This window comes from Apium graveolens, chromosome 4, assembly GCF_009905375.1.
Source record: "Apium graveolens cultivar Ventura chromosome 4, ASM990537v1, whole genome shotgun sequence".
NCBI lineage: Eukaryota > Viridiplantae > Streptophyta > Magnoliopsida > Apiales > Apiaceae > Apium > Apium graveolens.
Window position 1 is genome coordinate 257,573,088 of NC_133650.1, and position 72,089 is coordinate 257,645,176.

The following is a 72,089-nucleotide window of genomic DNA, read 5'->3' on the forward strand; positions in this document are numbered from 1 at the left end:
AACTTCCAGGCCATTTTGGCCAATATAATAAGGCTGGGTCGGCGCCACTCGACCACTTACGCCACTCCTAGTTCAGATAAAATCCATGACTCTGAAACATAAAGCTCGTCCCCCTTTTCCCCAAGTAGAAACTTGTTGATACGGCTCCACCAAGAAGTCATATCTAGCTGGAAAGGAAAACTCACCGATATTTCCCAGGCGATGCCTGTTAATGGATTAACTTGTTCCAAGAATTTTACTTCCCGAGTGTTGGGTAAGTAATCAAAAACTTTTTTATCAAAATAGCAACCTTGTTGCGAATATAAAACACACCACAGAGTCGGATCCCTCAGGTTTTGAGCGAGTATTTAAATCCCCTTCGAAAGGAGGATCTTAAATATAAAAATGAGTTTTGGGATCCGCCCTAACCTTTAAAATCATTTTGAAGACTCGAAAACATTTTTAAGAATGTTTGGAGTAATGTTGATTTAATAAAATAAATCAGTCACGATATATTAGAAAATATCTGAATATTTTTATTTAAATAATATTGTAATAACCCCAATTTTTGGAATTTTTGAAACCCTGATGAATAGTAACTTTTGCTGATGATGCTGATTAAGGAAAATTATCAGACCACACTATATAGGAGTACTGTTATATAAATTCTAAGATCGTATTAGTATTCCATAACGTAAATAAGTGCATGTAAAGATTGTCAGAATCCAAATTCGAACACTTTGATTTTTTTCCCGAAAATCCACCAGGTACCGAAAGAATTGAGTATAAGGTAACATGATTAAAAGGATTTAAATTCAAGGATTATAAGAGAGGATCATAAAAGGAATATAAAATATTGAGAAAGGTTTAGGGGAACCCAAGTAATAAGATCCCGGGTATGATCTCTCAAACGATAAACGAGAACGAAAGCTAAGCGAACCGTAAAACAGATAACGACCATTAGCCAAGTAATGAAGCACTAATTAGATGGGATTAGTGGGTTGTGACATCATCCAACCATAAGGTTTGGACAAGTGTCCTTGTGATGATGTAATGGAGGTGATGTCATCACTTTATTAAAGTTAAAGGAAGATATTTACCAAGGATTAATCCTAGCCAAGCAAATCATTTCACAAACTTTAGAATTCAAGAATCAAGCAATCTTTTTTCTTCTCCCCACCTAAACTCTCGGTTGGTTTTCTTCAAAAACCAAATCTTAGCTTCTCTTGCTCTAAAATCACAATGTAATTACCATAGCTTCCTTACCTACTAGTGAATGCATGGTAGAAGTTTGGAAGCCAAATTCCATTCTTAACCTAGGCAAAAAAATCATCAAAAGTGATGATGAATAGTAACTTTCAAGAACTAATGTTAGTTTTCTTCATTTTTATGAAATGTTAAAGTTATACAAGCAAGGATCAAGGTTCTTTTAGGCATTCAAAGCTCTTGGGTTGTGTTAGGAAGCTTCAAGAAGGTATAAACAACTTTCACCTTTAACTTATAGTTTGAACTTTGAGTTTTGATGAGTTTATGGATGGATTAATGTATATATAGAAATATCCATGTATGTATAGTAAGATCCATGTATGTTAGATAGTTTGGTTGGATTTGTGGTGATTTTGGATATGAATCTTGGTTAATGGTTAATGAATCTTAAGTTATGGTTAGTAGATCATGTTTGTGGTTGAATGAGTTGGAAAACCTTGAGATTATGGACTGACTTTGCCTTGATCTAAGTTTTGTTTGATGTATTGTTGATGGTTGGGTGGTTTGTAGTGAATTGGTAAGGAAATGGAGTGGTATAAATATTGGTAATCGCGTAAACATAGCCGTCATAATGCCCGATTTACCTTAGACTGCTTTTATTCTTAACATCAGGACCCGTGAACTCACTGTTAGGTTTTGACCATTGCCATGATTAGATAGTTCATGTTACGAGCTTCGTTTTGATATGTGGTACGCTTGAATCCGATGTACGGTTTAGGAGAAACGACCGTTTTAAGTAACATCATTTCGCGAATGAACCATTACCCCTCGCCTTACTTTGAAACCTTGGTTAAGGTCCTTAAATGACTAATTGGAGTATGAAACAATTATGTAAAGTGGATTAGGCAGTTGGTAGGGTACTCGCAAAAGAATCTCCTTAAAATTCTTAATGGTTAATTTATTAAAAATGGTGGAGCCGAGGGTACTCGAACGACTTACGTGATTCGTTAAGCGTAGAAGGGACCATAAGCAAACGTTAGGGTTCAATTGGTTAAAGACTAGTTTCTTAAGCGACCGGGGTTTAATTCCGACTTATGTTGTTGTTCATAGGTTATCGGACCGACTCTAAGCTTAAGTCTATCCGGGAACACTCAGGCAAGTTTTCTACCCGCTATACTGTTGTTGTGATGTATATATGTATATGCATTGTCTTGTAATAAATGCATGATTGTTATTAGCAAATCTTGTGATATATTGGAGCATGTTGATATGGTATATATGCATGCTTGTTTTGTAATCTTGATATCTAATTGTTGTTACAATTGCTTATAAATTGCATAATACCTATGCTAGAGATAAGCAGTAGTTGCGTATACCCTTAGTATAGGGAACCTAAAGGTGGATATTTTCTAAACCGGGAGTCGATGTTCCCGAGTATATTATATATATATATATTTATATATATATAGTTATAGTTATAGTTTTCAAAACTATTAATCGAATAAGGTTTATTCGATAACTTTATTTTATTTAATGAATATTATTTTGAATATTCATTCAAGGATTTATGACTCCGTTTATTTTTAATGAATATTATTTTGAATATTCATTTGAGGACTTATGACTCCGCTTATTTACTAAATAATATTCTTTATTTTATTAAAGAATAATATTTCGATAATCAAACTTATTTTCGATTATTCAAATAAAGATCGTACTTTCGTATAAGTATATCTTTGGTTATTTATTATTAATTTCAAGTATAAGTTTTAAAACTTCTACTTCAATTATTTTAATAAGGATTACCCTTCATGGGAATATTATTTAAATAATAATATTCAGATATTTTCTAATATATCAGGACTGATTTATTTCATTAAATCAGCATTACTCCAAACATTCTTAAAAATGTTTTCGAGTCTTCAAAATGATTTTTAAAAGTTAGGGCGGATCCCAAAACTCATTTTTATATTTAAGATCTTCCTTTCGAAGGGGATTTAAATACTCGCTCAAAACCTGAGGGATCCGGCTCTGTGGTGTATTTTATATTCGCAACAAGTTTGTTGTTTTGATAAAAGAGTTTTTGATTACTTACCCAACACTCGGGAAGTAAAATTCTTGGAACAAGTTAATCCATTAACAGGCATCGCCTGGGAAATATCGGTGAGTTTTCCTTTCCAACTAGATATGACTTCTTGGTGGAGCCGTATCAACAAGTTTCTACTTGGGGAAAGGGGGGACGAGCTTTACGTTTCAGAGTCATGGATTTCATCTGAACTAGGAGTGGCGTAAGTGGTCGAGTGGCGCCGGCCCAGCCTTATTATATTGGCCCAAATGGCCTGGAAGTTCTGCTAAGACGGTCCATTCCTTAGGAGTCCAGGGTTCGGTTGACAAGTAAATCCGACTGTTCTCCTCTACATGTAGAAAATGGTGGGGTTGCACTACTGCGACTGATCATCGTAAGTGGTCTTCCTGGCGCGGCAAACTCCCGTAATGAGTTCATCATCCAGTTGGATATTTCTGCCACACTACCCAGAGCACATCGATAGAAAGGATACGGTTGGGCGATTGTTGAGTGTTGGCAGGGTCGAGTTTTCAAAATGATGTTTCCATCAAATGAAGTATCTCGTAACTTCATTTCATTTTGATGATATTTCAAAGATTGATTTTATACAAGTTATGTCTTGTAGCTTCATCTATATTATGAACTATTTATACCTTGAACGGTGGTAGTTCATGTAGTATTCGGAAAAGATATAAGTATATTGGAGTATCTTGTAACTTCATCTTTTCAACTTATATCTAGTTAATGATTATCTTATGCATGACAAAGATTTTCAGAAAAACGTTGAGACAAGGCTAGATATATGAGATCACCTTGCAACGATATTTTTATACAGTTATAAATTGGAACCCTATGTATATTATGCATGGAAGAGGATTTCCAAGATTTTGAAAAGTATATATATACATATATACTGATTATTGTGCGACTTGGTCGCGTTAAGATATCAAACTTAGTTCATTTCTTCTTGACCAAGACTTTCATGAGTACTATGAGAATGCTCATATATTATAAATTATTATACATATTATTTCGGTGGGCTTGTTGCTCACCCTTGCTTTCTTCTTTCATCACACAACAACAGATAGACAAGATGAATAGGACCAAGCTCCCAATTTGCGAGCAGATAGGAAACGTTCCGCAGTTTCCTGAAGGCGTTGATGCCGCTGTAGCTGAGGTAGGAATTACCAATAGGCTAGGCTTTCAACTTCTGATGTACCAGACTTATGTATATTTATGAATTATAATAATGGCAAAGAATATGTAAAATTTATTCAGAAACCCTTTTTAGGTGTAATGGCTTCTAATTGTGGAATAAAATGACTTGTGTTATTTTTGGATATTCATCTCTGAGACTATAACTTGTGGTGTGTGTGTGTGTATATTGTGGGGTCACAGTACGCAGTAGTTGGTTGACTGTTAAGATTAAGTATTGATAAGGGAAATGGAACTCGTGACAACCCGAATCCCCGACCCCGGATCTGGGGGTGTTACAAATATTCCCATAAGGTTGATCTTTTTAAATATAATCGAAGTAGAAGTTTTAAAACTTATACTTGAAATGAATATTAAATAACCAAAGATATACTTATACGAAAGTACTATCTTTATTTGTATAATCAAAAGTAAGTTTGATTATCGACACATTATTCTTTAATAAAATAAAGAATATTATTTAATAAATAAGCGGAGTCATAAGTCCTCAAATGAATATTCAAAATAATATTCATTAAATAAAATAAACGGAGTCATATGTCCTCGAATAAATATTCAAAATAATATTCATTAATATGAATAAACGGAGTCATAAGCCCTTGAATATATATTCAAAATAATATTCATTAATAAAAATAAAGTTATCGAATAAACTTATTTGATTCATAGTTTTGAAAACTATATATATATATATATATATAAATATATATAATATACTCGGGAACATCGACTCCCGGTTTTAGAAAATGTTCACCTTTGGGTCCCCTATACTAAGGGTATACGCAATTACTGCTTATCTCTAGCATAGGTATTATGCAACTAATAAGCATTTGAATCAACCGATATATATCGAGATTATGAAACAGACATGCATATATACCATATCACATGCTCCAATATATCGCAAGATTTGCTAATTAACCATCATGCATCTATCACAAGATAATGCATATACATATATATACATCACAACAACAGTATAACGAGTAGAAAACTTGCCTGAGCGACTGGGGGTGATAAATGACTTGGGACGAGTCTGGTAACCTATAAACAACATATAAGTTGGAATTAAACCAAAGTCGCTTATGAATCTATACTTTAACCAATTAGACTCTAACACTCGCTTTGCGCTCAACGATTCTCTTAAGTCGCTCGAGTACCCTCGGCTCCACCATTTTTAATAAATTAACCATTAAGAGTTTTAAGGCGATTCTTTCACGAGTGCCTTACCAACTGCCTAATACACTTTACATAAATGTTTCATACTCCAATTAGTCCTTTAAGGTCTTTAACCTATGTTTCAAAGTAAGGCGAGGGGTAATGGTTCGTTCGCAAAATGTCGTTACTTAAAACGGTCGTTTCTTCTAAACCGTACATCGGATTCAAACGAACCACATATCAAAACGAAGCTCGTAACATGAACTATCTAATCATGGCAATGGTCAAAACTAACAGTGAGTTCTCGGGTCCTGATGTTAAGAGCAAAACAGTCTAAAGTAAATCGGACATTACGACGGCTATGTTTACGCGACTACTAATTTTTATCTTACTCCAAATCAACCACAATTCAACCATACAACCAAACTCCATACATATAATGCTACAACAGCCCCAACAACTCAATATTTCCAAATTTATACTACTTCTCAACATGAACTAAAAGCTTTACTTAAGTTCTTTAACTAATCAACAAGATTTACAACTCCAAACACATCACAAAACCAACACATCTCTAAATACACAATAATCAAGCTTGTCATGAACCATACCAAACACAAAAGCTCTAAATATACAAAATTAGGGCTAGGGTATGAGATTATACCCTCCTTGGTGAGTAAAAGTAACTAAGGAGCTTGGAATCACCCTTGAAAGTCCTTACCAAAGCTTAATCTAAACAAAAACTCAAGAACAAAATTTTAAGTTCTTGAAAAACACTATTCACCCTCTTCTTCCATGAATTTTAGGAAGAGATTGTGAAGGAATTTGAAGCTTAAACTTATAGGATAGCTATATCTATGCATAAGGAATCTTAGATAATTACCTCACTAATTAATGAAGCTTAAAACTTGGATTTTGGTTTTTCTTTTCTTGAAAGAATGAAAGGGCCGAGAGCTTTTAGCTTGAAATGGGAAGTAAACTTGTGTTTTTTGGTGGTTTGATTTGTTGGTTGGTTGTTTTTGATTTTGTTTTAATTATTTACCTTTTAACCATGGTGATTTTTGTGTGGCTTGAAATCAACTACACTTCCTTCCCTTTTTGGTCATGCTTAGGTCATCAATCCTATGTCATCTTCCCATGCTTGTCCTCTTCTTATTGGTTTGATGACATCATCCTCACTAACCTCTTTGATTAGCTTCTAATTACTTGTCTAATGACCGCTGATCTGTGATACGGTTCGCTTAACTTTCGTTTTCGTTTATCGTTTGAGGGATCATACCCGGGATCTTATTACTTGGGTTTCCTTAACTTTTCTCAATACATTATATTCCTTTTATGATCCTCTCTTATAATCCTTGAATTTAAATCCTTTTTATCCTGTTACCTTATACTCAATTCTTTCGGTATCTGGTGGATTTTCGGGAAAAATCAAAGTGTTCGAATTTGGATTCTGACGATCTTTACATACACTTATATATCATATAGAGTACTAATAAGATCTCAGAATAACAATAAAAGAACCCCTACATAGTGTGGCATGAAAAGTTTTCTTATTCAGCAATATCAGCAAAAACACTATTCATAAGGGTTACAAAAGTTCAAAATTTTGGGGTTATTACAGAAAGGCTCAAGTAAGGGGGAGCTTCAGCTAAACATACAAGTCAGCAAAGTAATTGTGCCAATAATTGCTTTCACAAAGCCAGCAGTGTTGGATAGCATTTATCTAATCCAAAGAGCAGCTGAAAAGCTTGAGTCAAAGTCAAATTTTAAGATGCTTGATGTTACAGCTTTAGAGAAGGAACTAAAAGAAAAATGGAGAAAGATAGATGCAGATATTCAACAAAAGTTTGGGCCAATTTAAAAACCAGATAAAGTCTTCAGTCATCACTCTCAAGTCATGAAAATCTCTGTGAATGACATAAGTATGAACTATATGGAAAAGGGTCAAACTTCCTGCATCAGATCTCCAAAAGCAAATTTCATCATGAAGCCTAAAAGAAACTACTCCAAGTTCTCAGACAAAAATACTATGGATACTGTGTATGAGACACCTAGGCCAGATGAGAAGAAGCTGTTGGATAGGTCAATTGCATTTTACAAGGATCCAGCAGATTCAACACTTAAAAACAGAATTGCAAAGATCAACAGAAATGGTAAAGAGATATGTGTGGTGGCTGGACACCCTCAGTTTGTAGAAGCCAAAAGGGAAGAGAAAGAGAGAATAAGGCAAGAAAAGAAGCAAGTTGCCTTAGATACTAAGAAGCTCAAATAAAAGAAGGAGCAAGCTGCAATCTTAGCCAAACTTCAGGCTGTGAAGACTACAACTGAGATCTCTGCACAACCATCTGTGACTGTTGAACCTCAAAATCAGAAAGTGCAAGATGAACCTCAACAGACAAAGAAACCAAGGTACAAGCAAAGAATCAAGAGAAATTTGGACTTCAGTGATGAGAAAAAGGAAGACTCTATTCCCAAGAAGTCTACAACTACAACTCAAACATCAAAACCCTCTATGGTATTTGAAAAATTCAAAGTGGTGGATCCAACAAGGAATATTCATGGTGAGGCCATAATTCCTAAGGATGAGCCAGTAGACTATGATAGTTTTCCAATTCCTGAACTAAACCTTCCAATCTTCAACAAGCCAAAGAAGACAAAGACTAAAGCAATCAAGAAAGTGAAGCCTGTGACTCTCAGATCCAAGACACCAATCAAAGCTAAATCTACAGTCAACAAGAGAGACATGTTGTACATCTATGACATCAAGGAGTTTTCTGACATAAACCTTTACTTAGATGAATTAGAAGAAGTTAGAGGAATTGATGCTCACAGACATCTCCCTGAAAGGCTGGTATTCGAATACAAGGGAGGAAAAGAGATCATATGGCCACTTCACAGGATCCTTCAAGAAAGCCAGTCTGTTTTGATAAAGGTCTACTCTTCATTCAAAAAGAAATTTGGTTACAATGTGACTGCAAGAAGACTAGTTCTAAAGAAGATTGAGGAGCTGAGGAGTACTAGAGATAAAGATGCACTTCCAAAAACTCTATCTATTCCTTTTATAGGAAAGAGAGTGCATTTGAGGCCCTATTGGTTGATGAAATTCAGGGATGAAAAAGGAGTTAGAAGATTCTTCATATTGGAGGACCAATTGAGTATCTCTAGCAATGAGACTCTTTTGGAAATGCAGGAAATGCTAAATCTCTCAGAAGCTGATGAACTTGAATTCCACAGACAACTCCAGAATCAAATTGAAGAAAACAACAGAAGGCTTGGAAAGAAATCCAGACAATCAAGGAAATAGATCTATCTGCTCAGACTAGAGAAGCACCTTGATAATTATTTATGAGCAATTTCTTTGTGTACTTTGCGTTGTTCAATTTTCAGCAATATTGTAGCACTTATCAGTTTTATCTACTATTTTTCAATCTGTATTTTTAGGATGTTTTGTTATCATCAAGTTTCTATTAATTTATGGCTACAATTCCAGTAGACATAAATTGGGGGAGATTGTTAGGAATATGTTGTGTACTTGATGATAAGCTAAACAAAACACGTTAGTAGATTTAACTTAGTGAATTTTGTAGCACACGGTGGATGATCAATTATAGAGCATCACTGGAGGAACTCCTTAGAGGAAAGTTAGTGAGGTTCTTACAAGAGAATAGTGATGTGTTTACATGGTCGGCAGCTGGTATGCCTGGCATAGACCCGGAACTGATCACTCACAAACTGAACGTGGATCCAAATTGAAAGACCGTTAAGCAAAAGAAAAGGAGTTTTGCACCTGAGAGGCAGGAAACAATCAAGCAAGAAGTAGAGAAGCTCTTAGAGGCTGGTTTCATTGAAGAGATACAATTTCTAGAATGGTTAGAGAATCCTATAATGGTAAGGAAAGCTAATGGAAAATAGAGAATGTGTGTGGATTTCACTGATCTGAATGATGCATGCCCAAAGGATTGTTTCCTGTTGCCAAGAATAGATATACTGATAGATGCGACCGCTGGTCACGAGATGCTGAGCTTTATGGATGGATTTAGTGGATACAATCAGATCAAGATGCATAAGGATGACATCCCAAAGATATCATTCATCACTGACTTTGGTGTTTTTTGTTATCTCGTTATGGAGTTTGGTCTCAAGAATGCATGAGCTACCTATCAAAGGTTGCTAAATAAGATTTTTAAAGATCTTATTGGCAAAATGATGGAAGTATATGTAGATGACATGTTAGTCAAGAGTCTTATGAAGACTGACCACATAACCCATTTGAGGGAAGTTTTTGAGGTCCTGAAATACCATAAAATGATGTTAAATCCTGCAAAGTGTGCTTTTGGAGTGGGATCAGGAAAGTTTTTGGGATTGAGGGTCTCAAAGAGGGGAATTGAGGCAAATCCTGATAAGATAAATACCATTTTGGACGTGGAGCCTCCGTGGACTATCAAAGATGTTCGAAAACTCACCGGAAGGATTCCTGCCTTAGGATGATTTATCTCCAAATCTGGAGACAAGTGCTTGCCATTCTTCAAATCCTTGAAGTAAAAGATTTCATATGGACCGAGGAAAGTCAAGAGGCGTTCAAAGGATTGAAGAAATACATGGTTCAAGCCCCCGTTGTTAGCCAAACCAGACCTGAATGACACTTTGTACTTATATTTGGCCATTTCAGAAAATGCGTTGAGCGCATTATTGGTTAAGAAGGAAATTAAAGTCCAAAACCCCATATATTATGTTAGTAAGATTCTGCACAGGGCTGAGTTGAATTATTCGACCATTGAAAAGTTTGCTTTGACCTTTGTGATGGCCTCAAGAAAGTTCTGTCCTTACAAGATCATAAGATCGAGGTACTAACAAATCATCATTTGAGAAACATTATTCACAGTCCCAAATCCAGTGGGAGGCTGATTAAATGGGCCATAGAGCTGGGGAAATTCGACATAAAGTATAAGCCATGAACAGCTATAAAAGCCGAGGCCTTGGCTGATATCGTGGTTGAATGGACCATCCCCAACCAAGAAGTCGAGGAACAGGAAGATACCGTACCTCAAGACATGGAGGAAAAATGGGGAAATGAAGGAGGACAGAACAAGGACAAGGAATTATGGGTTCTCTATTTTGATGGATCATCAAAAACAAATTCGAGTGGAGCATGGTTAGTTTTACAAAGCCTCGATGGATTCTTGATTGAATACGCTATGAAGTTAGATTTTCCAACTACAAATAATGAAGCAGAGTATGAAGTTTTAATAGATGGCCTTGGCCTAGCAGGGACGTTGAGAGTCAAAAATTTGAAAGTTTGTGGAGATTTGAAACTTGTGATATCCCGGGTCAAGGGAGAGTTCGAAGCAAGAGATGAAACCATGGCAAAGTATGTACGCTTGGTGAGAGCTGTGATAACCTAATTCGATGAGTGCCATGTTGAGCACATCCCAAGAGAAGAAAATGTTAAGGTCGATGCATTATCCAAGTTTGCTTCGTCAGAAGTAGATTAAAGTTCTAAGAGCATGTATTTTCGTGTTTTGAAAACATGCAGTATAAATGCTTGTTGCCCCTATAGGGCTTGGAAAATCATGGATGGATCCCATTAAGGCCCATATTCAAACTGGTTGGCTCCCGTCTAATGTGACAGAAACACGAAGATTGGTTGTACGAGCACTGAGGTACTCTTTGATTGACGGGATTTTATACAAGAGGTCTTTTGTGGTTCCCTACCTGAGATGCCTTAGGCCCGATGAGGCGCGTTTGACCCTCGAAGAAGTACATGAAGGAATTTATGGACAATACTTGGGGGGCAGAGCTCTTGCGTACAAGACAATCAGGTTAGGCTTTTATTGGCCGGAAATGATGGTTGATGCCATAGATTATGTGAAGAAGTGTGATCATTTCCAGAAGCACGCACCAGTTGTCCGACAATCCCCAGAGATGTTGACTTCCATCAACTCTCCCATCCCCTTCGCTATGTGGGGAATGGATATTCTCGGGCCTTTCCCCATGGCCACAGTATAAAGGAAGTTTTTAATTGTGACTATTGACTACTTTACCAAGTGGATTGAAGCCAAACCTTTAGCCAAGATTACGACCAAGCAAGTTGCACAATTCCTGTGGGAAACATCATGTGCAGATATGGAATCCCTCGCATCTTGGTAACCGATAATGGAACACAATTCAATAATGAGAAATTTAGAAATTACTGTGAAGAGAATGAGATTGAGCTACGATTCACTTCCCTGGCCCATCCTCAGGCCAACGGGCAGGCAGAAGTGGCAAATCGAATTATTCTCAATGGATTAAAAAGATGATTGAAAGATTCAGGAATAACTGGGTAGATGTTGTAAAAGACATGCATGTACTTTAACAAGACTAAAACAACTTGTCAACCCTAAGTAAGTTGTATTGTTATCTAAATTTATATTCTGTACTTGTAACACTTAAAGTCTGTAAAAATGCAAAGGAGCAGACTGGAGTCTTTTTCTTAAAACAGTATCAAGCCTAAGGATTCTATCTGGAAGAAGATCAAGAAGAACATGCCTCGGAAGAATTTTGAAGAAGCTTGGAATTGAATAAATCTGTTTGGAGAAAAATGTTCTAAGTCATGATCTCTACAAATCACAGATTTAATATTATAGAGAAGTCATTCGAGAACTCCAGAATGACTTATCGAGAAGTCATTCAAACTCCAGAGAGTACCGACGAATAAGCAATATCTACTCAACGGATGAGCTATATATCCACTCGATGGATGAATAACATCTACTCAACGGATGAGCAATATCTACTCGATGGATAAGCTATACATCTACTCGACGGATGAGCAATATCTACTCAACGGATAAGCAATATCCACCGGGAGTAGAGAGGTCAGGAAAGCTACTCGAGAACTCAAAAAGATATCGACACGTCATTCTTTCACTAGAGAACTCAGAGTTATCGACAAGTCTATATCCATTCGAGAACTCAGAGATATCTACAAGTCAAGTGAAGTTATGAAGACTAGAGATCTCGATGAGCTGAAGACCTTTACAAGACAAACTCATTATGGAATACTAGAGATCTCGATAAACCTTTGTACTTATCGAGATATCAAGTGTTCAAATGAATCAAACTGGAGATCTCGAAGTACAGTCTCAAAGTACAGAATTGTAGATCATTTTAATATCCAAGATAAACAATCAATAAACAATCCAACAGCTGGATTGACAAGTCTACAAAAAGCAGCTTGAAGTGTGTGCAAGATCAATGGCAAAGATTAACTGACAGAGGAAGATTAAAGTAAACATGGGATACTAAAGATATGCTAAGCCAGAAATGGAAGATTTGCTTTTTTATAAATAGAAATGACAAGTGACAGTTTAGAAAAGCTAATATCATGTTTATTATCCACTGTGTAAACCAGCAGTTAACTGAGCTATAAAGTTAACACTAGTCCTCTAGTTAGAAGTAACAATTTAGATCAAAATTCTTGTAACACTCTCGAGAAGAACCTGAGCTCTTTAACTTCGAAGAGCTTAGAAATTTTGTAGCAAAGCATCTTAATTTTTAATACAAAAATTAAGTGAGTTTTGAAGATATGTGTTCTTTATTTTGTGCAAGTTTAATTTCTATATGAACACTTTTCTATACAAGATTTAATTTACTTTGTTCAACCATTATCTTTCAAGAAAAGCCTAAAATCAGAAAAACACATTCACCCCCCCCCCCTGTGTGTGATTCATTACCTAACAGTACATGAGATACTTCCGATACTCTAGGCTTACAGGACCACCTGTACAGTCACTAGGGAGCAACACCGTTTATGTTAGCATATGGAGCAGAAGCAGTTATTCCAGTGGAGATATCACATTCATCTCCGAGAATTCAAGCATACAATGTTGAAGAAAATGAGGAAGGGCAAAGGTTAGCCCTGGACTTAATAGATGAAGTATGGGATGAAGCACATGCAAAGATTGTGGAATATCATAAAAAAGCTTCCTTTTATTACAACCTAAGGGTGAAAGAAAGGTTTTTCAAGCAAGGAGATTTGGTCTTAAGGAAGGTGGAAGCTTCTGGAGTAGGGCAGAGGGGAAAACTTGCCCTGAATTGGGAAGGCCCATACAAGATTAAGAGCGTTCAAGGGTGAGGATCTTACAAGTTAGAAACTATGGATGGAGATGAAGTACCAAGGACTTGGCATGCCCAGAACCTGGAAATTTATTACCTATATTTTGTCGAAGAGAAAGTACTAACTTATGGTTTAAAAGCACCATGAAGCTTTGATTGTTTAGGATTTCATATTCCAGTTTAATAGGATTTTTGTTTTAGTTCATAAAGTTTATGTAAGGGATGGATCCCAAAGATTTATGAAATTTGTGAAGTTTTCAATACCTAATGTTGAGTTTTTGAAAAAACATGATAGAGTAAAATATGCAATCCAAATGCAAATAAATATAAGAACAATAAAGTTCGATAAAAAAGGAGACTACATGTCCAGGGCATAAATAATATAAGTAGAAAAGCCACACAGGGCCAATAAAAATACTAAGGAGCAAAAATATCCTCTGCATCCATATCATCCCCCCTGCTCTCACTCGACATCTCAGCAGTACCGGTCTCGAAAGAAGAAGAGTTGAGATCCTCTGCGGCAGGCTAGAAGATGACTCTGGAGTCAGAACCAACTGGGTATCATGGATATCCTTAGAGACAACTACGCGGGTACGGAACCTCTGTAGTAAAGTTTCATCATCTGGACAAGGATAGACCACTGGGTTAATATCCGGACAAGCGTCGTTCACGGTCCCAAGGGCCGTGTCCCAACCAGTCCTGAAAAACCCCGGAAAAACTGAATCATCCATAACCCGCATGGTCTGGGTGAACTCGTCTGTGTCTAAGTAAGCATCAATGATTCTATCTTTCTCGGCTTTGAGCTTCACCAATTCTGCATTGGCCTCAGAAAGTTCCTCCTCTTTGCGCTTCATCTTCATTTCCAAGGCTGTATGCTTGACCTTATGCTTCCTCAAGGCTCTGTCGGATTTATCCAAAGCCTTCTTCCAAGACTCGGCATGTCTCACAGCCGCTTGGAAATGAGCGTTTGTCTGAAATAAGAAAAGAAAACATGAGATAAGGCAGGACAAGCTTCATGCTTTAGGAAAGAAAAGGGAAATGTTTAAAATTAGAAAGCAAAGAATATACCGAGGCAATGGACTGAGCTCCCATAAGCTTCACACGCTCCAGGTCCTGGTCGGCCACAACATCTTTGAAGTCCTTGGGATTAATGAAATGATAGGACCAATCCCAAGCATGCTTCGTGGAACCTACCACGGTATCCCCACGGAGAAAACCCCAGAGAGGCTGAAATGAGCCTGTAGGGGTGAGAGCATGATGGCAGGGGTTTCATTACCCCCTGAAGAGGCCTCCACCATGGGCTCTTTGTGCTTCTTCAGGAAGTTAGGCTCCGTAACCTTGCCACGGGGATCCAATCCAGCAAGCCGAGCCATCTTTATCCTTGCTGTTTCCTCAACCACCGGCACGACGGAGTTTTTTATCTCTTGGGCCACTGAAAAAGAAACATAAACAAAGGATAAGTTACGTTAATAACGATTAAGAAAAGGAAAACAAAGTAGAGAAAGAAAAATACCCTACCGAGTGACTGTAGAAAGTCCCACATGGATAAGGGAAAACTCCTCCGACAAAGTCCAACTGGAGGTCTGACCCTCATCTTTAATAAGATCCCTATATATAATATTTTCCTTCTATGATAGGCGAATGGTTTTAGGGCTACCGTCACTAACTTTGTCAAATGAAGACCTAAAAAGGGTGCCCCAATCACCGTTCTCCCGTCTTAAACCAACAAAACTATCTCTCCAGTGCTGGTTGTTATCGGGGATAGAGGCACTGTTGAAAATTTGTGGGCACTTGGGCCTCTGCCTAATGTAAACCCAACCACAAGAAGACTGGGCACTGTTATAGCATTGGAAAATTTTCGTAAAAACAACTACGGAAAGGGGGAAACTGTGCCTAAGACATAAGACCATAAAATATATGACATTTCTCCAAGCATTGGGTGGAAGTTGACATGGGTTAACTTGTAAATTAGCTAATAATCTAGGAATAAACTCATGAAGGGAAACCTAAGCTTCGCATAAAGGGCATCTGCATAAATGAAGAGAATATCTGGTTTCCAGTGGCATGTACGATCACCACCGTCAACAGGAATTATTTTAAGGGGAGGATGAACGTTATAAGTTGTGTTAAGAAGGTCAATACTAGCTACATTATACCATTTGTTACAATAATCAAAAGAATCTAAATGAGCTGTGAATGGGTAATCATCTCCCCCAGAATTGATCATTTCTATCAAAGATATATAAGAAGAATGAATGTGAATCTTGTTACCTCTCTTTAAAGCTGAGGAGATTTTGGCCGCCCTCTTTGAGCTTTTGTTCGTCATTAATGGAGATTGAGTGAAAGCTTGAGTTTAAAGATTGAAGGTGGAAGATGACCCGAAAATGAAGCACCCTTGCTTCTACCAGATTACCTCAGAGAATCTGAGAGAAGATTAAAAAATGAGAAAGTGAAGTGTGAGATTTCACTTCACTCCCCCCACTCTTATATAGCCCCCCTAGCCGGTTAATGGGTCGGTAAAGAAGGAATGTTAACCTATTACGACCGGTAAAAAGCCCAGCCCAAAGGCTTGGGTCCAGTTCCAGAAGATTCCAGAGTACTCTTAGGAAGTACAAAATAAATAGAAAATAATTACGAAATTAAAATCTAGAAAATTCCATAATATTCTGGATAATTCTGGATAAAAGGCCCTATAAAAGGTTCAGATTGATAGGCCCAAATAAACATGCCCAATTAGTAGCCCAGGTTAAGTGCCCATAGTTTAGAAGATTCCAGAGAAAGAAAGGCCCAACAGGCCCAATTAGCAAACCTGGCTTAAAAAGCCCAAACAAAGTTGTTATGAATATGTTGTGGACTTGATGATTTCTTTCACAAAACACCTTAGTAAATTTAACTTAGTGAATAATGTAGCACTCGACGGATAAGGAATATAGTCCCGACGCATGACTCATTATAGTCCCGACGGATGATGATTTATTATCCATCGAGTGAGTAGCTTATGCAACAATAAGTCATGTAGCACATTTCTGCAAACACCTTTGTTTGGATTCTGTAGTAGCATATAAGTCATGTTGACTTAATTAGATATGCAGAATAGGTTGATTAATTGTAAATAGATGATGTCTTGTAATTCTGCATAAATGAAATGAAGTCAAGTGTCAAATAGCTACCCGACGGATGATCAATAATGCTACCCGACGGATGATCATCAAGCCTACCCGACGGATGATCATGAACCCGACGGATAATCAATTCAAACATCTATTGATAGTGACAACACATGCACATGGGTCGAGTGTATGCAAAAGGAATGTGGAAGCCTATTCAACTGGGTTTTTGAGAACAAAGAAACATTGTCATTTCCATGCTATTAAGAAGATATTCAAAGATGCTGGAATAGAGTAATGAAGCAGCATAGTATTAGACTTGATAGGTTTTGTTTTATTATCTTGTCTTATTACTGTTTAATCTTGGTGATATATATAAACCAAGAGAAGCAATTAGAAAAAAAGACTAAGCAATTAAAATCTCAGAGAAACATTTGTAAGCTGAATTCTTAGCATTTCTCTGTAGGTTTAGTTGTTCTTATTTTGTAAGCAGCTGTGAGCTATTCAAGCTTCACAGAGTTCTCTCGATATATATATATATATATATATATATATATATATCTGGTGGATACTTTCTAATCCACCAGAAAGTTTTAAAGATTTGTGTTTTTATTACTTTGTGTTTTAATTCATATTTAACTTGTTTTTCCGCACTTTGCAAATCAAAACACTGTCATATATATCTTAAGTTAGAACATTTTATATTTCTGAAAAAGGTTCCAGAATTCCATTCAACCCCCCTTCTGTAATACTTGTTGCATTGTTAGGGACTAACAATTGGTATCAGAGCAAGCTCTTGAGAAACAAAGAGTTTAAAGATCACAACAAACAGCAAGATGAACAAGAAGGATGTTCGAGTCAAGATTCATTTTCTGGACAAAGATAATTACCATCACTGGAAGGTGAAGATGCATCTTCATTTACTTTCTCAAGATGAGGCCTATGTAGATTGCATAGAGAGAGGCCCTCATGTACCAATGAGAGCTGTAACGGGAAATAAGCCATCAGTTCCCAAGCCAAGGCGCGAATGGTCAGATCCTGATATTGAACAAGTCAGGAAAGAAAAGAAGGCCATATATATTCTGTTCAATGGAGTTGATGGTGACATGTTTGACAACATCATCAATTACAAAACTGCCAAGAAAGTTTGGGATACAATACAAATTATCTGTGATGGCACTGAACAAGTTAGGGAAAATAAGATGCAGCTGCTAATTCAGCAATATGAGCACTTTCATAGTGAAGATAGTGAGTCTCTCACTGACAGTTTTAGTAGATTTCAAAAACTACTAAATGCTCTGAAGTTGCATGGAAGAGTCTATCAGACAAAAAACTCCAATCTTAAGTTCCTTAGATCTCTTCCAAAGGAATGGAAACCAATGATAGTCTCATTGAGAAACTCTCAAGATTACAAGGAGTTTACTTTGGAGAGACTATATGGCATCCTGAAAACTTATGAGCTTGAAATAGAGCAGGATGAGAGGATGGATAGAGGAAAGAAGAAAGGAGGGTCCATTGCACTAGTTGCTAAGTTAGAGAAAGAGAAGGAGATGAAGATAGAATCTGTTTAGTCAACTTCAAAGGTCTGTGAAAACAAGGGCAAGGGGCTGCTAGCAGAAAATAAAGATTCTTTGAGACGATGATATGGATGACATTGATGAACATCTAGCATTTCTTTCCAGAAGATTTGCCAAGCTCAAGTTCAAGAAGAACTTTGGAGCAGCTAAGCCAAATAGAAACATGGTGGATAAATCAAAATTCAAATGTTTCAAATGTGGCTTAGCAGGGCACTTTGCCAGTGAGTGTAGAAAGTCAGATTCCAGCAAGAAGAAGTTTGAGCCTGTGGACTATTAGCAGAAATATTTTGAGTTGCTCAAACAAAAGGAAAGGGCTTTCATTACACAAGAAAATGACTGGGCAGCAAATGGTCTGGATGAGGATGAGGATGTCAGCTATGTCAATCTAGCCCTAATGGCCAAGTCTGATGAAACATAGACAAGTTCTTCAAGTAATCAGGTAATCACCACTAACCTTGCACATTTATCTAAAGCTGAGTGTAATGATGCATTAAATGACATGTCTACAGAATTATATCACTTGCGTGTTATACTTATGTCTCTTACTAAGGAAAATACTAAAATCAAAGAAAACAATTTGTTTTTAAGTGAGAGGAATAATTTGCTAGAATCTCAGTTCATTGAATTTGAAAAATTGAGAATTGAGTGTAAAATTGCTAAGGATGAATTAACCGAGTCCTTGAAGAAAGAAGAGATCTTGAAGAAGCAGCTTGAACGAGAACATGAGGTGATTAAGGCATGGAAAACATCTAGAGATGTTCATGCTCAAATCACTAAAGTTCAAGGTATTGAGTCCTTTTATGATGCAGCCTGGAAGAAGAATAAGGAGAAGCTGGAATCCAATTTGGTTGAAGGATTGCTAACAGATGTGGACTCGACGGATGATGAGAGTCATCCGTCGGATAATCAAAATGATTATCCGTCGAGTGATATAAATCCTCATCAGCGGCTGTGAGCAAACCTGTGAGTAAAGCCAAACTTGCCAAGTTAAATGAAAAATATGGATCAGTTTCCAAAAACTTCATTACAGGAGAATCTAGTCAAGTGAAGAAGGAAAAGAAAGTGAATTTTGGTCATCTGTCTATCAAGCAATTGAATGACAGACTAGAAAAGATTGAGGTTAAAATAGAGGCTAAAAGGAAAAACAATAGAAATGGTAAAGTAGGGATTAACAAGCATAACAACTACACACTTGATAAGTATGCTCCAAGAAAAATCTGTGTTAAGTGTGGTAGTGTAAATCATTTGTCTGTTAATTGCAAAACTGCCATGCCTACTTCCATATATGTGCCACCTCCTTTTCCCAACATGAATGCCATGCCTTCTATGCCTATGAATGTTATGTCTATACAGAATATGAACGCACAATTTGCTAATATGCCATTTGCACCTAATCCCAATTATGCTACATTTAGTATGCCTCAAATGTCATTTAGCATGCCCTACTGGAATAACATGTTCACTAATAGCATGCCATTTCCTGTTAATCAAAATGTGCATGATAATTCTGTTGTAATGAATGGTTTCAAAGGTCTAACTCAAATGACTAAGGATGAATATAATATCCTCAAGTCAAATGAGATCAAACCTAAGAAACAGAAAAAGAAAGCTAACAAGGCAGGACCTAAGGAAACTTGGGTACCAAAATCAACTTGATTTGGTTTCTAATGTGTGCAGGGAAACAAAAAGAATCTATAGTACTTGGATAGTGGTTGTCCAAGACACATGACTGGTGATTCTACCCTGCTCACAGAGTTCAAAGAGAGAGCTGGCCCAAGTATTACTTTTGGAGATGATAGCAAGGGTTATACTGTGGGATATGGCTTGATTTCAAAAGATAATGTCATCATTGAGGAGGTTGCCTCAGTGGATGGTCTCAAGCATAATTTGTTAAATATCAGCCAGCTGTGTGATAAAGGCAATTCAGTAACCTTCACCTCAGAAGCCTGTGTTGTGATAAACAAGAGAAGCAACAAAGTGGTTCTCACTAGTGTGAGAAAAGGAAATGTGTACTTAGCTGACTTCAACTCATCAAATGCAGAATCTGTTACTTGTCTTCTCAGTAAAGCAAGTCAAGATGAAAGTTGGCTATGGCACAAGAAGTTATCCCATCTAAACTTCAAGACCATGAATGAACTTGTAATGAAAGATCCGGTTAGAGGCATTCTTCAAGTGGAGTTTTCTAAGGATGGACTGTGTGATGCTTTCCAAAAGGGAAAGCAAATTAAAGCATCATTCAGAAAGAAGCTTGACTCAACAATTGAAGAACCTTTACAACTGCTACACATGGATTTGTTTGGACCAGTCAACGTGTTGTCAATCTTAAGGAAAAGATTTTCCCTAGTAATTGTAGATGATTTCTCAAAGTTCTCTTGGACATATTTCCTTAAGTCCAAAGATGAGGCTAGTGAAATCATCATTAATCACATAAGGCAAGTCAACAATCATCCTGATTTCAAAGTTAGAAGAATCAGGAGTGACCATAGAACTGAGTTCAAGAATTCTGTCATGAGAGTATTTTGTGAAGAAAATGGGATTTTACATGAGTTTTCAGCAGCAAAAACTCCATAACAAAATGGAGTAGTAAAAAGAAAGAATAGATCACTCATTGAAGCTGTAAGGACAATTCTTGAAGAATCAAAGTTACCAACATATTTCTGGGCTGAAGCTGTAAATACTGTATGCTACACTCAGGATATTTCTCTAGTTAATCAAGCAAAATGCATGACTCCCTACCAATTGTTCAAGAACAAGAAGCCAAATCTAAATTTTCTTCATGTATTTGGCTGCAAATGTTATATCTTGAGAAATCAAACTGATTAGAATGGGAAGTTTGATGCTAAAGCAGATGAAGGAATTTTTGTTGGATATGCTGTTGGTAAATAATACAGAGTCTACAATCTGAGAACCAACATTGTTGTGGAATCAATACATGTTGTGCTTGATGATAAAAAGATTGAAGGACTACAAGATGGAGATTACCATGAGAGCCTCAAATTTGACAATATGGAGATGGTTAGTGATGACAGTGATGATGAAAGTGATCAAGAAATAGTATCAAAGGATAATACAGAAAAATCCACTACCAATGAAGCACAAAATTCAACATTTGTCGAGTTGCAAAATTCTTCATCCGTCGGGAGACAATCTGCTTTATCCGTCGGGAGACAACCAGCTTCATCCGTCGGTACTCAAAATTCACCATCCGTCGGGTCATCAAAAGAATCTGAAAGTCAGAATAGATCACTTACAGAAAGTTCCCCTTTCTCAAATCAAAGATCCATAAACTCGTGGGGGTTTCTAATAATCAAAACTCAATCACACATCAAGACAACAATGAGGCCTCTTCATCTAGAGCTAATCTACCTCAACAAAGGAAATGGACAAAGGATCACCCCTTTGAGCTCATCATTGGTGATGTATCTTCTAGAGTTCAAACAAGGAGAACAACTCAGGAAGAATGTCTATATAGTAGCTTTCTCTGTAAGGAATAACCAAAGAAGGTAGAAGAAGCTTTGTTGGATCCTGATTGGATTTTAGCTATGCAGGAGGAGCTAAACCAATTTGAAAGGAATCAGGTATGGAAGCTGGTACCCAAGCCTAAAGGAAAGAATCCAATAGACACCAAATAGGTATTCAAAAACAAGATGGATGAAAATGGCATAGTAGTCAGGAACAAAGCTAGACTGGTTGCTAAGGGCTACTGTCAACAAGAAGGAATAGATTTTGATGAAAATTTTGCTCCTGTTACAAGACTTGAAGCCATCAGAATCTTCTTAGCCTATGCAGCCCATGCCAATTTCAAGGTCTATCAAATGGATGTCAAAAGTGCCTTTCTGAATGGAGATTTGGAGGAGGAAGTCTATGTCAGTCAGCCTCCTGGTTTTGAAAACCCAAATTTTCCATAATATGTTTACTATATGTTAAAGCACTTTATGGACTGAAGCAAGCACCTAGAGCCTGGTATGACACTTTGGCAAAGTTTCTTTTAGAGAATGACTTCACTAGAGGTACTGTAGACAAAACTTTATTCTTTAGAAATGTTAATTGCTCTAGTATACTTGTTCAAATCTATGTAGATGACATTATTTTTGGCTCTACAGATGAAAAAGTTTGCAAAAAGTTTGCCAAATTGATGCAAAGTAAGTATGAAATGAGCATGATGGGAGAACTAACTTACTTTCTTTGTTTGCAAGTTAAGCAAGTTAGTGATGGAATATTCATTAGTCAAACTAAATACATTTATGATCTTGTAAAGAAGTTTGATCTAATGGATTGCACATCTATAAAAACTCCTATGGACACTACAACTAAGCTTGAATTAAACACTACTGAAAAGTCTGTGGATATTTCAAGTTATAGGGGCATGGTTGGTTCACTTCTATACTTAACAGCTAGTAGGCCAGATATAATGTTTGCTACATGTCTTTGTGCTAGATTTTAGGCTGATCCTAGAGAATCTCACTTAGTAGCTATTAAGAGAATTTTCAGATATCTCAAGGGAACACCAAAACTTGGCGTTTGGTACCCTAGAGATTCTGGTTTTGATCTAACTGGTTATTAAGATGCAGATTATGCAGGTTGTAGAATTGATAGAAAAAGTACAATAGGAACCTGTCAATTTCTAGGAAACAAGCTTGTGTCCTGGTTCAGTAAAAGCAAAATTCAATTTCTACTTCCACAGCTGAAACTGAGTATATTGCTGCTGGCAGTTGTTGTGCACAGATTTTGTGGATGAGAAACCAATTGCTAGACTATGGTCTACAGGTGGAAAGAATTCCTATTTTCTGTGATAACACAAGTGCAATTTCCATAACTGAAAATCCAGTACAGCATTCAAGAACGAAGCACATAGATATCAAGTACCACTTCATAAGGGAACATGTAATGAATTGTACAGTGGAACTACATTTTGTTCCAAGTGAAAAGCAGCTTGAAGATATATTTACCAAGCCACTAGATGAATCCACTTTTTCAAGGTTGATAAGTGAGTTAGGTATGCTAAATTATTCTTGATTCTTTATAGATAGTTTGCAAGTTGTAATGCAGCCAGAAATTTAATTGATTTTTCAGTCTTGGATGAAATTTTGGCTAAGTCAAAATTTACATCTCGACGGATGATCATTATCCATTGTGTTTGATCATGCGTCGGTATACATTTTGTTAATAAAATTAATTATTTTTCTGGAATATTTTATGTCTCGACGGGTAACTGATTTATCCTCATCCGTCGAATTGTCTTATTTTTAGCCGTTGATTCTCTGAACATTATCTATCGAGTATACTTACAGTTTGTATGCATAACACGACAGATAATTGATGGAATTTTTACAGTTTATTTTTAAACGGCTATTTTGGGCAATTCTTATTGGTCACTTTATTATTTTTGACAGTTATTTTTGAGATAGTATAAAAGCATAATTCATTTCCATTGCTTTTCTTTTATCATTCTCAAATCATCTGCTCTAACTTCTCTCTTTCTCAAAGCACTTACTCTCTCTGTAAGTTTTTACTCTCTAACAATGGCACCAGTCGTCAAGATAATGTCTCAAACTGGATTTATCTATGGGAAGAACAACTTCACTGCTCTTGTGAACAAGGGGATTCAACAGTCTGGAGACTACCACAAGATGATGGATTTTGTGAAGAACTGCAAACTTAACTATGCCATGCTGGAATCACCCACCATATACTGTGAAGTTGTTGAAGAGATATGGACGACTACAACATACAACTCAACTGATAAGACTATCACTTTCACTATTAAAGGTAAGGAATTCTGTGTTAATAGTGATATTGTTAAAGCATGTTTCCAAATTCCTGACAATACTGTAACTTCACCACACACAGACACTGACATTGTTAATATGCTTAACTCCTTGGGCTATGCACTTTCTACTTCTAAATTAAGTGAAATTAGGAGGTTGGGTCTTAGGAAGGAATGAAGTTATTTATGTGATGTCGTTACTAAGGTATTTTCTGGTAAAATCAGTAATTTTGATTCAGTTAATATCTCTATGCTTAACATGCTTTACATGCTTGTAACTGATAAATTTTTCAACTTTAGTGATCTTGTTATAATTGAGTTGGGGTTTAAGTTAGGGGAGCTAAATAAGAGGGGTAAAAATGTTTACTATGCTAGATTTTTAATGATGCTTGCTAACCACCTCTCTGAGAATATTGTGCTTGAGAACCCAACCAACAAACTAGATTGTTGGGTTCAAGAAAGAAGAATCATTGCAGATTTGAACAGGGCAAACCATCACAAAGAGATGCTACTCTTCTATTTTCCTGTTATGGAGGCACCTCAGGTAAGTGAGGTAAGTTCATCTGTCTCTACTCTTCCAGTCTCACACACTTCTTTGCATTCTAGTGTAGCTATGGAAACCGTGTCACTGACCCAACAGTTGCCTACCCAAGCTGTCAAACCCAAAATTTCAAAAACCAAGACAAAGAAAGCCCCCTCTGGTGTCTCCCAAAAGATGCCAGTTGTAAAATCCACCAAACCAAAAGAGGGGAGTGTGAAGGTGGGTAAGAAAGGTGAGGGATAGGGTGAACATCAAAGAAACCCTAAGAATAAGGTTGGAGAGGTGAGTGTTTCCCATCCTAGCCACACTGCAGTTTCCTAACAAACTGCAGTGCTTAATAAGGATATAAGCTCATTGCTAGTTGCATCCTCCCAAAAGGATATTGTTCATCTATCGAGTAGTGATTGTATCTCGATGGATAAGCATAACAGCAGTTATCCGTCGGATAGTCAAACTGCTAACCCGACGGATATCCCTTATCCATCGAGTGTCTCTGCATAGCTTCAAATTTCATCAATTATCACAAGTGCATAAGACTTAGTGGTAGTGCAATCACTCCTAGGATTGAGGGAAGGGAGCGAAATGAGTGAGAGTCTGGGTTGTTCCCAGGAAAAAGGAGAGGAAAAGAGTGAACAAATGCAATCCATTTCTTCAGGATTGGCAAAAGTGAGTGTGAAGAGTCCCACCTTAGATGGTGAAGGTGAGGGTGTGAGGGTGGGGAGCCAAGGTGAGACCTTAATGCAACAAAAGAGAGATCAAGAGAGAAATGCAGGTACAGGAGTGATAAGGGTAGAAACCATTGCAAGTGAGTCAATGAGTGTCAATGATGCAGAAAGGAAAAGGCTATTTCAGCAAGAATATCAAGTTGTTATAGATTCCATTCCCTGGATGCTGAGACATTTACTCACCCTGTGACAGCTTATCAAACTCTGGTTGTACAGGGCAATGAGGAGGCTGAAAGATTGCTAAACTTGGTGCATACAACACAATCTTCACAAAGAGCAAATGATGCAATCACTGTTATGCCTTCCAACATTGGCAGTGATTTGGAACTAGATGAGACTTCTTTTGGGAATGATAGTGGTGATGATGAGGAAGGTAGCATGGACATAGGGGAGATGCAGATACTCCTGCCTGGATGCTCACAAAAGAATGCTCCTACTCACATCTCCAATCAACACTTTTCAACCTGATTCATGACACTCAAGCAGCCATTCAGGCATCTTCCAATGCTAGCATAAAGCAACTATTCAAAGCACATCTTGAAGCACTCCAGCTGCATAAGATTCAAGCCCTCCAACACAGTCAGAGTGTGGATGCCATCAAGCAGGAAATTTCTGAAGTCAAGCAGGATGTTATAGAAAGGATGGATGCTAGACTCCCTGCAACTACCATGACTGAAATTGCTCACAAATTAAGGAAGGAGGCTGATCTAAACAGGAAAGTTGAGGCCATGGACTCAAGACTATCTGTTGTAGAGAAGTCAATGGCCAAGATACTAAACAATCAAGAAGCTCAAACTGCATTACTCCAACAACTAGTGGCAGCTCAACTTCCTCCCACACAACTTGATGATAACAAAAAGGGGGAGAAAGGATCAAGTGAGGGGGAGAAACAACTTAATATTCAAGTCAGTAAAGTAATTGTGCCTACAATTGTTTTCACCAAGCCACCAACAACAAACAGTATTGATCTCATAAATGAAGCAGCATCCACATTGAGAGCAGCTGAGAAGAAGCAGTTGAGTCCAATCAACTGGGAGAAAATTGATGAGGATATACAAAAGAAATTTGGGTTAGTAAAGAAGCCAGAGAAATCAGCCATTCATCACTCTCAAGTCAGGCAAATATCTGTGAATGAAATGAGCATGAAGAATCTGGAAAGAGGACAACCATCCTGCATTAAATCTCCAAAGGCTAAGATAATTTTGAAGCCAAGGGTGAACTATCCAAAATCTTCACTAAAGAACCCCTTGGACACAGTGTATGAGACACCAAAGCCTGATAAAAAGAAGCTGTTGGCCAGGTCCATAGCATTCTACAAGGATCCGGCTGATTCAGCATTGAAAAGAAGAATTGCTAAAGTTTTCAGGAATGGTAAAGAAATTTGTGTGGTGGCTGGACACCCTCAATTTGCTGAAGCAAAGAGAGAAGAAAAGGCAAGATTGAAGCAAGAAAAGAAGCAAGCTACTCTAGATGCTAAAAAGGTCAAACAAAAGAAGGAGCAAGCTGTTATCTTGGCCAAGCTACAAGCTGTGAAACCTACACAACAAGTTTCTGCACAACCATCTGAAACAGTTGAATCTCAAGATCAAGTAATACAAAATGAACCTCCACAGACAAAGAAGCCAAGGTACAAGCAAAGAATCAAGAGAAAATTGGACTTCAGTGATGAGGAGATGGAAGGGTACTTTCCCAAAGAGTCTACATTTGCAACAACTCAAACATCCATACCCTCTGTGGCACATGAAGAATTCAAGATAGATCCATCCAAGAATTTTCGTGGTGAACCTATCATTCCAAAGGATGAGCCAATAGACTGGGATAGTCTACCAATACTTAAACTCAATCTACCTCACTTCATGAAGCCAAAGAAGACAAAGACAAGAGCAGTCAAGAAAGTGAAGCCATCAACTCTCAGATCCAAGTCCCTAACCAAAGTTCAAACCAAAGTCAACAAGGGGGACATAATGTACATCTGTGACATCAAGGAATTCTCAGATTTGAACCTTTATCTAGATGAACTGGAAGAAGTTAGAGGGATTGATGCTTACATGAATCTGCCTGAAAGGTTAGTATTCAAGTACAAGGGAGGAAAAGAGATACAGTGGCCACTTCACAGGATCCTTCAAGAAAGCCAATATGTGCCGATAAAGGTTTATTCATCCTTCAAGAAGAACTTTGGATTCAATGTGACAGCTAGAGGACTTGTTCTAAAGAAGATTGAAGAACTGGGGAGTATTAGAGCCAAATATGCACTCCCAAAGACTCTAACTATTCTTTACACAGGGAGTAGAGTGCATCTAAGGCCCTACTGGCTGATGGAATTCATGAATGATAAAGGAGTTAGAAGATTCTTTAGATTAGAAGACCAATTGAGCATCTCTGGCAATGAGACTCTTTTGGAAATGCAAGAAATGTTAAATATCTCAGAATCTGATGAACTGGAATTCCACAGACAGCTCCAAAATCAGATAGAAGAAAACAACAGAAAGCTTGGAAAGAGATCCAGATCTTCAAGGAAATAGATTAATCTGCTCAGGCTAGATGAGCACCTTGAAAATGACTTTGAGCAAATCTTTGTACATTTTGTTAATTGCAGCACTTTACAGTTTTATCTACTTCCATTTAAATTTGTATTTTTAGGGTGTTTTGTTATCATCAAGTTTCTCTTAATTTATGGCTACAATTCTAGTAGACATAAATTGGGGGAGATTGTTGTGAATATGTTGTGGACTTGATGATTTCTTTAACAAAACACCTTAGTAGATTTAACTTAGTGAATAATGTAGCACTCGACGGATAAGGAATATAGTCCCGATGGATGATGATTTATTATCCATCGAGTGAGTAGCTTATGCAACAATAAGTCATGTAGCACATTTCTGAAAACACCTTTGTTTGGATTCTGTAGTAGCATATAAGTCATGTTGAATTTAATTAGATATGCAGAATAGGTTGATTAATTGTACATAGATGATGTCTTGTAATTCTGCATAAATGAAATGAAGTCAAGTGTCAAATAGCTACCCGATGGATGATCAACAATGCTACTCGACGGATGATCATCAAGGCAACCCGACGGATGATCATGAACCCGACGGATAATCAATTCAAACATTTGTTGACAGTGACAACACAGTCACATGCGTCGAGTATATGCAAAAGGAATGTGAAAGCCTATTCAACCGGGTTTTTGAGAACAAAGAAGCATTGCCATTTCCATGTTATTATGAAGATATTCAAAGATGCTGAAATAGAGTAATTAAGCAGCATAGTACTAGACTTGATAGGTTTTGTTTTATTATCTTGTCTTATTACTGTGTAATCTTGGTGATATATATAAACCAAGAGAAGCAATTAGAAAAAAAGAAGACTAAGCAAGTAAAATCTCATAGAAACATTTGTAAGCTGAATTCTTAGCATTTCTCTGTAGGTTTAGTTGTTCTTATTTTGTAAGCAGCTGTGAGCTATTCAAGCTTCACAGAGTTCTCTCGATACATATACATATATATATATATATGGTGGATACTTTCTAATCCACCAGAAAGTTTTAAAGATTTGTGTTTTTATTACTTTGTGTTTTGATTCATATTTAACTTGTTTTTCCGCACTTTGCAAATCAAAACACTGTCATATATATATATATATATATATATATATATATATATATATATATCTTAAGTTAGAACATTTTATATTTCTGAAAAAGGTTCAAGAATTCCATTCAACCCCCCTTCTGTAATTCTTGTTGCATTGTTAGGGACTAACAAAAGTTGGGCCAAACAAAAAGCCCAGTTAAGGTTAATTTTTAAATCTTGACCTAATTCGGTTAGGAGCCTAACCGAAACAATCCCTGGTCGAAAAACTCACGACCAAGAGATATTGGACCTTAATTCGGTCAAAAGTCAAGTCAAAGATTAAAATTCTGACCTAAATTCGGTCAAAATTCCTTATCGAAAAACACCCAGGTCGAAAAACCAACGACCAGAGCTTTTGGGACCTAAAATCGGTCAAGAATCAGGTCAAAAAAAGAAAAAAAAATCCTGACCAAATTCGGTCAGGATTTTGACCGAAAAATTTCCTAATCGAAAACGTCACGACCAGAGATAATAGACGCCTAATTCGGCCAAGATACGAGTCAAACCAAAAAATCCTGACCGAATTCGGTCAGGATTTGACCGAAAAACTCTGGCCGAAATGGCCACGACCAGGATATTGAGGACCTTAATTCGGTCCGAACGCAAGTCAAACTAAAAATCCTGACCGAATTCGGCCAGGATTCTGATCGAAATGCACCCTGACCGAAATGGCCACGACCAGAAGTAACTAGTCCATGGTCGAAAGGGATTCCTGGTTGAAATTTTTTTAAAAAAAAATGAAAAAAAAAGAAAAGGAAAGGAAAGGAAATTTTCTGGAAAAATGCAGAAAAATGAGAATTTCTGAAAACGTTTCCCGAAAATGCAGAAAAATCAGCTGATAAGTGGAATCCAAATAGGGATATAACTCCTTGGAGATTGACCTCCAAGAAACCCTATGGAAGAAGGAATCAATTTCCTGCATTATAGGAATCCAAAGTTCACTCTAAATCTGAGACGTGTCCACCAAGTCTCCTAACCATAATCCAATTCAAAGCATCCCATTTCTATATAAGGGATCTCACCATACAAATCAGAACTACGTTTTTTGACTTGATCATTGGCAAATAGCAAGGTACGTAGGCATCGTGTGAAAACAGACCGAGTCACGATTTACAAGAGCAGTCAAATCGAGTCTCGAAACTCATGAACCCTAACATTAAATTCACACTAATTTCTTACCCATAACAACCTGCTATTAATTTTTTTTATTAATTTACACTTAAAATTCTTTTTATTTAATTTTAGGTAATTTTAACTTATCAAAATTTGACCTATTTATAAATACGAACACGACCTGCAATCCCTAAAAATCCGAAATTATCAGTCCTAAGCCCTAACATGTCATAATAAAGAAAATGCTGAGACTTGCATAAGCTTTTAGACCGGATATAAGTAAAAGGGATTTTCTATGGTGTGCTCAAGGTCACACAATAGTCACTAACTCTCATACAAATGGGCTATTCTTATTGGTGGTTGAATAATAAATGTTAATGGCTCCCTAGCATTCACATCAATTCCACCAATAAAAAGAGCTCATTTTTCATTTTTATTAGAGTTAGTGACTAAACACATTAGAAAGACGGTAAGTAAAAAAGGAAATCTCATTGACACAGCATAATAAATTTTCTGTATAAATATTAATATCTATAAATTTAGATTATTTTAATTAGTTTTTATGGGAGTGTCTCAGTAAAAGAAAATCTGGCTCAATCAAAGGTGAGAGTGAGACTATGAGTCCCGGGTAAGCATAACAATTCCCAATGCATTTACAATTTCTTGTAAAACTCTCCTCTCCCCACCTAATTTTCCCAACTGCTTGTAAAACTCTTCTCTTCTCTCAGTACTCACTTTGGTAAATTACTGCTCTATTTCTCTTAGCCGTCACTAATTTAACTGAGTTCACCTGCTTCAAGTTAATTAGTTGTTAGATTATACTCCTTCCGTTTCATTTTAATTGTCGTTTTTTGACTAAGTTTGAATTTCAAATTAAGTGTCGTATTTTTAATACAATCGGAAATGGGGAGTAAGATAGTAACAAAGATCGGCGTTTTACCCGGTGAATTACTGACAAAAGTACTGGTTCAGCTCCCTGTAAAAACATTAGGGGTATGTAAGTCCGTTTGTAAACCCTGGCTTTCACTTATTTCAAGCCCTGATTTCATAAACTCACACCTCCGCTATGTCATTCACAATTATAATAATAATCCCACACTACTCAACATTCTCGATCCTAATTCAGGTAAGGTAGTACATGATGTGCCACAAGTAGTGCCGATTAACGGGGACATGCCGGCACTCCCTGATTGGGTGCACACTATGTATGCTCTTTTAGGATCCTTTGAAGAAGCCGTGTATCTTCTCTCCATGCGTTATGATCGAGACGGACATGATTTGTCTAGCTGTCAGATACGCTTTGATCGTGTTGTGATTCCAAGTTTTTTTCAGCATTCACGAGTTGTTGGTGCAAGTTGTTGTAATGGCATTGTATGTTTGACGGATGATAATATTGTTTATTTATGGAATCCTTTGATTAGGAGGTGTAAACAAGTTCGTGTTCCCGAATTGGATGTGGCTAGTTTAAGTGGTGTAAGGATAGGGTTCGGTTATGATTCTGGATTGAATGATTATAAGGTGTTTAGGACTTTGTGGGAAGGGAATTTAGATAGTGTGATGTTAAAATTGCAGGTGTATTCAGTAAATAATGATAGTTGGGGAGAGTTTCAGGGTCCTGTTTGGGGAAAAAATTTGGGGGAGGAGAAGTTCAAGGGAAATGATTTTGTTGTGGTGAAAGAGACGCTGTATCTAAGTAGTTGGGATGAACAGCATCTAATTGCATTTGATCTGCGTACAGAGGTTATCGGACTAGTTTCATTCCCTAGCTTTGTGCAAAAGAAGTTGTCAGATGTTATGGATTTTGAGGGTTATATTTCTGTTGTTTTTGAATCTGTGTCAGGAATTGATCTTTGGAAATTGAATGATAATGTTTCGGGACAGGGGTCTTCTTGGACCAAAATGTTTACCATTGCACCCGATGATCCCCATCCCAAGTTGAAGATGTGGCTATCTTGTTATTTGGGTGCAGGGCAGTTTTTTGGAAAGAAGTTGCTAAATGGAAATGTATTCATGTATAATGTTTTGTATGATTGTGAGAAGAAAGAGACCAAATATTACGGAGTTGGACTGGAAAACGTGCTTGCAACTCTCAAATACAGGGAGACACTTGTTTCACTCGACGGGTTTCATCAAGTGGAGGAAAATGCCAACTAATTTAATCTCACTCAAGAAACTATCTAGAGGTAACCTCACAACACGAACATATCTTTTGAATTAATAGTAGTTCCCAGAATTCTGTTTGGACACACTAATTGAGAAACAAGCTCAAGCAGTATATTAAAAACTCTATTAGGTCTGTTGTGCTTACATGTTGTCTTTTATTTGTCCATCTTTATGCTTTCTTATTTTTAAAATTAAAAGTTTACTGAATTTAGGATGGATGAGTTTTTTGCGTATCAACATTTGTTAGCTGCTGTTGTTTTTGGATCATCATAAGTTTAACTTCCTTTAAATTTCTAGTGATTTTAGTTGCTCCTCAAGTGTCTACTAAATTTAGTTATGAACTGCATATTATGTTAAAACGTTAACCGTAAATGTTGATCACTAACTGATTAACTCTTTATGTACAACTTAAGACATTTGCATAAATGATCTTAAATGTGACTACGAAGACTTACAGAACAGAAGCCATTTTGTGGAGAACGTCGCTTAGAAACTGTTTTGCATTCCTAAAGTGCATATAATTAGTATTACAAATGATATGCATCAACTAATGTCTATTTAAAAAAGTGTAATGTGCACCTTCATAGTAGTTCGAACAATGTAGTCATGAGCTGTTGTGAACTTGAGTATATCAGTGATAGAAACTCACATTTTACCATTCTTATCGACTTTATATTTGAACAGTTTCAGTCTAGACTCTAGCATACCAGATAATAGCAATTTGATTGGTGCTGAATCTAACAATAGTATTATGACCAGGATTGCTCCTCAATTGTTGATTTCTTGACTTTAATAGTTTTCTAGTGTTAATCTATGAAAAAGGTGGCAGTGTTCTCTTTTAATAAACATGATAAACTGGTAGGATTAATACTTAATAAAGTATATATCATGTTAAATGAGGTATTTTAGAATGTAAACTGGGTTTGAACTAATAAGCAATAACTCAATGCCAAATTCAGTATTTTGTGTTAGTTTAGATAAGTTTATTTGCTACTTGGCTCAATTTAGTTTTTAAAGTTAGTTTTAAGTAACACAAGTGTTGCCTCAGTTTTAAACTTTTGACTGATGTATCTAATATCTTTTGCAGGATTTCTTACATTGACTAGCATCTGTGCAAGTGAAGTTTGATAACGGATGGTGTTTCTGCAATATTATATATTTTGCTTATTCGTAATTAAGAGAAAGAATGTAGTAGTATCTTACAGTTACTTCCAGTGCCTTTAGCGGCTTAGCCTATGTTTGTCCCAGGAGGGAAGTATACTAAATCTATATCATTCTGAGAGACAAGTATGATGCTTATTAAGCTTTCTTAAATTTTGTGATTTGTTTGATGAGTAGAAGCTCCTCTAAGTGTCTATCGATTTTAGTTATGAACGGGATTTATTGGCAATATGAAAGATACATAGGCTCGGTTTCGTTAATGTTTTTAATTGATCAGTTTTTTATTTAATATATCATTGAAGCTCGTTGCTGAATTTGCATACTGGATACATTTTCAGATTGAATGTTTTGTATATTATGTTGATTTTTAGTACATCCAAAATTTAGTACACAAATGAACATCGAATGCCCATGGAGTGTTGGCTGCCGCCACTTTTTATATTAGGCGTGTTTATTGGAAGTGTATTTGAATAATTTCAGGTTTGGAAAGTTCACGAGGGAAATGCTTCTCTATGACCAATTCAGTAATGCCATTTCGAATTTGGGAAACATTTTGGATCCAATTTGGGTATTCTAGCAGTTATATTTTTAAAAATTTATAGCCACACAAGTGTAGCTTCAATTTTTGAATGTTTTACCTGATGTTTGGCAAGTGAAGTTTGATTACCTTATGTGTTGCTGCAATTTTTTATTTTTTTTTTTGCTTGTCCATATATAGGTAGGAGGAAGAACCCAGTGTCTTACATTTACTACTAGTGCCTCCGGGGCTATATACATTCGAAATGGAAAGTTTACTAAAATCTTTATCTAAATAAATTTACTGCGTGTGTGTGTGTGATGTTCCTATATAATTGGGGGAGAGCTTTTTCTACATTCCAGTCAAGTCTTTTTTCTGTTTGACTTAAATTGTAGACAAAGATGGCGATGAATATCCATTGGAAGCCCATGAGCTAAGCTTGTGCTCAGCGGTTAAAACGAGCCAAATGAAGCTATTTTGTCATGATTTACATCAAATATTTTAGTTTCATATGTTCAAATTATTTGAGGTGTTTAATAATATAGTCATCACATATATAAGATGTTGACACTACTACAACTTTGTACCTTACAATGATCTCATTTATTTTGCTAGGTTTAAATAATCATATTCTCGTTTCATAATACATAGCTATGGCTAAGAATTGAGGAAAGTTTTTCATCTTAGCTTTTAACTTGCATGTTTGATTTATAAGTATCACTTATAAATGTTAATCACGCATAAACTTATTTCCTTAAAATCCACCTGAAAATTTTAACTTTGACAATAACATCAAACTATTTATACTCTCTATGCTTGTTGTTATATACTTGGGGTCAACCTCCTTGGTGTCTAAATCTGTATAAAATTTAAGTATACTTATATTGTTTCAAACCTTTCTGTTTATCCTTTCTTTCTTGTCCCTCGTGATATCCAGTCATAGCATGAACAACCCTTCTCGTCCCTTAAGCATAAATGATGTGGCAATCTGTATTTACAAAATGCTAATGGCAACAAAAATGGGGCTAAATTTTTACCATTCTTTATACCTATTCTCCATATTTGATACCTTTAAATTTAAATTTCAATTTCAATTTCAAAGTCATCCCCTTCTTTAATGTCTTTGTAAAATATTATTATAATATTTATGGAGAATATCAGTGGAACAACATAACTTTCAGGTTCTCTATAACAATTATTATTATTATTATTATTATTATTATTATTATTATTATATAATATTATAGCCAATCAATTTAAAAAATGTACTTGGAGATGCTCTAAATGATTATTCCTTTAAAAGACGGGATTAAATCGTGGATCCTTACCTTCTGATGACTTGACGTGCCTAGGTAGGTAGATGTAAATAATTTTATTGTACAGGTTACTAGAAATTCAGAGTCTCCACGACCAAGTGGAACAACCTCATGTATTTTATTGCACCAAAAGTTTCTTTTGGTGGGAACTTGCAGCGGCATGGCACACACGGTGGCTTTAATTTCCTCGAGAATCAGAACTCTTGCGTTTAAGGATTAGGTCAAGGCTAGTTGACCCACCGGAGCAAAATGACAGTTTTAAGAGAATAATGAAGTCTGGATGTATGGAGGAAAGAAGTGAGTGTCATGATGATGATGATGATGATGATCCATATTTGCAGGAAGATTTGCCAGAAGAGTTTATAATGATAAAGTTTAGTAAGTGGGCTGTCATTCACTTTTTTTTGCATGATTGTCATTGTTGCTACTGCTTCTGGCTCTGTTATGTGGGAGATTGGTTGCGGGTTGGGGGATACAGGTGCTTGTCTTTTTTCTTGAGCTTCATTGTATGTTGCGTATACGTGTTCTTTATTTTGTTTATGGGTTCAGGCATGCAGTAAAGAATTGTCTTTGGTTGGCTTTCATTTTGATTGCATCGAGATTCGTTTTGGTTGATAGAAAATGAGAATTTGGTTTATGGTAAGGTATATTGAGTTATGTGACTAAAGTTTGGGTTTGTGTATTGGTGGGGACTTTGATATGGTTTGTGAAGGCACTGCTTGTCAAGGTTCTTGCTTCTTCTTTTCATGTTAGCACTTATTTTGATCGAGTTCAGTATGCTTTGTTTGATCAATATGTGATTAAGACTCTCTCAGGGCCACCGTTAACTGGAATTCATCTAGAGCCAGTAGAAGAGGACCAAACCATGGCTGAGGTTCACCAGTTTCATAATGCTGGGAAACTGAAAAGGATTACTCAAACCCGAAAGAGCTTTCCCTCTTTCAAAAACTCTAGATTTTCAACAGTCGCAATCAAGGAAGAAAAAGAGGGGATTACTATAGGTCACTTGCACCGGTTGAATCAAAAGAATATTTCAGCTTGGAACATGAAGAGGCTAATGAATATTGTCCGGAAAGGAACTCTGTCAACTTTAGATGAGCAAAGAGGTGAAGATGAGACTGCAGTACAGATCAGAAGTGATGTTCAGGCTAAAGTTGCAGCTAAGAAGATTTTCTACAATGTGGCTAAGCCAAGATCAAAGTAAGTTCATTCCAATTTGATCATTAGCACATTGGTTTCTTTATTTATATAGCGGATCCTTGCAAAAAAAATTGCTTTGCTACATAATTTTGTTTTGATTCAGTTCTCAGTAGTATATCTTTTTTGTACCAGAACGATTTGATGCAATTTATAAGAGAGGACGAGGCACTGAAGACCATAAGACACTTTGAAGGGGCAAGTGGGTGGAAAGGAATTACCAGGAAAGAACTAAAGAATTGGATGGTAATTATACAAATATATGGACTGCATAAACTTTTTTTCTGCTATACGTTGCTATGACTTTCTTTTACTAGAAGCGAGCTGGTGATATGTACAATTGGGATTATGATGTTTGCTGCCTTCAAAAAATTTCTTCATCTATAAGAGCAAAGTATACATCTCAATCCCAACACTTAGCAAGTTAACATACTCTATAGATCACGATAAACATTGAAATGTGTTATTTTCTTCCTGTTCTTCTTAGGTGTCAAATACATCCTCATTCACTCCAATTTTTTCAGTTACCCTATCAATTTTTTCAAAAACTAAACTTGTATTGAGCTCTGCTGAAAATTTTCTACAGGTAAATACATTCAGAGAACGAAGAGCCTTGGTATTGTCCCTGAATGATACGAAAAAAGCTATAAACAAACTTCACCAAATGTTGAACATATTTGTAGGACTAATTATATATAGCGATTATCTGGATACTTATACTCAAAGTTTCCAGTATCCATTTTTTTTGTCCTTCTGAGCTCTCAGTTACTTTTAGTTGTATTTGTGTTTGGAAAGACAATGTTTGAAGGGATCATTTTTTTATTTGTGATGCACCCATTTGATATTGGTGATCGTTGTGAAGTTGACGATGCTCAGGTATTTTAATTTAAGTACTCGTTTAGAACCAAATCTGGATGTATTTATGTATTTCAAATGCCTTCTAATTAGGGCGTTGAAGGCTGCAAACTCAGTTTCTTTTTTTTTTCCATATAATTATGGTTTCAGTTGGTCGTTGAAGAGATAAATATCTTAACTACAATTTTTCTGAGGTATGATAAGCATAAGATTAGCTATCCGAACAGTGTGTTATCAAACAAGCCCATCAGTAAATACTACTGCAGTCCAGATATGGGGGATGCCGTTGATTTCTGCATCCACATTTCAACTCCTGTAGAAAAGACTTTAATGAAAGAGAAGATTACAAGGTATATATATTGGATTAAAAAAAATGTGTTACATATCTGTAACAAGTTAAATATCTAAGCACGGTTTCTTAATTTTTATTTAATTGCAGCTATATCGAGAAGAAGAGTGATCACTGGTATCCAGCTCCAGTGATCGTTGTGCGAGACATCGAGGACATGAACAGGCTAAAGATATCGTTATGGCTTTTTCACCTAATAAATTTTCAGGACATGGGTAAAAGGTGGATGAAGAGAGCACTTGTCGTTGAAGAGATGATCAAAACTTTTAAAGAGCTTGACATCGAGTATCGTATGCTACCCCTCGACATGAATGTGCGGAGCATGCCAGCCATCGTCTCCAATAGACTCCCCTCAAATTGGACATCTTGAGCTAAATGGCAAGTTTACATGATCATAAAAGCCTGTCCAACAAAGATATGTTGGGCATATAGTAGCTTTACTTGAATATCAAGATATATTGGTCAGATGCTGGGCCAGATCCGGACAAATGGATAGGACTATAAGACCAGGCCCTTTGAGGTCTCCAATGTTGGTCCAACATAGGGCTGCACGTGGGTTGGGTTGGGCCGGTTTATAATATTTTACAACCCAAACCAATTAATTCGGCCGGTAAAATTATCAACCCAATAAACCCTGCTAAATTATACAGCCCGACCCTACTAATATTATAATGGGTTGGTTCGGTTTGGGTCGGTTTAATCGGGTTAAACAATAAAATAAAATAAGTCCAGAAAACTTAGAAACAATTTGAACATAGAACATCAATAACTCTTATTCACTGTGAATCCCATCTTCGTTACATACTCCCTCCGTCCCTAAAAACGTTTTATATTTGTATTGTACACGTTTGCCAATGCACACTTTTGATTGTTAATATCTTTAATTTCGTATTAGTATTAAATATAAAAACTTTATTATATTAAAATACTCATAAATACGAATCCAACAAAATCACTCATGACTATGTTTGATCTTATAGATTATACGTAATTTAGTAGTCAATCGCTTACCATGAACAGTATGAAAAGTCAAAACGGAAAAATCATTTTGGGACGGAGGGAGTATAATTTTGCAACAGTCCTCTATTTTGTTTTTCTTTGCCAACAATGGTTTTTGATAGAGGATATCACCTCCGGTCCTGTTAAAATTTACAGTTACAGGACATTAGCTAATTAAATAATAAAGTAGGCACCAAGTAAATAAAAAAAAGACACTTTTACAAACCGTAAATTATAAAAATATAGATACTTGTAAATTGTAGCTAAGATTTAATTATTCAAACTCTGATATACTTGTACCAGATTCAGGTTCATCTACATAATCACCTATATTATTTACGCCTACAAATCTTGAAAATGACACAAACATGCAAAAGGTAAGAAATCAAGTGTTCCTGTTTCAAAAAATTAACCAAAACAAACCAGTATTGGTTCTTCAAATTGCCCCACCAAAGAAAACTTTGCAGGACAATTTCTTTCATTCCTACAACACAAGCAGGATGTGCAGGATGAAGAAATAGTTAGTCCAGGTAATACTTTAAACACATGACATCAATAAGAAAAGTTCTAAACAATTTGAAATCAAATATCATCAAGGAAGGATAAACAAATAAGTGGAAAATATGAATAATACAGATGAATCTCAGTAGAGCTCGTAGACTAGATAGTTAAGTAGAAGAAAGAAAAATCTGAGCAGCGACTACAATAAAATTAGGGTGTTACAAAATTAGGGCGCAAGACTAAGAGGGCAGTTAGCCAGTGACTGTATTGTAAATGGCTGGGCCTAGATATATCTCTCGGTTGGGTTGGTTTAGAGTTTTAAATGATTAAACTCTAACCCAACCCATGTTATTTGGCCCAATTAAAATTCAACCCATCCAGATTTCGATTTAGGACGGTCCGGTTTATTCGGCCCATCGGTTTTGACAAACCATGTGCAGCCCTAGTCCAACATTACTACAATCATCGTAAACAACTGCAAGCAGCATATGCAAATCTTTTACCATCAAATTCAATTATTGTCATAAAATAGGTGTAACCGGGAAAGTGGTGTTACATTTAATTGTTAAAAATTAGTATATTGGTACTAAAATAGTATCTTTAATTCAATTTTCTTATCTAGTTCACTCTTTTTATCTTAAAATAAAAAAAATTATAATTTGGCAAATATAACACTAACAGTATTATATTCAGTTATGAATATAATACTGTTAGTATTATATTTAGTCGCGAAAGAACGTGACTTTTGACAGGTAAAACGAACCATAAACATCCCGTAAAATCAATCTCCGATCAACCCCATCGAACTCCGGCCAACTAGCAAAATCAGAGATTTGTACATGAAACTTCGATGTTAATATCTCATATCAAATCTTGTAAGCTGTACAATCAAAGCCCTAACATCTAAGGAACCAAAAATCATTCAAACTCAAAAACGTATAAATCAAAAATCCATATAAACCCTAGTAATCGAACTTCACTATACATGGATTCGTTTGTTTAATTAACTAGCATAAATCGACTGCAAATTATCATACAAAGCTATTCCAATCATCAAATCAATCTAATAACCCTAGAATTAAAATCTCTCAAATCAGACATGAACCCTAGAATTTGAAATCAAAAATCTATGAATTAAAACATGAAATTGATATCAGAAACCAAAAGAACATATCAAAATCTTCGATTTGAGTACTTACACGACTCGATTTGGTGCAGAATATCGATCAAAATCACGTCTGGATTGTGCAACCTGAATTCAAAAGTCTGACCCAAATTCCAGAGAATTTTCTAATTTTTCTGATTTTTAATTTTTAATTATAAATAATTAAATAAAAATTAGGCTATTTATAGAAGTAAAAATAGTACCCCTAATTAAAATTAAGGCTCTAATTATACATCTATTAAAATTAATTGGCCCCTAATTTTATAACTTTTGAGTATTAATTTCTAATTTTTAAATATTTAATATATACAAAATATATGCCAAAAATTCCCAAAGATTGTGAATAATTCAAAAATGCAAAGAAATGGAATATTTGAAAGTCCCATAATCTAATAAAGATAAAATGTGATTTTTGTGGGGGTTTTTGACACCCGAAGGGGCCCGGAAAAGTCATTTTTCGCGAAACGAGAAAATTTATAAAATAACTGGATGTTCAGAATAACGCGATGGTACAAGCAATTCTAAGAAAATAAGGCCAATTATTTTATTTGAAATATTAGCTATTAAAACAAAGTTCGGGTCGTATAACTTTTGAAACGAAAGACTTTCACACGAAATAAAATACCCGATAAATACTTGAAAAATACACTAATGTTACTGAACACACATAGCATATAAAAGTTAGGGTTTTATGACTCAATATACTTAATAGCATAATAAAACACATAATTTTATCTTTATTATGTAATAATACAAGCGTAATTTCCCAGTCGTTACATCCTTCCCCTCTTAATAGGATTCTGTCCTCAGAATCTCGCTAAGAAAATAACTGGGGATACTTTTCTAGTATTTCACTCTCAAGTTCCCTGGTTAACTCTTCAACCATAGGATTTCTCCACAAAACTCGTACTAAAGGTACAGACTTATTTCTCAATACTCGATCCTGCCGATCGAGAATTCTTATTGGTTGCTCTACATAAGACAAATCAGCTTGAATCTCTATTGGCTCATATTCTATTACATGCCTAGAATCAGGATTATATCTCTTAAGCATTGACAGGTGAAACGTATTATGAATATGCTACATATGAGGCGGCAAGGCTAACTCGTACGCAACTTTCCTGACTTTCTTCAAGATTTCAAATGGACCAACGTATCATGGCTTTAGTTTGCCTTTATTACCAAACCTGGTCAATCCTTTCCATGGCGATACTTTTAGCAACACATGTTCTCCTCCTTGGTAATTCATATCCTTCCTGGTTTGATCTGCATATTTGCGTTGTCGATTTTGCGCTGCCTCTAGTCGCTTTTGGCTAAGCTTTACTTTTTCCTTGGTCTGTTGAATCAATTCTGGACCTAGAATTTTACGTTCACCAACTTCATCCCAATACACAGGTGATCTGCACTTCCTTCCGTATAAAGCTTCATAAGGTGGCATTCCAATGCTTGCATAGCTGTTATTATAAAAAAAATTCAATAATGGTAAAGGCTCGTCCCAACTGCCTTCAAAATCAATCGCACATACCCGTAACATATCTTCAATTGTTTGAATCGTCCTTTCAATTTGTCCGTCCGTTTGTGGATGATAAGCGGTACTCATATTCAATTTAGTGCCTAAGCATTCATGAACTTGTCTCCAGAATCTTGGATTAAAACGTGGATCTCGATCAGATACTATGGATACAAGAACTCCATGACGCATCACAATTTCCTTGAGATATAAATGCACTAACTTGTTGAGTGAAAATCTTTTGTTGATTGGGAGAAAATGTGCTGACTTCGTAAGTCTATCGATAATTACCCAGATTGCATCATGGTTTGCTCTGGTTCGTGGAAGTCCTACCACAAAATCCATTGCTAGATGTTCCCATTTCCTTTCCGGAATATTCAATGGTTGTAGTAATTCGCTTGGACGTTGATGTTCTGCTTTCACTCGTTGGCACGTGTAATATTAACTTACCCATTCCGCTATTTCTTTCTTCATGTTTAGCCACAAAAAGTTTTCTTTCAAATATTGATACATCTTTGTGCTTCCTGGATGTATGGAATATCTTGAGTTGTGAGCGTCCCGTAGGATTTCTTCTTTTAATTATGGTACATTAGGTATCCAGATTCTTGATGAGAATCGTAGAATTCCTTTATCATCTGTCTGACTTGTGATTTCTTCCCCTATTAGGTTGTCGTCTTCTTAACTCATTACTTCTTCTTGACATCTTCGAATCTTTTCCAACAGTTCTGGTTGAAATGTCATTGCATAATTCAGCTCAGTAGATTCTTCTAGAATACGAACTTCAATTTCCAATTTTTCAAACTCTCAGATCAACTCTTCTGAGGAATTTAACATATTCAATCTTTCTTTCCGACTTAATGCATCTGCTACGACGTTTGCTTTTCCTGGATGATAGCTGATTGTAACATCATAGTCCTTGATCAATTCTAGCCATCGTCGCTGTCTCATATTGAGTTCCTTCTGCATAAAGATATACTTTAAGCTTTTATGATCCGTGTAAATTTCACACTTTTCACCATAAAGATAATGTCTCCAAAGTTTTAGTGCGAACAAAATTGTTGCTAGTTCCAGATCATGCGTAGGATGTTTCCGTTCATGAGGTTTCAGTTGCCTAGAAGCATATGTAATTATGTTACCGTGCTGCATTAGAACACATCCCAGTCCTCCGTAGGATGCATCGCTGTAAATAATGAAATCTCCTTGCTCATCTGGTAGTACTAGTACAGGTGTAGTCACCAGTCGGTTCTTCAATTCCTGAAAAGTTTCTTTTTTACAAACAATATCGGTGCACCCCATGGGGATACACTGGGTCTTATAATTCCTTGATCTAGAAGATCTTGTAATTGTGTCGCCAACTCTTTCATTTCAACCGGTGCCATCCGATACGGAGCTTTCGAAACTGGTTCCGTACCTGGTGCTAAATCAATAGTAAATTTCTCGATCCGGCAGTAATCTTGGAAGTTCATCTGGAAAGACATCAGAAAATTCACACATAACGGGAATATCTTATATCTTCGGACTTTCCTTTTCAGTATCCCATACATAGGCTAAATAAGCCTTACATCCTTGCCACAATAATCGTTTAGTCTGCATCATCGTCAAGAACTTCCTCCATTATTTCTCACCCCTAAATATTACTGTTGCATTCTTCACAGTTCGCAATTTCACTTTCTTGTTCGCACAATCAATCTGAGCATTATTACCGGCTAACCAATCCATTCCTAAAATAACATCAAACTCTCCTAACTTGAAAGGTATCAAGTCAATTGAGAAGTGATGTCCTGCTACTTCGATTTCACATTCTGGACATACTGAATCTACAGGAAATTGGTCATCATTCATTAATTTTATAATTAACGTCTCGCCCAACCGTTGAATTTCACAACATATCTTATCAATAAATCCTTCAGAAATAAAAGATCTTGTGGCTCCAGAATCAATCAATACTTTTGCTTTAAACGAGTTCACAGAAAGCGTACCTGCAATTACACTTGGACTCTGCACAACTTCCTTCATAGTCATATTAAAAGTCCTTTCCCTAGGCTGATTCTGCTGTGATGGTGGAGGTAATGCCAATACTCTCGAAACACTAGTTGCCATCGTTGGTCCTCTACAATCCCCGGAAACATGCCCTTTCTTCCCATATTGGAAACATGTAACTTCTATTGTCCCTGCTGTACATTTATTGGAGTAGTGCCCTTTATGCTTACACGTGAAACATGTCACATTTTCCTTGTTACACACGCCCGTATGTTTCTGACCACATGTCTTGCAGTATGGCAATGGTGGTCTGACCATTCCCTGTTGGTTTGGAGCTTGGAAATGATTACCTGCTCTCTGATTGCCTTGTCCTATCCTATTTAAATTCATATTCTCCCGACCTTGAAATCCCGGCTTCCTGTTAGAACGGTTCTGAAATTTCCTTGTCCCTTTTCCTTTTGGGACATCTCACTCTCCCCTTCAATAATCATGGCTTTCTGAACCACAGCCGCATATGTCGTCAGTTCAAATACTGCCACTCTGCTACGAATCCATGGTTGCAATCCCTGTTGGAATCTCTTAGCCCGTTTCTCATCAGTATCAACCTGTTCCGGAACAAACCTGGTCAATTCTGTAAACTTGGTTTCATATTCAGTCACCGATGTGTTCCCTTGCTTCAACTCCAAGAACTTGATTTCCATATAATTCTTCATAAAACGAGGAAAATACTTCTCTAGAAACAATTCAGTGAATCTATCCCAAGTCACAATGTGTTCACCTTCTAAAGCTTTCTTAGATTCCCACCAATAATTTGCTTCTCCTTTCAGAAAATAACTAGCAAAATCAGTCTTCTGATCCTCTTCAACTTTTACAAGCGCGAACGCTTTATCAATTTATTTCAAACAATCCCTAGCCTTAGTAGGATCTGTTGTGCCCTCAAATTCTGGAGGCTTAACTGACTAAACTGCTTAAAGGTAACCGCAAGCACAACTGGTGGTATCTGAGGTTCAGGACGAGGTGGCTGTTGTAACATTTGTTACGGAAACTGTTGTTGTTGTTGTTGCTGCATCTGCTGCTGCATCATTACCATCTGTTGTTACATCAAATGGAATATTTGTTTCATGGGGTTATTATTCTATTCGACAGAATTATTGTTGGAGGTTTCAGTTCTGGTCTTTCTTTTTGATGCCATTTTTCTGATAATAAGACAAACGGTTCTTTTAATAATTTTATTAAATAGTTGATAGTGGATAAAGAAACAAATTAACTTTTATTAAAACAAAATTTTAAACAATTGAGGATTTTAGGCAAATCATTTGAAACAATTTAAAATGTTAAGTAAATAATCTGAACAACATTTTTTTAAACATTTCATTTATCTTTTCAGATTTGAACAAAATTTAAAGATGTAAAAAGACTGTAAAACAGTAAAGTAAATGTAAATGTTGTAAAGACTGGAAATCTAAATAAATAAGAGAAAAAATTGAAAAGGGTTTATTTTATATAACAGACACCGGCATCAGGTGTTAAAGCTTGATACAAAAGTCTAATATAGGGCCTATCATAACCGCTGCCGATACATAACAAAACTGGGTACACACATGCATATCTAGTCTCACTATATTATAGCTGCCTCTATCTACATATATCACATATACTACAACATCCCTGGTCCAGCTTCCATATATCAGAACCCTGGCGGAATACGGCCCAACTTCTGTCGAAGAGTCTCAATAACTGACTGAGCAAGATGAGTGGCTCGATGAAACTCTGCATAGGTATGAGTCCCATCATGCACCAATGCATCTAACTCAAGCGAAGCACTATAAACTGTTTGCTGTAACCTCCGTCTCATCAGATAATCTGGCTGGAGTGTTGATAACGGGCCTCTATCTCTCTGATCGAACAATCCTATAATCTCCCTGCACTGGGATTAGGGGTGTGCATTCGGTTCGGTTAAATGAAAACCGAACCGAATAACCGAAATAATTTCGGTTCGGTTAACCAAATTTTACAATTCGGTTCAGTTTTTAGTAGAATATTTTTTAAAATTTGGTTTTTCGGTATTTCGGTTTTTAACCACGGTTAACCGAAAAACCGAATATATAAACGAATAGTTTATGTATTATAAAAAGTATTAATATTAATAAAAGTAAAAACATTATACAGACAAAGGGTGATAGGAATACACTCAGTACACACCACTGGGTATTCTCAGACTACTCTCAACTTCGAATCATTGAATTAACTCTCGGTCTCGCCTCTCGATCGATGATTGCAGCCTGATATTACAAATAGATGCTTGTCTTTGGGTACGTGAGTATGTGACTTAGATATTTATTTTATTTCCAGAAGACCATATAATTCTATGTGACCATTTATCTATAGGTTTCTCATTTGTAATCAATAATTGTATCATTCTTGTATAGATTTCAGAACGTCTATCTGTAGCCTTTTTTATTTTACAATAAATAATAGTATTAAGAACTTTAACTTCCGGCCACTACATAAATCTTCAGTAAACTCAAATTTTCAGAATTTTTTTCTATAATTCTAATTTTTTTTATTATATTTCGGTTTTTAATTTCAGTTTTCGGTAATAACCGAAACATTAATTTCGGTTCGGTTACAAACCGAATATATTTCGGTTCGGTTTTCGGTAGCAATTTTCCCCTCAATTCGGTTTCGGTTAACCGAAAAAAGTTCGGCTTGGTTCGGTTTTAACCGAATGCACACCCCTAACTAGGATCTCCAATAATGCACATCCTCTCTCATACTGCTATACTCATGATAAGTTACCATGTGCAGCTCTCTGACCTATCTAATTGACTCCTGCGACTGAATCCCGGGTATCCCAGCAACACCCTGCTGAGGTAATCCTAACTGTAACCCTATATCATTCTCTCTCATCCCCTTAACCGGGGCCATCTGAAACACCTCTGGAACTGGAGCATATACTGGTATAGGAAGCGGAGCTACAACGGGTGGAAACTCTGCCTCAACCTCAGGTATGAACTGATACTCTAAAGTTAATGGAGGTAATATGAACGGCTCAAAAAACTCCATAGGATCAAACATGTAAGGATCTGGAAACAGCTCCAGGGCGGGTAATGTTGGCTCATGTGGTATCTCTGGTGGAGGTATCTGTGCTGGAACCTCAACTGGCGCTGGTGGTATCACCGGGGCTACCGGTCCTGTAACGATCCTCTCAAAAGATGATGATGATGCCATCTGATAATATAACCAAACACAAGACAAAAGAAGGTCACTTAGCATTACTAAAACTTATAAATTCCTAATCTTTAAAACTTTCTAAATCCTAATAAGCCCATTCCTATCTTATGTGATCTCTCTATCTTATCTTAATCCTAGTGTTCTTGTTTCAGGGACCAAAACCAACAGCTCTGATGCCAAACTGTAATGCCCTCCAAATCAGGGGTCAAGATCTGAGGGTTACCAGCTAATTACCAAAACCAATACAAACATGTATGATAACTATACAACCATATACCTAACCCCTTCTATTTTATCCAGGATCTTTTCAGGTTGAGGTATGAAAATAAGAACGACATACTAACTTTATTACAAATTCAAATATAAAATCTCATAGAACTCTCTTTATTAAAAACCATTGTCTAAACAAGTTTTAAAACTAAATTCATTTTATTTCAAACACACACCACATATATCTAGACTACACCTACTCAGGTGGCTCAAAACTCTCTTCTTGGATCGGGATTAGCACTTTTGGTATTAGAGGATCCCGCTGCTTGACACGCTTCTTTACCACGCGAGTCCGGATAGGTTTCATTCTCTTTCTTAACAGAAAACAAACAAGGTGAATAACAACAAAGGGCGTGAGCCAAAACTTGCTCTACAAGTCCACAATATATAAACAGTAGTATGTTAAAGCTAAATGAATCGGTAATCTGATTGTATCGATAACTATGCATTTCTGTAAAAGAGAACGAAGGCCCCTATCGGCGATTATCAATAAACTAGACTGGACACAAGTTTGCACCTATATCCTGCTGATCAGCCAGGATACAGTGCAGATCTACACCTCTATGTATAGATCCATTCGGGTAACCAGGTTCTACGGCCCAACACAAGGATCCGGCTAATTCTCTGTCCTTAGGATCAAGTGTATAGCCGATCCTAATCGTCACCATCTAGTCCACGGATGAGCAACCAGAACAGTCGGTATGCTTTAATGTATCCCAATATCGGAATATATCAGGATATATATATATATATATGTATATATATAATGGAATATGAATAGAGTATTCAAGAAATCAAGAGAAATCATAATCAAAATGAAATATGAACAAAGGAATAATAATTGCGTATCAGTGTATGTGAACAGGAATTATCAGTGTTTAACTGCGATGAGAATCTGAAAGTAATTCACTATTCTGAGTTTAGAATAGGGGAAAAACTTGTCTGTCACGTGATCTACTGTAAATATATCACCACTCTCTAACACTGGCTCGGTCCGCCTTGTTGACTTGGTATCTATCAGAGAAAGATACTTATTTAATCAACTCGTATATCAATCGCGTCTCGAACCAACTTCACGTAGCTCTTATCGTCTACCCGTACGTTTACAATTGACTCGTATAATAATTACCAACAAATAAAACTCAATTAACCATATAATTCACATAGAACATAAGTCACATAACCCTTTTTGGGTTTGAAAATAATTTTTAGAATCGCTATTCGCATTACTCAACAATATCTGGCTCGTTTCCTAATTTTCGGAATTTAGTGGCCTCGTCTATATAAGTAATAGGGTCTGTAAATGAATATATATCGAAATCCGACCCGTTTCCAAAAAAAATTAAGGTTTGAAACTATTTTTAATGAAAACTGATAATTTTTCTGAGTCAAAGGGTTTTCGTTTCGTTTAAATCGGATAAACGGTTCAATTATAATTCAATAAATAGGGATAAATTATTTTATTATTCAATATATTTAATTATTTAAAATAATTAAACCTCAATTTTTTTTAAAAATAATTATTTAGGAAAAATCAGAATTAAAAATGATTTTTACATTATTTTTTTTGGAATTAAAATGAATTTATTATGATTTATTGAAAATAATTTGATTAATTATCAAAATAATTAATCTTTTTTAAATAATTAATAATTGATAAACAAATAATAAATAATTAAAGAAAGGATTAATCTCGAATTTTAGAAAAATATTTCAGAATTATTTATAAAATAAATAAATAAATTAATTAATTAATTAATTAATTAATCAATTTATTAAATAAATAAAACTGATTTTATAATTAATAAAAATAAAATAAAAACCCAGAAACATTTGTCAAAAAGGAAATCTCTGACAAAACGGATCAAAACCGGGTTCTGAGAATGGGTCAAACGGGTCAAATTCCGGGTAATGAAGAACATGACCGGAATCTGCCCAGAATTCGGTGACCAAACCAGATTCCGGCAGCCTATTTTCAAGCCACAAACACAATTGTTTGATGTATTTTTCACAGGATTTCAATCCTACATAACTATAGCAGCCTATCTCCGGCCAAAACGAACCAAAAACATCCCGCAAAATCAATCTCGGATCAAACCCGATCGAACTCCGGCCAACTAGCAAAATCAGAGATTTGTACATAAAACTTCGATGTTAATATCTCAAATCAAAGCTTGTAAGCTGTACAATCAAAGCCCTAACATCTAAGGAACCAAAAATCATTCAAACTCTAAAATGTATAAATCAAAAATCCATATAAACCATAGTAATCGAACTTCACTATACAGGGATTCGTTTGTTCAATTAACTAGCATAAATCGACTGCAAATTATCATACAAAGCTATTCCAATCATCAAATCAATCTAATAACCCCAGAATCAAAATCTCCCAAATCAGACATGAACCCTAAAATTTGAAATCAAAAATCTATGAATTAAAACATGAAATTGATATCAGAAACAGAAAGAACATATCAAAACCTTCAATTTGAGTACTTACACGACTCGATTTGGTGCAGAATATCGATCAAAATCATGTCTGGATTGTGCAACCTGAATTTAAAAATCTGACCCAAATTCCAGAGAATTTTTTAATTTTTCTGATTTTTAATTTTTAATTATAAATAATTAAATAAAAATTAGGCTATTTATAGAAGTAAAAATAATACCCCTAATTAAAATTAAGGCCCTAATTATACATCTATTAAAATTAATTGGCCCCTAATTTTATAATTTTTGAGTATTAATTTTTAATTTTAAAATATTTAATATATACAAAATATATGCCAAAAATTCCCAAAGATTGTGAATAATTCAAAAATGCAAAGAAATGGAATATTTGAAAGTCCCATAATCCAATAAAAATAAAATGTGATTTTTGTGGAGGTTTTTGACACCCAAAAGGACCCGGAAAAGTAATTTTTCGAGAAACGAGAAAATTTATAAAATAACTGGATGTTTAGAATAACGCGATGGTACAAGCCATTCTAAGAAAAATAAGGCCAATTATTTTATTTGAAATATCAGCTATTAAAACAAAGTTCGGGTCGTATAACTTTTGAAACGAAAGCCTTTAACACGAAACAAAATACCCGAAAAATACACTAACGTTACAGAACACACATAGCATATAACAGTTAGGGTTTTATGACTCAATATAATTAATAGCATAATAAAACACATAATTTTATCTTTATTATGAAATAATACAAGCGTAATTTCCCTGTCGTTACATCCTTCCCCTCTTAAAGGTGGTTTTGAAATTGGCTTTCAAAACTAAGAGTGTTACAGGTGTCGGTTCTGGATCGGCCGATGTTGAAGGTGGTGTTGAATCCTCTACACCCCAGAATGTTCTTAAATCGAGACACAACCATTGGAGGTTGATCCTTTAGTCCAGGATATCCCTGATGATAAAGAAGAGCCCCCCCCCCACAAGAAGAAGAAGAAGAACCCTGGTTCCAAGCCTCCTAGGGGAAAACTATTTTTGTTGAAAAAGTCACTTGTGATTTTGAGGGAATGGGGTCGGATGGGGATCCAGTTAAAGTGGGAACCACAACTCTTGTTGACCTTGCGAACTTCATGTCTGATATCCCGGCTGATGACGACTGGATGAGATGGAGGGGTCCGGTTTGGCTGCGGCTTTCAAGAAGGTGATCGGGCACTGGGGATAGGTATGTTAACCTCTTATTGTGTTTATGAGACCCGTATATTGTTTTTTTATTTTTGACTTGTGTATTTTTGTTTTTTTTCTTTTAGGTGGGAAGTGCTATAGCTTTATGCTCGTATATAGCTTTTAATGAGCTGAGGAAGGCTAACAATAGAACGGATGGTGAAAAGGCCGGGATGATAACTTGAAGGATGAGCTTGATGAAGCCCGGGAGGCCTACACGACTGTTGAAGCCGGATTGAAGGGGCAAGTGAAGGCAGAGAAAGACCGGGCCGACCATCTGCAAAAAGAGGTTGAGAAGCTTAAGGCTGAGTTAGCAGCTAAGGAAAATCTTGACAAGAATGCCATTATTGTCGAGTTCAAGAAAAGTGAAGAGTATAAGATGGTTGTTGCTCACGCCGAGGCTCTAGATGTTCAGCGAGCCTGGTTGGTTGCCGAGAAGCATGTCAAGACTGATCCCGGGTTTAGCTGGAAGAGTTTCATCCAGGAGTTCCTTGCTGCGAAGGCTGCAATCGAGCAAGGAAAAGGAGATTTGGAACCCTATGATGGTCCTAATGTAACGCCTCCAAATCCTGGGTCAGGAATCAGGGTCATCTCCTAATCTTTCAATCATGTATAACCTGTATTAACTCAATAATCCAATAATTTCATATAGCAGACTCCCAATCTCACACATACACACACAAGTTATAGCCTTAGAAATTGTAAGGCATATGTCGTAGCCTATTTGTATATTCGAGGATTTAACTCAACTCAAATAAGAATGTAATAAGTAAATAGTGGATTTACCGTCAAAGAGATCTCACAAAGTAACATCTGACAAAGGATTCAGAAACAAGGTTCATCTACAGACTTGAGAAATTACTTTATTGGAAGAAGTTCAAGAAATTGATCAAGCCTCACTGATACAAATCAAGATTGTGGATTTAATCAAGTGACAGAGATCTCGTCAGGGTATCAGAGAATTACAAGGATTTAATCTGAAGAAAATCAAAGTGTCAAAGTCAATACATGAAGAAACGTCACGGAAGTTAGTCACTCATGAACCAGACAATACATCGAGTGTCAACATTGAAGTGGTGGAATTGATTCATAATTGACAGTGATTTTCAGAAGATTTTCAGAAGAATGGTTGTTGTTGAATAGTAGTATTAATTCTCTATTAATTAATTAAGAAAATAAATTAAATCTGCAAAGATTAATTTATTGATTAATTAAATTAATTCTGAATTAATATTAAGAATTTTCAGAATTATAATTGAATTAAAATCAGTTTTAATTCAGTAAGACAATTATTTTGAACTGGTATGACAATCAATTGTCATACCGAAAGTCATACTAGTTCATTCAATTGTCTTGCCGAAAGTCATACTAGTTCATTCGATTGTCATACCAAAAGTTCTACTAGATGAGGATTGTCTTGTTAGTTCAATCAGATTGTCATGCTAGTACAACAGATAGTCATACCGATTGTCTTCCTAGTACAAGTGATTGTCATGCCGATTGTCATGCCAGTTCATTTCAGTTCTGTTGATTTAAAACTAAAAGACAAAAGCAGCAGAAAATCATCAACACACAACACATCCATCAACCAACCAAGAACACAGAAAGAAAAGCAGCCGCACAATATTTCATTTTCATCTACTTAATTCAAGATCACAATTTCTAGTTTCCAAGTTAAATCCAAACAACTAGAAATCATTCTCTTGTTCTTGTGTAACTATCTAGCGGATCAAAATCCCTAGAACTTAATCTCAAATTGCATTTAGCATTTGAATCTTTTTATTGCAAAAATAAAAAAAGTTCATGTCGAATTTATTCTAGATTTGTGATAATTAATTTGAGATTAATCCCTTGTAATCGATACCGTTGTTGTAACACCTTTCAAGTTTAATAATATTTTTATTTAACTTGAATTTTGTTTCAATTTTTTATTCCGCACTAAATTCGATTATTCGGTATTGTTTGTATTCAACCCCACTTCTACAAACACATTGGGACCTAACAATTGGTATCAAAGCCTTCTGGTTAATGAACAAATCAAGATCTTAGACTTTTGTGATTTTTCAACTCCTTGAATTTTTATTTATTCAAAAATTCATAATGACTTCACAAAAAGTTGGAACCGTTAAAATTCCACTATTTGATAAAGAAAATTATATCATGTGGAAGAAGAAGATGCTATTGTTTTTACAAGTTGCAAATCCCAAATATCTGAACTTGTTAAAGAAGGGTCCAAAAACTCCGATGATTATTGAACCAGAGGTGATAGAAAATGATGTTGTGATTACCAAATCTAGAACCTATGCAAAAGAGCCTGAAGATTTTACTCCTGCTGAAAAGGAAGAAGCCTCCTTGGATGCCAGCCTTCAATTAATTTTAATTGATTCCCTTGATCCCTTGATGAACAGACATGTGATGAACTGTAAACATTCCAAACACATGTGGGAAACTATTGAGGTGATTAATGAAGGCACAGAGGAAGTTAGGGAAAACAAGTTAGAGATCCTAACCTCTGAGTATGAACATTTTAAATCCAATCCAGGAGAAGGAATTACTGAAGTGTTTGAGAGGTACAATGCGTTGATCAACAACCTGAACATAAATGGTAAATATTACTCATTCAAGGAGGTCAACAAAAAGTTCCTTTTAACACTGCCAACTCATCTTGAACATAGAATCACTGCCATAAGAGAAGCGAGAGATCTGAGTGAAATTTCTTTGGATAGGCTCTATGGTGTGTTAAAAACCTATGAGTTGGAGAAGATTCAGCAAAAGGAAGTCTACGAGAAAGATAGAGTGGTCAGCACATCTACTACTCTTATAGTTGAAGGTCAACAACAACAACAATCTCAACAGTCGGAGAGAATGGTACAATTTTCCAAGGCTGAGGAAAATGTGATAGTAGCAGAATATGATCCTCCTACTACAAATCAATCCAGTGATGATTTTTATTCCTTGGAAGAGCTGGAGCAATTGGAAGATGAGTCAATGGCCCAAATTGTCAAGAGATTCTCCAATGTCAGATTCAAGAGAAATCCCAAGTTTAAGTACAAGTCCAACTACAACAGATTCCAGACAGGTGGATCTTCATCCTCTAACACCAGTAGTGGTGGATACAAAATAGGGATGGTTGATCAGAGCACCATCAGATGCTATAACTGCAATGAGTTGGGGCACTTTGCCACATAATGCAGGAAGCCAAAGAAAGTAAGGAAGAACTCTTATGATTCAAATCAGAATAGTAACTCTGAAAGGGCTTACCTGGCAAAGGGAAAAAGCTGGGATGATACTGATAGTGAAGATGAAGAAGATGAGAATCTTGCTCTTATGGTTATTGATGGAAAAGCTTCATCGTCAAGAAAAGAGGTAAAATTTACTGATGCTGAATTAGTTTATCATCTAGGAGGTTCCTTAGATTGTGCTCGTCCTGATAATGAACTGTTAAGTTAGCAGATCAAAGACCTTGAGAAAGAGGTCAATGAATAAAGACTTGTGTACATTAATCAAGACAAGTTAAAAGAACAAGTATCTTTTCTAGAGAATAGAGTTGACTGTTATAGACAACTCGAAACTATTCTCAAAGACAAGATCACCGGTCTTGAGACTAAGGTTAGAGCCTACTTCAATTCTTGTTCGAAGGCTAAAGAGTTCTACAGTAAGCAAGCTGTTAATCAAACATCTGGAATAGGTTATGATTACAATACTGCTATTGGAGAATTAGGCATAAACTCCCCTCCTCATGTCTGTGCTAAAAGTAGGGAAGTACCACATGTGCTTAAGGGTGTTGATGAACCCCTCTATAAAAGATCAATTACTGAACCATTTGATACGACCTCCTCTATTATTCAAGAAGAAATGTGTGCTAAAGATCTTGCTAATGAGAAGGTTGTTTCCAAGTCAAGTGTGTCGAAAGTTCCAGTCAAAGTTGTGAAAGAAACTGAGACTAACTCAGACACACATGAGTTGGATAACAAAAATGCCATGTCTACCATGCATATTTTTCCTGTTGTTAATCTCTCTCATAAAGCATGTGGTGTTTCTAATTGTATGTCTTGTGCTTTTAATCTGATGTATGTTTATTGTAATGGTAAGCATGTTTCTAGTAGTAAGACTACTCCTCGTCAGCATGTGAATAATAAGAAGCATGATAGGTCTAAGACTGCTAGTCCTTCTAAGGCTAGAAAGGAGACATTTTTGCCTAAGCCTAAACAGAAATTTGTTAAGGCCGTTTACAAGGTTAAATGTTCTGTCATTGAGAAAGTCGAGACCATTAAAGTTAAGAATGTTGTTTTGCCTGATAAAGGTCAATTCTACAAGTATGTCGGGCTCAACCAAGTTTGGGTTCCGAAGAAGGTCTAATCCATTTGAAGTGCAGGGCAGTAAACAGGTGGAACCGGTAGTGTGGATTCTTGACAGTGGATCGTCAAAGACATATGACCGGAGATAAAGCCCTGCTATCAAATGTGGTTGAGAAAGCTGTCCCACTGGTTACCTTTGGAGATAACAGCAAAGGTTTATCTAAGGGATATGGCTGTTTGTAAGCTGGTAATGTTATCATTGTAAATTTGTATATTGTGCTAGGTTATTATCAGGAAGCAGTATCTAACATATAGCACCAGTGACGAGACTTGAGAATATTACGACATATCAAGCACCTGATGCACATTACACTTGGAATTGGACTCTAGTAAGATGTGTACAAGTGTACTCCTGGTTGGTGAGTCAAAAGAGGAAGTCAATGCACCACAATTTATGGACTTTGCAGTTGCAGATCTATTGGACTATGCAATCTCTTCTTCACAATCTCACTTCAGGTTGGTATGAACTAGTGTACTACTCAAGCAATCGTCAAGAACATGGTATGACACTCTAACTGAAGTTACAGTTTAATATGAACTAGTAGAGTCGTCATATTAATAACTCTCTTATTACTAGGCACAAACATATTGTTTTATATGTGTAGTGAGTTTTAGGAGAAAATCAAACTTCTTTCTACATTAGTGATTTCTTATTTCATTAAAATCTTTTGAAATCACTAGTGTACATCATTTCTCTCAAAAGATTAAATGTATAATTTTCATTCCTTAAAGATCTTAAGTACATTTTATCTCTATATTGCCATATGTTCTGTGATACAGGTTCAGTCTCCAATGGCTTTCTTTCATTGACAGTCATGAGGTTGAAAACCCACAACATCTATCCCAGACTGTAAAGACTAACACAGAAACAGAACCAACCAACACTCTCTTACCATTAAATGAAGTATGAATGAGCGTGAGGGAGATAGTGCCTTAGTGCACCTCATAAGGAAGGTTCTGAAGTCAACCCAGTAGCTCTGTCTCCTACATAGATGAGTAGTGTTTAAACCGAGACAACTGCTAGATCCCATACATCTTCTCAAAAAGATGTAATGGCTGAAAAGGCACAAAAACAGTTACTAGATTCATTCTCTCAACAGGGTGCGTCTATTGAAATTTGCATGTCGGCCAGGGTATCCGATGTAGTGTCACCACCTCAAATATAAACAATTCTTGATGCACAAGGAAAGGTTACACACACAAAGGATGAGTTGACGAAAATAAGTGTTTCGACCATTTTAAGGTCATATTCGATTGTTCAAGGTTCGTTAATGGACCAATTGCCTTTACAGGTGTTAGGAGAGGATACTGATCCAAAAGTCATATGTCAGTGGTTAGTGTCTACCTCCCCAGGCTTAAATCCCCTGGATGCATCTGCGGATAGTGGATCTGACATAGGCGCAGATCGGCAACTTGTTGACAATGATTCAGATATTACCTGATGAGTCACAAGGAAATATCTTCACAGACATTAGAAGGGAACTTTGATCTTTATGCTAAATTCGTTGGATCATTGTTTACCTTCCCAGAATTCAAATCTGGAACCCTAAAAGGGAAACTAACAACTTATAGATTATGACTCAGATTCATCTGACGAGTTTAACAAGGAGGGGGATTTGCGAACTCCCATTGCACCACCTGTGACCTCCCTAAGGATGGCTAAGGTGATTTTCCTTGCAGGTACAGCTGAATTTTGGAGCTATGAGAGGAGTGATACACTTGTGAGAATGAGTGTAAACACGAGTGGAGAGAAGAGTGAAACACATGTAAGGTACACTTAAACAGAATCATACACTCACAGTGAGGAAGAAAGATGAAACTACTTGTTATTTCTTTTCCAACCAAGTGAAATATGAGAACTCCTTCAGACAACGGCATACATTTCTTCTCTAAGAGGGAGATAAAAGCTTAAGTATGGAAGATTCCTCAACTAAGGGGGAGAAATAGCAGGGAGGAAGAAAAAGATCCTACATATGTACACTACACCACACCAATGTTGTTTGTAACTACGGATCCTATTGTACGGGAGAGGTGGTAAACACAAGGTGATTTTCTAGTAAGGGAAGAAGCTTTTTTTCAAAAGGGGAGTACCATTGGTTTTTATCTGCGGATCCTATTGTACGGGAGATGTGGTAAACGAAGGTGATCTTCTTTAAATAGTTGATTCTCATAGGAGGAGAAGCAAGAGAGATATGCGCTTCTCAACAGGAAATGTGGTTGTACAAATGAAGATAAAATTACTTGAAGATATGTTCAATCTAGAGGAACATCTATTTGGAATCTGGAAAATGTTAAATGTTATCCAGAACTTTTCTGTTATTTACTTTGCATTTATGTTTATATATTTTTCTTATTTGTTAGTTGAGTTATCCTCTAGGTATTTGTTGTTATTGTCTAACAAACAAATAGGGGGAGATTGTAAGGCATATGTCATAGCCTATTTGTATATTCGAGGATTTAACTCAACTCAAATAAGAATATAATAAGTAAATAGTGGATCTACCGTCAAAGAGATCTCACAAAGTAATATCTGTCAAAGGATTCAGAAACAAGGTTCATCTACAGACTTGAGGAATTACTTCACTGGAAGAAGTTCAAGAAATTGATCAAGCCTCAGTGATACAAATCAAAATTGTGGATTTAATCAAGTGACAGAGATCTCGTCAGGGTATCAGAGAATTACAAGGATTTAATCTGAAGAAAATCAAAGTGTCAAAGTCAAGACATGAAGAAACGTCACGGAAGTTAGTCACTCATGAACCAGACAGTACATCGAGTGTCAACATTGAAGTGGTGAAATTGATTCATAATTGACAGTGATTTTCAGAAGATTTTCAGAAGAATGGTTGTTGTTGAAGAGTAGTATTAATTATCTATTAATTAATTAAGGAAATAAATTAAATTTGCAAAGATTAATTTATTGATTAATTAAATTAATTCTGAATTAGTATTAAGAATTTTCAGAATTATAATTGAATTAAAATCAGTTTTAATTCAGCAAGACAATTATTTTGAACTGGTATGACAATCAATTGTCATACCGAAAGTCATACTAGTTCATTCAATAGTCTTGCCGAAAGTCATACTAGTTCATTCGATTGTCATACCGAAAGTTCTACTAGAAGGAGGATTGTCTTGCTAGTTCAATCAGATTGCTATGCTAGTACAACAGATAGTCATACCGATTATCTTCCTAGTACAAGTGATTGTCATGCCGACTGTCATGCCAGTTCATTTCAGTTCTGTTTATTTAAAACTAAAAGAGAGAAGCAGCAGAAAATCATCAACACACAACACATCCATCTACCAACCAAGAACACAGAAAGAAAAGCAGCCGCACAATATTTCATTTTCAACTGCTAAATTCAAGATCACAATTTCTAGTTTCCAAGTTAAATCCAAACAACTAGAAATCATTCTCTTGTTATTGTGTAACTATCTAGCGGATCAAAATCCCTAGAACTTAATCTCAAATTGCGTTTAGCATTTGAATCTTTTTATTGCAAAAATAGAAAAAGTTCATGTCGAATTTATTCTTGATTTGTGATAATTAATTTGAGATTAATCCCTTGTAATCGATACCGTTGTTGTAACACCTTTCAAGTTTAATAATATTTTTATTTAACTTGAATTTTGTTTCAATTTTTTATTCCGCACTAAATTCGATTATTCGGTATTGTTTGTATTGAACCCCCTTTCTACAAACACATTGGGACCTAACAGAAATGATGTACAAAAAGTATCATTTGTTTTTACAACTCAAATGTACTTTACAGGAACTTAAACAATTATTCGTAATCTCTACATGAAGTTACAATAATTATTGCTATTATCTTATACATATCTAAGTTTTTTGGCTTTCCTGAGGCAATGCTGCAAGGACTTCTCCTCACGGTTGCGGTCGACTAAGTCTCTCACTGGCATGCTGATTATCTGTTGTATTGTGATATTTAAAAGAAGCAAGAGTGAGCAATAAGGCTCAGGCATAATGTATAAAATAGTTTTAAAATAACTGTTAAAATAATACTTCATCGTATAATAGGAAGATTTGAAAACTTGGTGGTATACACCTTTTCTCTTTAAATCAAATCAGATATTATATATATATATATCAAAATATCTTGACAATATTCTCGATTTATATACTCAGGAGAATCACTTTCTTGGTGATATACACCTCTTTTCAAAACAATATTTTTGATTGACTTATTTAGTCTGCAAAACCTTAATGGTAAACCTAGCACCTAGGCTTGGGTTACGGTATTGCATCTCATTTTCAATTGTAAAAATAGGACATTCACTGGAGCCCCTACTATACGATGATCAGTCGTATAGCAGAATATTATTATTGTTCTTTACTAGTAAAAGGATGACTTCCTTACTCCCGGTTGTCACCCTGGCCGCATTCTGGTTTTATATGCTTCTTCTTTCTCCCGTGTATATTTTGCATACTTCGCATTGTAAGAAATTATAATTATATTTCTACATAATTTCTTCCTCATAAAATGGTCTATAGGAAACTTAAGAGTTAAAAATACCTCACTTAATTAATTCTGATGGATAATTAATTAAAAGGTAAGATATTGAGGTGAGATGGATGGTCCCCTCTCTGTCTATATATACATCCACCTTTTCCATCAAAAGTGTGGTATCAAGAACCAAAAGAACACATAAAATAAATGTATATAGAAAAGAGAGAGATATTCATTCTTCTCCATTGAAGCACCGACGTACAAGACCTTATTGCTATCAACTAATCGTCGCCATGTCGGGAGGTATGTTTCTACTTATATGTGATGATCATATAGTTCAAGATCCGTGAGTTTATGTGATTGTACTGTTCTCTCGGAACCTCTGTTTTGGATTCTTGTAAGTGTACAGTTTACTGTTCTTTTCAGAATCCATGTTAATGTATTTACATGCATGTCCCTCAGTATACATGGTACCTTCTCATGCGGAATTAAATTAGTAGTCTCCCCAGTACACAAAGTACAGGATTCACCCCTCCCTTGTCCTTTGAAGAATCCTATAAGATATCTGGAACTTATATTGTTTCTCAAGCGTATTGGTTGTTGATAGGTACACACTGATATATATATACATACTTCTGGGAAATTTTGGAGGAAGTATTATGATAATGTGAGTTGACCATTGTCAACAGATAAATAAATAAGGGGGAGTTTCTTTTGACACTATATTCAAAATATTTAAAATATGTCGAGATAATATTTTTTGACGATCTGAAAGTATTAGAATAATTTTCTGATACTCAGAAAATACTTAAAAATAAGATTTATGATTTTTAAATTATATTAAATCATTTAATAAATATTTAATAATTATTGAATATTTAAACCTCGAATAATTCTACTTTAAAAGATCATTTGAAATAATATTCCTCAATTGATTTAAGTTTAAGTAATTAAATAAATCTAAGTAAATATTAAATAATTTGAAATTATTAAATAAGGTAATCATTGGAGAATGCTTCTCCTTTTAAATGAATATCCAAGATAATATTCATCGTTCGAATAATTAAATATAAGTTGAGGAAATACGATCTTTAAAAATCATTTTAAATAAATTCGAGGTATTTAATACTTCTTAAGAGGAAATAAAGTCCCTTGTAATAAAATAAGTACGGACTTTACTTGTCCAAAATATCTCCAGAATATTTCCGGGTTTTAAATAATTATATCAATCGACTCTTGGTCTATATTATATCATACCACGCTACTCGCTAGCGTGAATATTCTCAAATATAAAAAACTCTGGAATACTTCCAAGTTTTTATAAACTTACACTGACCGACTCTCGGTCTTAATATATCATTTCAAATCCGGTATATAACATATACCAAAAATTATCAACAATTGAGCAAGACAGTGTATCTCATCTTCGTAAAACAGTTTAAAACAATCTCATGCATAAATCGCAGTTTTGTAAAATAATGTATAATCAATATGCATATATCTTAGTATTTAAAAACATTCACAACAAACACAACTGTTCTTAAAAAGTTGGGTTTGTAAACTTTCCTGGGGGTTTTGAGGTGGAGGATGCTCTTGAGTTTGTTCAGTAATCTAAAATCAAGAACATTATCATTCTGTTAGTTCTTATTCGTATTTAACGTTGCTTTTTAAATATGTACATTTATAGTCAAATAACACGACCTATTCTACTCTTGTCATTTTATTAAAGTACAAGTAGTCATTAACCTTGATTTAAATTTACAATCCTTATCGTTCATTACTCTCATTCACTTTTACAGCTCAGCTCCTCTCGCGATTCTCAAGGAGTTCTAATCGTGTGACCTCGGCTCTGACATTTTTATCAAATCGAAAAATTAATAATTTCACTTGAAATTTTTAGGGAATTTTATTTATTCCATTTATTGCTCTCTGTAAAATTTTCATAATTTTCAAATAATTTTTAGTATATCATTTATACTCCCAAAGTTCGTAATTCGTTGCAGTTTTATCGCGTAAATCAATTTTACTAAAACGGACCTAACATTTGAACCATAAGTCGAAATTAAGTGATTCAAGCGCTTAAACGATCCTTACTAAAATCTATATCACTACAAATCCTTAATTTTCAAGAAAACACAGTTTATATAATCTATAACTTTGCAGAAAACTAATCACTGTGATTCGAATGTATAATGGCGTTACATTTTCGATATATGGTTCGTTTTAACACTAAATCACTAACTATCATTCAACAATCAATCAATCCATAATCTTAAATACTTAATAAACTCAATAAAATCAATATCTTATGATCACAACATAATCATTATTATCTAATATACCAACAATCATTAAATCAATCAAAACAACCACTGAAACTATATCCATGTTCAAGATCCATGATTTTCTTGAAAGTTAATACTTAACCAAAGTTTAAAAAACGTTTTATACCTTTCATGGTTTCTTTAGAGGATCTCCTTTTATGGATGATGCTTGGTATGCTCTTGGGGGTGCTTAAAGATCTTAGATCATTCCATGAAATCAAGAAAAACACTTGAAATTACTATTTGACACTATTCATCATTACTTTCATCTTTTTATTTACCTAATTAAAACTCAAGGAAATGCCATAAAAGAACTATCTTACCTTAGTTTGATGATGAGGAAGCTTAGGAATTAATTTAGGAATTTTTCCATGGCTTGAAGTTGAGGTTTTGATTTTGATTTCTTTGTTTTGAAGGAAGGGGCCGAATGGTTCTTGTTTTGGAGGGGGCGGAGAGTTTATGTGATGCTTTCTAGGGTTTCTTGCATGTTGGTTTATTTTTATGACTTTTTGATAGAGCTATTTCTTGTATAATACAAGAAGCATGGATCATTTTTAAAACCTACAAGCTAGGTTAGCACAAAGTCCATCCATGCTACTATTCATCCCATCATCTTACTATGCTACTTACTATTTGATTATCATTCCTTAATTGCATCTTATGCTAATTGATTTTTATGGCTTGCATGGGAAGTTTCATGTGTTTAATATGTTTTATTCATTCACTTACGCATTTACTTGGTCGCTTCCTCCTAATCGTGATAAATCATCGTTAGTGATTCGCGGGGTATCCTTTCTTATAAATCCTTATATTTTATAATTTTGTACTTGGGTTTTATTCATAGGATTTTAAATCCTTGATCGTAATATAATTCTCATATTCCTCGATAGTTCGTAAAATAAGGTCATTTTTTAATATTGGTTTTCTTCAAAAACTAACGACTTTTATATAAACTCATATGGTACATATAATCATAATATCAACTCGGAAAATTAATATACATACTCTAATATAATATGGTCTAAAAAGTTTTTCCTCGATCATCAGGATTACTATTCGTTCATCATTTTATTATGTCCCAGAAATTTGGGTTTTTACACCTAATCCCGGCTTCCTCTAGATTTATCCCAACGTTGCAAAGCTTTATGGGCCATGCCCGTGTAGTTAGTTATTTTCTCGTACTTTGTTTATCTTGGATGTTGTTTAACGCTTGACTTTAGCCAGATTGGTTCCCAATCTAGATTGTTGTTTTATAGATGTTGTTTGGTTTGTCTCTGTTAATTGTTTGAGTACAAATATTTTTTTTTTCTTAGAAAATATTCTAAGTACAAATGTTTGTTTTCAACCCGGTTATATAACCATATCCAGATTGATGATTACTTTTTTATGCTTTTTGGACTTAGAAAGTATTCTAAGTATAATTATTTGGCTCCAACCCGGTTATACAACCATAGTCGGGTTGATGTTTGCTTTTTTATGCTTTTTTGGACTTAGAAAATATTCTAAGTGTAAATGCATGGATCCAACCCGGTTATACAAACATCGGGTTGGTGTTTTCTTGTTTTGCTTCTTTGAAAAATATTCTAAGTAAAAAGGATTGCTTTCAACCCGGTTATATAACCATAGTCGGGTTGCTATTTGCTTGTTTTGCTCATTAGAAAATATTCTAAGTAAAAAGGATTGCTTTCAATCCAGTTATATAACCATAGACGGGCTAGTGTTTGTTTGTTTTGCTCCTTCGAAAATATTTTAAGTAAAAAAGGATTTCTTTCAACCCGGTTATATAACCATAGTCGGGTTGTTGTTTGCTTGTTTTGCTCCTTAGAAAATATTTTAAGTAAAAAGGATTGTTTTCAAACCGGTTATATAACCATAGTCGGGTTGTTGTTTGCTTGTTTTCTCCTTAGAAAATATTCTAATTAAAAAGGATTGCTTTAAACCCGGTTATATAACCATAGTCGGTTTGATATTTACTTTTTTTGCTCCTTAGAAAATATTCTATGTATATTTTCTGTGCTTGCCCGGGTAAATTCACGCCGGGTCTTGTAGACATGCTTTTAAAATAATTTCTATGTAAAAATGAAAAATGTTTCTCATTAATTTCAAATTTTCTTCATACAAAATATGGGATCATAAAGTGGTTTCTTACCATAGGCTATAAGTTTTTGGTTGCTTTGGTTGTTTTGCTTTTTGTTACTGGTAAAACTTTCGAAGCCTGAGTCCATGTCAGGTGTTGGGGACCTCAGATTCGTCCATATTCATTAGCTTGTAAGTCCTTGGTCTCAATACTTCTTTCACCTTGTATGGCCCCTCCCACTAAGGCATTAGCTTTCCAATTTTGGTAGGGTCTGAGACCTCTGTGTCTTGAAGTACCAGGTCTCCAACTTTAAAGTTTTTGACCCTGGACCTCTTGCTGAAGTGCTCCTTTGTCTTTTCCTTGTTTTTTCCATCCTTGCTATAGCTTGATCCCGGACTTATCAATAAGCTCCATATTTGTCCTTAGCCCCTCCTTGTTAGTTATTTCATCAATATTGCTCGATGAGAAGGGGATCCCACTTTCATTGGTAGCATTGCTTCTGTTCCGTAAGCTAGCTTGAAAGGGGTTTATCCTGTGCTTGTCTAGGGACTGGTCCTCTAGACCCATAGTATGTTAGGCAACTCTTCTGGTCATTTGCTCTTACTTTCTTAAAGTCTCTTCTCGTACCCCGGAGGAGGATTCTTTTTATGACTTCTACTTGTCCATTCCCCTGAGGGTATGCTACCGATGATTTTTTGTGTTTGATTCCCCACACTTGGGCATAGAATTCGAATTCTGATCCGACGAACTGTGGTCCATTGTCTGATACCAGGACCCTTAGGATCCCAAACATCATCAAGATATTATCCATGAATTTTATACAGTCTTGCTGGTTGATGGTCCTCATTGCCTTCGCTTCCACCCATTTAGTCATGTAGTCGATTGAAACTAAGAAGCATCTTAGGTCTCCTCTAGCCCGGGGAAAGGATCCCATGATATCCATCCCCCAGACAGCGAATGAGATTGGAGATATGACTGAAGAGAGTAGGACTGGGCTGAGCCGGGACACATTATTGAAGGGTTGGCACTGCTTGTATTTTTTCACGAACTCAACGGCATCTTGGTGAATGGTGGGCCAGTAATAACCATGCTATAAGATTTTGTGAGCCAGGGCCTTTGCAGACATATGGTCTCCACATATTCCTTCATGAACTTCCATTAAACATTAATGGGAGGAAAAGGTCCGGCGATAGAGTAGTCATTCTTCAAGAAAGAACTTAGCTTCCTTAGCCTTTAACCTTTGAGCTTTTCCTTTATTTTCTGGAAGTTCTCCCTTGTCCAAGTAGTTGATGAAAATAGTCATCCAGTTTGGAGTGTTGTCTATCTCCAAAACTTCTTCAGTTTCTTTATTTGGTTTTTACAATTCTTCAAAATAAACAGAGCGGTCCAGGTTTAATGAGTTCTGGACCAGCTTGGACCAGGCGTCAGCCTCTGCATTCACTTCTCGACAGATTTCTAGGAATTGGTGTCGGGGTATCATGGAAAGGTAGCTCTGAATCAAAGCTTGGTACTTGGCTAATATGGGATCATTCGCTATGTATTCTCCATTTGTTTGCTTGACTACTATCTGGGAGTCATTATAGATGCTTAGGTCCTACACCCTGAGGGTCCTGGAAAGCTTGAGTCCTGCAACCAAGGCTTCATACTCTGCTTAGTTGTTTGTTGCTGGGAATTCGAAGGATATAGCAGTTTGGATCATGAAGCCATCAGGGCTCTTCGAGATGAGTCCGGCTCCTGACATTTCATTTATTGAAGATCCATCGACCTTGAGAGTCCAGGCTCCCGGGTTCAGATATTGGTTGTTGCCTGGGTCAATGGCCATAGGTGCGGGTTTAGCTTCTGGAAAGTTGTATTCAATGATGAAATCAGCATGTGCATGAGCCTTGATAGTAGTCCTGGAAATGAAGTTAAGGTTGAATTGACTTAGTTCTACTGCCCAATTTACAAGCCTTCCCGATACATCTGGTTTATGTATTATCTTTCTCAATGGCTGATTAGTGACGACCCAAATCTCCCTTCCTTGAAAGTAATATCTGAGCTTGCTTGATGTCGTGACCAAGGCAAAGGCAAATTTTTCCAAACTTGGGTATCTGGTCTCGGCATCCTTCAATATTTGGCTTACATAATACACTGGTTGTTGTTTTCCATTTTCTTCCCGAATTAGTATCGCCCCTACTGCCAGGGTCCCGGCTGACAAGTAGAGGTATATGGGTTCCCCGGGTTGGGCTTCAGCTATGATTGGTGGCTGGGGGAGGTACTCCTTTATTTCTTCAAATATCATATGGTAGTCTGGGCTCCAATTCACTTCTTTCTTGTTATTGTCTCATTTCAGTAAATCAAAGAAAGGTAAGCATATTTCTGCTAGTTTTGATACAAACCTCCTGAGTGATGCTAGTGACCCTGCTAGCATCTACACATCCTTCTGGGTCCGGGGAGCCTTCATCTCTTGGATTGCCTTTATTTTTTCAGTATTGGCCTCAATCCTCCGATTTCTTATCATGAATCCTAGAAATTTTCCTGCTCCCACTCTGAAGGTACATTTCTCTGGATTCAGCTTTAGTGCATGTTTCTTAAATTATCGAAGCATTCCTTAAGGTCCCAAATGTGACCTAGAATGGTTGTGAATTTTGCAATCATATCATCAACATAGGATTCCAAGTTCCTTCCGAGCCGGGACTTAAAAAATTTATTCATTGCCCTTTGGAAGGATGAGCCTACATTCGTCAACCCAAAAGTAGCATGATATAAGCATAGACTGCTCTGTGGATGATGAATTTCATCTTCGGGATGTCCTTTGGATTCATCTTGAATTGGTTGTACCCGGAGAAGGCATCCATGAAGCTTAACATGAGGTGCTCATAGGTGGCATCTATAAGTTGATCTTTGTTCGGCGGATGGTAGGGATCCTTTGGGCATGCATCATTCAGGTCAGTGTAGTCTACACACATTCTCAATTTTCCATTTGTCTTCTTCACCATGATTACATTAGCCATCCACTCCGGGTATTTGATTTCACATATAATATCTGCTTTGATAAACTTCTCCACTTCTTCATCTATCGCCCTCTGTCTTTTGGGGCAAAATTCCTTTTCCTATGTTAAACCAGCTTCATGCCCGGGTCCACATCCAGGTTGTGCATTGTTATGGATTCGTGCAACTCATGCATGTCTTTTGGGCTCCAGGAGAATACATCACCATACTCTCAGAGTAGTGATATCACCTCTTCTTTAAAATGTGTTTCGATCCCGGACCCTATCTTCACTTTCTTGGAAGGATTTATTTCATCAATCATGATTGTTTTTGTCTCCACTACAACTTCAACCTTTGCTTGGTCCTGGGTTGAGACCATGTGCTGGATCTGGGCTTCAACATTCCTTTTCATATAAACTTGAGCATGTGCTGATGCTCTTGCTTGGTTGCTTTATTTTAGTTCATTAGTTGCTTGCAAGGTAGGATTGCCTTAGTCTAGAGCCGGGTATGGCTCAATCACTACCATGACTAGGTTGCTTTTTGGCTCCACTGGTCCCGGCTTGGTTTCTTTTGTATTTGGGTTGGATTCAATAATTTGAACCTCTTTTACACCCTTCCCTCGAGTAAGGACGATGTTTCTTATGACTTTGTTGCTTTCGAAGGACTGTGGCCTTCCTTTTATTGTCTTAGTAAGTTTCTGCCATGACCAGTGCCTGGTTGTAGCATCTTTCTGTGACTTCATAATCTCCTTTGATTTCGCTTCAGTCATGGTTGGGAACTTGATTTTCAGGTGTAAGATAGAAGTCATTGATTGCATCCTAGTTAGAGCTGAAAGCCCAATCATGCCATTGTAGGATGAAAGAGTATTGATCACATAGAATTTTATGACATGGGTGACTTGGTTGAGAGCAATTCCAAATAGAACAGGAAGGTACATGATCCTCTGGACTGGGACCAAGTTGCTTCCAAATCCATAGAGTGTGTCCTCCAGGAACTCATTTGAGCGCACACTCCTCAGCTGCATTCAATCCACAGGATGTTTAAAAAGAACATTTACCGAGGAACCGTTGTCTATCTACATTTTGCTGACTTCTTTTCGAAAATATCCAGAGTTACTACCAAATCTTCATTGTGATTAGAATAACCCCTTCACAATCTTTGTTGCTGAAGGAGATAATCATCTCTAGGAATAACTGAATAAATAGGACCTCATCCCCTATGTCCGGGCTTCGGGGGGTGAGTGGGAGCCCCTAGTACTACATTCACCACATTCTTGCTCTTTATTGATCCTTCTCCACTATGATTAGTATCCCGGGATATGTATTGGCTCAGGTTCCCTTTCTTGATTTGCTCCTCGATGAAGTATTTGAGAGATAGGCAATTGACCGTCTTGTGGCCATGTGTTTCATGATAATCATATTATCGATTCTAGGGCCGGCTCTCGGGGGGAGTCTGCATTGGCTTTGGCGGACAGTAGAATGGCTTATCTTTGATCTCCTTCAGGAATTCCCCCCGGGTCCGGTTTAGTAGAGTCCAATTTGGATCCTTCCTGGGCTCCTTAGCTTGCCTAGTTGGTCCCGGGTCACTCTTGGATTCTGTCATGGGACCAAGTCTCTGAAATATATGAGTACTCTGCACCACATGAGTCTGTTGGCTTTGTCAGTTTTATTTGAACTTTTTTCCTGATGGTAACCCCCTTTCGGTTGGTCATCAAAGTTCTTTCTCTTGGATCCCCCATTCCGGGTCATCCTTATAGCTTGGAGCACATATGTCTCCTTGATGAACCTAGAGGCCATGGAATAGGCAGCATCTAGGCTCTGAGGTTCCTTATTGATCAATTATACAATGTACCTTTCGTTATGCTCCGGATCCAAGTTCCCTCGAAAAATGCTTAGAGCTTCCCGCTAATCTAAATTGGAAATCTTATTGATTGCTACCTGAAAACGCCTCATGTAGGCTGAGAGAGATTCATTGTCATAGTGGCGGATAGTTTCCAGATGGCACATCTGTAGATCATGTGTCTTGTTGGCTTGGAACCTTCGGAGGAAGACTCCGCGTAAGTCTTTCCAGTTGTGGATGCTTCGAGAGGGGGTCTGGTTGAACCACTTCTGAGCCCCCCTTGAGAGTCGATGTGAAAAATCTAGACTTGGTCAAGTCATTATAATAGTATATCTGGGAAATTTGCTTGAAATTATTCAAGTGTTCTTCCGAATATCTCAGTCTTTCAAATGAATCGAAGTTATAATGTTTGAGGCCTCTTTGTCGGGGAATGGCCTAGAAGGAATGACTGAAGGGTGTTTAGGGATGGCAAAATAATCCGATCTGAAGGATACCCGATCCGAAATCCAAAATTTTGTATTTACCGAACCCGATTTTTTGGATTTGGATTTGGATATGAATTTAATTTTTAAACCCGAAAATTTTTGGATTTGGATATTAAGTATACCGATCTGAAACCTAATCTGAAATTTGAAACTCTATATAAACCCGATCCGAACCTGAAATCCAAAAAAAACAAATTATTATTTATATATATTTATATATTAATTATATATAATATTAGAATTTTATATATTACATATTATAATATTATATATATATGTTATTTTATATAATATAAATTATACATATTATTATATAATTTTAGAACATATATTTTTATACTTATATTAAAAATTAACTAATTATAAAGTTCAATAAAATATAATTATTCAATTATTTAGACGGGTGATAAGTTTTATAAGGTTAACAAAAAATCTTTTAGTGATATATCTAAAAAATTACGTATCAATTAAGTTGATTTTTTAAATATTAGCTATATATATAATAACACAATTAATGATGTGGTGAATTGGTTGAAGATGACACGTTAAAACTCTTTCTCTGTAAGTCGCATGTTCGATCCCAAGCACTTGCAATATCAATAATTATACAAATTTTTAGATCTCGGGTTCGAGTTCGGGTCCGGGTTTCGGATTCGGATATGAATATTCAGTTAAAAAAAATTTGGTTTCGGGAATACCCGAATCCAATCCGAAATCTGATGGATCGGGTCCGAGTATTTATTTTCGGGTTCGGGTCCGGTTCGGGTACGGATAAAATTTTCGGGTTTGGATATGGATTCTGCAATACCCGACCCGATCCGACCCGATTGCCATCCCTAAGGGTGTTAGAGTTTTCCCAACCTCCATTCCAGAGTCCTTCTCCATCTTACTTTGAAGTTCATAAATCATATCTTTGAGGTCCTTCTGTCCCTCCTCGTCATCATCAAAAATGACCTCGGAGGTGAGGTCCCTTCGGGTCCTCTTGGTCCTGGACTTGGCCAGTAACTTCTCTTCTTCTAGGTGCATTCTTTTCTGAATCTTAATCTCAAGCTTTGCCTCCCCCTCTCTTCTGATCTGCTCTCTCACTTCTTCTAACCTCTTCTTTCTGGTTGCTTCTGTCTCTTTTTTTTATTACTTAGGGCTTTTTTATTCTTTTTCCCTTTTGACCCCGATTCGGTCAAAGACAGAAGGGCTGGATTGTTGAGAGTCCCCAGACCCTTTCGGTACATCTTCTTATCCAGTTTCTCCCTGAGCCCGGGCATGCTCTTCCTTGTAGAGCCGGATTACTTCATCCAATTCATCACTACTTAGGTTCGCCATGTATTGCTTTGCACTGGAACATTGGTGTACTTGTACTAGTTCAGCTCGATCAAATTTTTAACATCCTGAGGTGGTACTATCATCTCCATGACTGGGGTATGGGTTAGTGGTTGGTCCTGGAGGGTGCCTGTGAATGATCCTGGTCTTGGATCTGGGTGCTCGCAAAGGGTCTCCCGGCTGTATTCTTTCCTGCCCTTACCATTGTCTCAAGTGTAAAAATAACAACTGACCAAGATTTCAAGCTATCAATATAGATCTAAAGTTGTTTTTTGACAATAGCGAAAATTATCCAGAACATCCACAGACAAACTCTCTGGGTTTGCTTAATAATATTGCATAATAATAATAACTGGGTTTAAACCACAAAGGTAATATGACAAAAATGAGGCGGATCTGGGTCCTCCAACAATCAAAACTATCTATTGCACACACAAATTTGGATTAAATAAAAAAAATAAGGCTCACTCAAATGTTGCCTAAAATGACGAGCACATACAAATGTGGCTTAAATTAAAGGCATTCATTGTTATGACAGATCTAGGTTGCTTGGGTTCTTACAGATTGAAGAAATGGACTCTTTTAAGAGTGAAGGTGAGTCAAGGGGCACCAAGATCCAAGGACGGAGAGCCCCTCCTTCTAGCGCCAAATGATAACTCCGGTGTGCCGGGATGCTCCTTCTGATGCTGCTCCTTGACCCTTCTTGTGGTTGTAGTGTAGTTGTTGCGGGGTGCCTGCAAAATTATATCGGAGGGGGGTTTAAGCCCTGTGACGCCTCCGGAGTGAGAATAAGAACTCTCTTTAAGAAGATGAAGATAGATAGGAAAGTAAGGTGGTTGTGTGTTACACGTGTGTAAGAGAGCGAAACCCCTAAATTCCTTCCCCTTGGGGTATATATAGCCCAAAGGTAGGGTTTAAGGGTTCGTACCTTTAGATAAGGATCGTTTTTTGCTAGGGGTAGAGGACGCCTGGCTCAGATGGATTTTGTACATGTGTCTGGGTAAGGACCACATTCAGGATGCACCAAAGGTGTTATGACGTGTGTCATCTTTATCTCAATTGCTGGTTGTTGGTAGTTGTCATTATCATGTGCCCATGTGCCTCCTTCCTTGGTGGGCTGTGGGGGAGGCTTGTGTCTGAGTTGGGCTTGGCTTGGGACCTCCTTGAAACTGTCT

At 36.3% G+C, this 72,089-nt stretch overlaps 1 protein-coding gene and 1 pseudogene across 3 annotated transcripts; both read left to right on the forward strand.

Moving 5' to 3' along the window:
- The first annotated feature begins 30,787 nt into the window (after window positions 1–30,787).
- LOC141720860 (F-box/kelch-repeat protein At3g23880-like) lies at window positions 30,788–36,267 on the forward strand. 3 transcript variants are annotated; one of them, XM_074523510.1, is made up of 2 exons: window positions 30,788–32,368; window positions 36,158–36,267. In XM_074523510.1, the coding sequence occupies exon 1, from the start codon at window positions 31,089–31,091 to the stop codon at window positions 32,337–32,339; it is 1,251 nt and encodes a 416-aa protein (XP_074379611.1). In that variant the 5' UTR covers window positions 30,788–31,088; the 3' UTR covers window positions 32,340–32,368; window positions 36,158–36,267. The 3 variants fall into 3 exon arrangements, with proteins under 3 accessions (XP_074379611.1, XP_074379612.1, XP_074379610.1); XM_074523511.1 differs by lacking the exon at window positions 36,158–36,267 and adding an exon at window positions 33,990–35,166; XM_074523509.1 differs by lacking the exon at window positions 36,158–36,267 and adding an exon at window positions 33,436–33,647.
- Window positions 35,235–38,553, forward strand: LOC141719542 (mechanosensitive ion channel protein 6-like; annotated as a pseudogene).
- The last annotated feature ends 33,536 nt before the right edge of the window (window positions 38,554–72,089 follow it).

Bases quoted from the DNA above. Each gene is read 5' to 3' on its own strand.
- LOC141720860 (XM_074523510.1), top strand. From the start codon at position 31,089: ATGGGGAGTAAGATAGTAACAAAGATCGGCGTTTTACCCGGTGAATTA.